The sequence below is a fragment of the Engystomops pustulosus genome, chromosome 1 (genome assembly GCF_040894005.1).
Source record: "Engystomops pustulosus chromosome 1, aEngPut4.maternal, whole genome shotgun sequence".
Taxonomy (NCBI): domain Eukaryota; kingdom Metazoa; phylum Chordata; class Amphibia; order Anura; family Leptodactylidae; genus Engystomops; species Engystomops pustulosus.
Genome location: NC_092411.1, coordinates 43,875,069 through 43,946,942, shown reverse-complemented (window position 1 = coordinate 43,946,942; position 71,874 = coordinate 43,875,069). Strand labels below are relative to the sequence as shown.

General features: G+C 44.2%; 3 protein-coding genes across 6 annotated transcripts in view; 2 read left to right on the top strand and 1 right to left on the bottom strand.

Annotated features, from left to right (window-relative positions):
• The window catches only part of CCNH (cyclin H), a 12,606-nt gene extending 6,104 nt beyond the window's left edge, over positions 1-6,502 (top strand). The window contains exons 4-9 of the mRNA XM_072139433.1: positions 1-122; positions 619-782; positions 1,655-1,725; positions 2,468-2,579; positions 4,374-4,434; positions 6,359-6,502. The exon at positions 1-122 is cut by the window's left edge and continues 89 nt beyond it. Of these exons, the coding sequence (XP_071995534.1) occupies positions 1-122; positions 619-782; positions 1,655-1,725; positions 2,468-2,579; positions 4,374-4,434; positions 6,359-6,397 (569 nt within the window). The 3' untranslated portion in view covers positions 6,398-6,502. The remainder of the gene's footprint in view (positions 123-618; positions 783-1,654; positions 1,726-2,467; positions 2,580-4,373; positions 4,435-6,358) is intronic.
• A 2,361-nt stretch (positions 6,503-8,863) lies between these two features.
• On the top strand, positions 8,864-12,095 carry LOC140120158 (uncharacterized). Of its 2 annotated transcripts, none has more exons than XM_072139432.1 (2): positions 8,864-11,018; positions 11,268-12,095. In XM_072139432.1, the coding sequence occupies exons 1-2, from the start codon at positions 9,772-9,774 to the stop codon at positions 11,773-11,775; spliced, it is 1,755 nt and encodes a 584-aa protein (XP_071995533.1). In that variant the 5' UTR covers positions 8,864-9,771; the 3' UTR covers positions 11,776-12,095. The 2 variants fall into 2 exon arrangements, with proteins under 2 accessions (XP_071995533.1, XP_071995532.1); XM_072139431.1 differs by having other exon boundaries at positions 8,864-11,400; positions 11,473-12,095.
• A 9,405-nt stretch (positions 12,096-21,500) lies between these two features.
• On the bottom strand, positions 21,501-63,488 carry RASA1 (RAS p21 protein activator 1). 3 transcript variants are annotated; one of them, XM_072139428.1, is made up of 26 exons: positions 63,013-63,488; positions 48,314-48,466; positions 48,016-48,155; positions 46,102-46,168; positions 45,497-45,614; positions 45,224-45,255; positions 44,226-44,278; positions 43,364-43,514; positions 42,943-43,021; positions 41,095-41,215; positions 39,173-39,329; positions 36,287-36,374; positions 35,369-35,446; positions 33,456-33,613; positions 33,149-33,225; positions 32,890-33,062; positions 32,157-32,316; positions 31,791-31,933; positions 31,253-31,368; positions 31,029-31,115; positions 30,493-30,560; positions 28,701-28,789; positions 27,198-27,248; positions 25,026-25,103; positions 23,857-23,991; positions 21,501-22,263 (listed from the first exon to the last, which is right to left on the bottom strand). In XM_072139428.1, exons 1-26 carry the CDS (start codon positions 63,246-63,248, stop codon positions 22,180-22,182), a joined length of 2,892 nt encoding a protein of 963 aa, XP_071995529.1. In that variant the 5' UTR covers positions 63,249-63,488; the 3' UTR covers positions 21,501-22,179. The 3 variants fall into 3 exon arrangements, with proteins under 3 accessions (XP_071995529.1, XP_071995530.1, XP_071995531.1); XM_072139429.1 differs by having other exon boundaries at positions 27,198-27,245; XM_072139430.1 differs by lacking the exon at positions 27,198-27,248.
• Between the last annotated feature and the right edge of the window lie 8,386 nt (positions 63,489-71,874).

Here is a 71,874-nt window from a genome sequence, read left to right as displayed (position 1 = left end):
CACAAGAAAATATCCTTGAACAAATCTTGGAATATGAATTGCTGCTTATCCAACAGCTCAATTTTCACCTCATAGTGCACAACCCATATCGACCATTTGAAGGATATTTAATTGATATGAAGGTAATAACACTTGTTGCATATTTTAGCAATTATTTTTCATTACTCGGTAGATTACATTCAAAACAACTCTTGCCCAAAAAGTATTTTGCAGTGATGACCTTGCATACACCGAACACATGACCACTGAACCTGACCTCTGACTTTGGTGATGATGCTGACATGTCCAGTACATGACCTCTGAGGCAGCTGATTGGGTGTCTCTTTTATGTGAATATGACATCATCAGAGCTGGCTTGTAGGACATTTAAAGGCTGCGTAACTATGTTACATCATTATTTGATAGTCTCTTGCACTCACATCTTTGATTTTTTTTTTTACAAGTCCTTAAAACAAACTCCAGTTCAGTTGAAACTCTAGGATGTCATGTGGTGGTGCAGAAGACAGAACGTCATGTTGTGTAATTGGGATGTTTGTCTCCCATTTTAAATCGGACCTACTTTGGCCTGTTTGATTAACAGTCTTTAGACTAATTACTTCTTTTCTTTTTTCTTTGTAGACTCGATACAAATTGCTTGAAAATCCAGAAATTTTAAGAAAAAATGCAGATGACTTCTTGCACCGTGTTGCACTGACTGATGCCTGCCTGCTGTTCACACCATCCATAATAGCTCTGACGGCCGTCTTATCCAGTGCATCCAGGGCAGGAATAAACATGGAAAGGTACAAGGAAAATCATCATTTGGAATTATTTGGCCAGTTGCATCATATACCTGTTCCACTTACAGAGAACCTGGACCCAGGGCAGTAACGTGAGGCAGTTGGTGCACTCGAAGAACTGCTATTCCTGGCTGTCCAAAACCTTCCTTTTCCAATGTTACCCCATACTTCTCACTAAAGACACCTTATAGTGGGCTCAGTCAGGGTTCAAAGTAATCCCACAAAAACATCCAACACTCTATATACCACAACCACAAGATGATTCTCACAGGATCAATCTCCTGCTCATTAGATGGAAATGGTAGTGGTATAGGCAGGAATAGTAAGCACAGTGGCTTAATGGTTTGCATTACAGCCTTGCAGCGATGGGGTCCTGGGTGCATGTCCCAGGGTCAACATCTGCAAAGAGTTTGTATGTTCTCTCTCTGTTTGTGTGGGTTTACTATGGGTCCTCCAGTTTCCTCCCACACTCCAAAACATCCTGGTAGGTTGATTAGATTGTGAGCCCCATTGGGGACAGGGACTGATTTGGCAAGATCTGTGCAGCGCTGCGTAATCTGTGTGCGCTATATAAATTAACAGAAATGGCACAAACACAATTTGTCAGAATTGGCACAAATAATATAGATATGAGATTTTGTATTGCTGAGGATTCGGGGCTCTCAGGTACTTTGTGCAGTAATGAAAGGCCTGCCCTTGGCTTCATCTGTGTACTGCTCATATATCTGACCCCTGTAGGTACCTTATTGCCTACCATCTTTTCTTACATAATACTAAAATAGGGAGATCTTTAGAATCCACTGTCATTTTGCTGGTTTAATGACCGTTTCCCTTCATTGACCCAAATCAATACGTTTTATGCTTTTGTTTTCCAGTTACTTATTGGAGTGTCTGTCATTAAAGGAGAATCGAGAAACCATGTCACATTTACTGGATGGAATGAGACGTACGTTACGTTTTTTTCCCAATGTTTACTCTTGCATTTATATTAATGGATCAGTATTGTCGTATTCCGGTTCATGGACCAATTAGAAAGAAGTCCTGCTTAGTACATTTATGATAAGACTGCACAGTCATTGTCATCCCTCATAGCTCACATTAAGTAATTATGCATTTCATGTAGAGTATAAGTCTTTGCACAAAGCTGCTATGGTGTTCTAGCTCAGTCCTGTGAAGAACGAGGTAAAGTACAGACCCCATAGATGATTAGTGCACAAATCTATACAGGAAGTCTCTGGGTTACATACAAGATAGGTTCTGCATGTTTGCTCTTAAGTTGCATTTGTATGTAAGTGTACGGAAATGTATATTTGATCATTGTAACCCCAGACCAAATTTTTTTTTTTTTTTTTGTTTTTTTTTTTGGTCTCTATGACTTTTGAATTTGAAAAAAATGTTGGGTTGTCATAAGAACCAGGAGTAACAATAAATCTTCATTACAGACACTTCTGATAACTGTTACAGCTGTTTATTGTAGCCTAGGACTAAAGTACAGTAAATTACCAAAATCCAGAGGTCTGTTTGTAACTAGGGGTCGTCTGTAAGTCGGTTGTTCTTAATTAACCGCCTGTTATGTACCCTTATGCCCCCAGTCCTGAATTTTTTTTTTTTTTTTAAATCAAAAAGGACTATTTTATTGAATGCTGGAAAGTCTAGAGATCACAAAGACTTTCATTAATTGGTTTCAGGACTGAAGATATTAGTGTCGAAATATGAATCTGCGAGGCCCGAAGAAGTCACAGTAATTGAGAAAAAATTGGAAAAGTGTCACAGCTCTGATGTTTCCGTTTCTGGGAATGTGTAAGTTGGAAAATTAATCCTTTTGTGTATGGATGTCTTGGTGATTGGGTACGTTATATGTGTGTACAAAGAATATAACTTGCTGTGGTATTCAATCTGGTCTCCCTATGAGTCAAAAACAAGCTGCTTTTAAAGCTGGTCATGAGGCACGTCATGTGAAAGAACAGTGATGACCAACCTTTTGTGCTCTGTAAGTCAAAATTAATTAAAGCATAATTCAGGTTATGTGTCACTTCTAGAATAACCCAGGGTTAGCTGTCTCTGCTGGGGAGTTCTCTTCCCCCAGTATTGCTGAGAGGTAACTGTGGGGAGTATACAGCCAGGCAGCCCCCCCCCCCCCCCCAATGTAGTATACAGCCAGGCAGCCCCCCCCCCCCCAATGTAGTATACAGCCAGGCAGCCCCCCCCCCCCCCAATGTAGTATACAGCCAGGCAGCCCCCCCCCCCCCAATGTAGTATACAGCCAGGCAGCCCCCCCCCCAATGTAGTATAAAGCCAGGCAGCCCCCCCCCCCCCCAATGTAGTATACAGCCAGGCAGCCCCCCCCCCAATGTAGTATACAGCCAGGCAGCCCCCCCCCAATGTAGTATACAGCCAGGCAGCGCCCCCCCCCCCCCAATGTAGTATAAAGCCAGGCAGCCCCCCCCCCCCCAATGTAGTATACAGCCAGGCAGCCCCCCCCCCCAATGTAGTATACAGCCAGGCAGCCCCCCCCCCAATGTAGTATACAGCCAGGCAGCCCCCCCCCCCCAATATAGTATACAGCCGGGCAGCCCCCCCCCCCAATATAGTATACAGCCAGGCAGCCCCCCCCCCCCCCAATATAGTATACAGCCAGGCAGCCCCCCCCCCCCCCAATATAGTATACAGCCGGGCAGCCCCCCCCAATATAGTATACAGCCGGGCAGCCCCCCCCCAATGTAGTATACAGCCGGGCAGCCCCCCCCCCCAATGTAGTATACAGCCGGGCAGCCCCCCCCCCCAATGTAGTATACAGCCAGGCAGCCCCCCCCCCCCCCCAAATGTAGTATACAGCCAGGCAACCCCCCCCCCCCCCCAATGTAGTATACAGCCAGGCAATCCCCCTCCCCCCCAAATGTAGTATACAGCCAGGCAATCCCCCTCCCCCCCAAATGTAGTATACAGCCAGCCAATGCATCTCATCCCACAATAAATAAGCCCTCTCAAGGCCAAATTAGTGGAAAAACAAATATTTTATAGCTTACTTTGCTCATCTCGTAGAGCAAAAGTGTCTACTGCACGACTCTCCTTCCCTTCTCCCCCCGCCGTGCACCCATACAACAAGCACCAGGAATGTGGAACTATGTGCACTATAATGTCGCTTTTTTTGTGAAAGTATCTATTCTAGTATCTGTGCAACACTACTGCTGGGATGACTCTCGTATCCCCATGTAGTCATTGCTGCCACATTTATCAATGACTTAAGTCCTTTTTAGTCAGTTTTGTAAAAAGTTCTAAAAAAGGGTCTCTTGATCAAAAATGGTGCTAATCCCCACAGCACTGTGTTAGTCTGTGATATCTGTCCCGAAACACGGGGCCAAAGCTAAAGTAGACCTGGAATTCTTCTGCCTTCTCGCAGGACACCACACGGCGGCCCCCTGACCTTCATAGTTATTACGCATCTTGTAGCAGCCAGGGGACTGAGAATCTTCTCTTGTATGAATGCCCAGATCTCTTTTGTACTGATATTGTGAGAATCGTCCCCAATGAAGCTCTACTTAAAATATTGATCCAAGTCCAAATGTTTTTTTTTTTTTTTAATATATTTTTTAGGAGAAAAAGAAAAGGTTATGAAGATGATGGGTATCTTTCCAAGAAGCCCAAAACAGAAGAGGTATGTAAAATCAATCTACAAACTTAGGATGTTATGTTGCTGCAGGGGGTTTTTTTGTGCATTTTTGCCTGTTGTGATGTTTTGTTTTCCTGCATCATGTCCTATCATACAAACGCCATGTAGAAGGGGCCGATGAGGATCGGAGAAATGTATAGACTTTCTTCCAAAAAAAATACATAGTCACCATTGTCTTTTGGTATTGCAGCTAACCCTAAAGTGGGGTAGAATCTCATCCTTCAGGTTGCATCTGGGCTTGTGGTTCTGTGATCTACAGAACTGGACATACACACAGATAACAAATTGAGTGGGACCTGGATCATTCGATCTGAAAGAAGAGATCCATATCTTTAACCCTCTAACGCATTATGGTGGACATGTACAGTATGTCATAATGCAGTCAAGGAGGTATAAACAGGGCTCACGGAGCGAGTCCCTGAGTCCCCTTCATACAACACAGTGGGTGTAAGCTGAATTATGCAGCCAACATGCACTGCTGAAGTCTGTGATCAGTGTTGGCACCCATTGCAGCTAAGCATTGCATTAACTATTTACCTTCTGTTAGGTAAATGCGGACTACACATGGGCGCCACCATCTTGGATGGGATCGTTGCTCCCTGTGACTTATTCCAATGGCAGCCTGGAATCTGTATGGGATTCCAGGACCCGTCAATGGGTAGGGTCTATCACAGTGTAGTATATGGTAAGAGCAATCAGACCCCTTAGATTTAAAGGAGACTAGGGGGCCTAAAAAGTAGTAAAAAAAATTATTGCCTTCTCTCCCTAGAACTAATACAAAAATAAAACAAAATTATACACAGGGGGGGGGGGGGGGGTCGCAAAGTACCAGAAGCAAAATATAAACCAGATATTCCCAAAGATGAACCCTGTCAAGTAAAATGGCGCCAAAATGTCCGAAATTCCACTTTTTTGCCATTTTGCTAAAAAAGTTTTAGAAAAAATGGTCAAAAGGTCCTAAAATCCCCAAAATGGTAGCAATGAAAAGGTCATCGAGTTTCCCAATTAATCTTACACAACTCTAAGCAGTAGTATGAAAAAGATATTGGTGTCCGTATAGGGCAAAATGAAGAAACGGTCTGTACAAAAGGTTTTAATTAAAATCTACTAAAACATAATTAAACCTATATGAATTTGATATTGCGCAAATGCGTTGTTCTCTACAATTTCGTCGCATCTGGAATTTTTTTTCCAGCTTCCCAGTAACTGGCATGGAATATGAAATGCCATCACTTAGAAGTACAATTTGTTACAGCTATGTAACCCAAAAAATCTAAAGTCTAAACAGGGGAGTGAAAATGGTAATGCTAGGAACGAAAATAGCCTGGTCCTAAAAGGGGTTTACATGACTCCAAAGGTGTTGTCTATTGTTCTCTGTAGTACAGTACATGTCACTCTACGGGAACCAGGGTGCACATATAGGGTGCTGATCGGGTATATAGAGAAAACATACATTTGGCACACCCCTGTGTTCGATGCCAATTTAGAAGTTATGTTTTTAGAATGTTGCAGGACTACGGCTCTGGCGTCTTTACTGCTTTTTCCTGCTGCCTCCTTTCTGAAGCTTTGATAACGCTCTAGTTTTTCTCATTTTGTGCCTCACAATCAGTGTTTGAAGATGGTCCCAGCGTGGACAGAAACGTTACTTGTTTTGGATTTAATGGAGCATAAGGGTAGGAGTGCCAAATGTATATAACACATCTCTACTGCACTATAGAACCTGATGTAGGTATCCGAGGTGATTCACCCTTTGGCCTCATTCATGTTCATTTGCATAAGATGGTAATAATTATTTGTTAATGGGTAAACGGGTGAGATTTTACCAGTGTTTTGGATATTTGATCCCCTATGAGAGGGCTGCAGGTGTAATGGGGTAAATGCAGCATGTGACAGTCTCATTCTCTTGTAGGAGGAGTGGAGCGATGAGGATCTCGTGGGCTCCCTCTAGTGTCGTCATCGCTTTGTACAAGTTAATTGTATATTTACTGTTTTTGTTTATACGTTTTACATATTTTGTAATGCACTAAAATAAAGCTGTATCAGTTTTGTTGTACTCGTGTTTTTGATTTGTATTTTCTTTTGTACTCAAACACGTAAAGCCTTCAAAGTTTTTCTAAACTTTTCTAAAGGTCATGAACAAACCTAAGAAAATTACATAGCAACTGTGTCTGAGGGAGAAAATAAGATGCATCTAGCCCCCCCCCCCCATGCTCCCCTGCAGCGCTCTCCTAATTGTTTAATGACATTGAAATGTACTTGGTGGTAACATATTACTTGGAGAGAATGTGGTTGGAGTGAATTTGGGACACAGACACAGGAATATAGCATCACTTCTACCATGAATGATAAGAAAATTGCCACAGTCCCAGTGCCTGGATTTCCATAACGTCCCCCATGACGGCCCACTAGGAGGATGACCCTTGACCTCTGTAGGGACAGGAAGCAGAGAGGTTAAAAGCCTCCCCCCCACATCCTCCCGCCAGTGTCTTCCTGTCCCTACAGGGGTCAGGTCAAGAGAGGGTCTCTCTCCTCCTAGGGGGGGGGGGGACGTTTTTAAAAAAAAAAAAAAAAAAAACGGAGAAGGATCTCCATACTTACCAACCTTACCTGGGGTTACGCCGACTGCGGTCCAAGTTCCCCTCCGGACAGATCCTCGGTTAGCCCGGCGGCTGCGGGCTCTCCCTGGACGGTAACATCGTTCCGGCTGGCGTCCTCTCCGGCGGGCTGGTCCACCAGACTCTCGCGCGGACGCAGGGAACTACGTTTCCCAGAATTCCCCCTGTTCGATGACGACTTCCGGTCGCGACCGGAAGTGACCGCGGACCGGGCGCGGGACGCAGTGGAGGCCACCGGCAGGGGGATGGGCTCCCCATGAAGGTATTTAAATCCTCAAAAGCGGGTAGTCAGTTGGTCTGAGGTCTATGACTTGTTTCTTCTTGGCTGGCCGTCCCAGACATCGTAATGGCTGATGAGGCAGACTTGGGCCTACTCCACCCCCCGGTGCACGTGAGTGGTGCTGTATGGCAACATATACAATTGTTTTTTGTTGTGAGCTCCAAGTCATTGTCTCCTTGCCTTCCTTCCCTAGGAGCAAGTTTCTAAGGGGAAAGGCAAGGAAGAGAAATCAGGAAAGTCTGAAAAGAGTAGAGAAAAGCCTGAAAAAAGCAGGATTCCTGTTAAAAAATGCAGTATGTGCTTCCGTACACTACTAGAAGGCTATAAGAAACCGATCTGCAAACCCTGTATCGATGAATTCATGCGGGAGGAGAAAACGTCTTTTATGGACGAGCTTAAGTCCTTTATAGACGAGAAAGTGGTTTCTTCAGTGGCGGCGGCTACGCAGGGAGCCCCCCCACGTAAGAAAGCTCGGATAGTATCGGCTTCCTCCTCAGAGGAAGAAGAGGGATGCATTTCAGACTCTCCTTCCTGCTCTCTGGCGGGAGACCAGGATCATCAGGATCGTGAGCAGGCAACATGCTCCCGCTACTTATTCCAAAATGAGGATCTGGATGATCTTCTGAAAGCTATGCGAGATACATTGAACCTCGAGGACGAGGAACCCCCTCTTTCTCGCGAAGATGAACTATTTGGGGGACTCAAAGCCAGGAAACAGCGTGTTTTCCCCTCAACGATACCCTTAGGGGTCTAATTAGTCAGGAATGGAGAGACCCTGAGAGAAAAATCGCGGTCTCTAAGAATTTCAGGAAACGCTTAGTCTTCGACCCTGAAGAGTCAAAGGATTGGGACTCATTCCCCAAAGTTGATGTACAGGTTTCCAAGGTCTCTAGGAAGATGGACCTGCCCTTTGAAGATTCGGCTCAGCTAAGAGACCCGATGGACAGGAAATCTGAAGCCCTTTTAAAGAAAGCGTGGGAAACTTCCATGCTAAGCCTAAAGTCAAACTTAGGAGCCACTTCGGTGGCAAGAACACTATATTTCTGGCTGGGGAAATTAGAGTCCCATATCCGGGAGGGTACTCCCAGAGAAGACTTACTGGAAAGCATACCATTGCTAAGATCAGCTACTGCCTTCCTTGCTGACGCATCTGCTGAAGGAATAAGGTTTGCTGCAAAAGAAGGAGCTCTTACCAATGCCACCAGGAGGGCCTTATGGCTGAAACAGTGGAGCGGGGACATCCGCTCTAAATCCAAATTGTGCAGCATTCCTTTTTCCGGGGACTTTGTGTTCGGACCCGAATTGGACGCTATACTCGAAAAGGCGTCTGACAGAAAAAGGGGATTTCCAGAGTCCAAAACAATACCCAAGAAATCTTCCTTTCGTCCTTTTAGGAACACCGGAGAGACTTACCGTGGCAAAGGTAAGCAAGGACGGTGGAGTTATCCCAAAGGAGGAAGGGGAAGGGGTTTCCTTTTCTCTAACCTCCCAGAGGGTCCAGGAAACAAGAAACAATGACGCCAGAGTGGGGGGGCGTCTCCTGGGATTCCTATCCCAGTGGACAAAGGTCACCTCGAATCCCTGGGTACTGTCTATCTTGGAATCAGGCTACAGGATAGAATTTTCATCACCCCCCCCTTCTCCAAGGTTTGTCGCTCCCTTACCATCTCTCTCTCACTCTACACATTCCTTCATTTGGCAGGAAGTATTTCATCTAATCCACATGGGAGTGGTGGTGCCGGTCCCTCAAGAACAAGAAAAATTGGGATTCTACTCCCCGTTGTTCCTTGTCAAAAAACCAGATGGATCAAATCGCCTAATTATCAACTTGAAAGAGCTAAACCGCTTCATCGTTTACAGAAGATTTCGCATGGAGTCGGTAAGAACAGCTACCCAACTTATTCACACAGACTCCTATATGTGCACTTTAGATCTAAAAGATGCATACTATCATGTACCTATTCACCCCTCATCTCAGAGATTCCTAAGATTCTCGGTTCTCTCTCCCGAGGGCTCTGTCTTACACTTTCAATTCCGTGCACTTCCATTCGGTATCTCATCGGCTCCAAGGGTCTTTACCAAGATCATGGTGGAGGTGGTAGCCTTTTTAAGACTACAAGACATATCAATCATCCCTTACCTAGACGACTTGCTAATTATAGGGAAAGACAAACAAAAACTAATCTTGGCAAGAGAGTCTTCCCTAAGAATTTTAACAGAGTTGGGGTGGTTAATCAACCTGAAAAAATCAAGTTTAGTACCCTCCACTCGAAAGACCTTTCTAGGGATCATTCTAGACTCAACTCACCAAATGTCTTTTCTTCCTCAGGAGAAAATATCCAACATAAAGCATCAGATTCGTTCATTCAGACGAAAGGACTCTGTACCAGTCAGACAGGCGATGAAGATCCTGGGGCTCCTCACAGCATGCCTACCTGCGGTCGCCTGGAGTCAGAGCCATACTCGGATCCTTCAGAATTGGATCCTAACTTTCTGGAACAGGAAGTCTTCAGGTCTAGACAAGAAGATCCGGATTCCTTCCTTTGTAAAGAGGGACCTGCTGTGGTGGATGGAATTAAGGAACCTAGAGAAAGGGGTATGTTGGCACCACCTCCCAACCATCACCATAGTGACAGACGCAAGCAGCTCAGGCTGGGGAGCAATCCTTCCTTCCCACTACGAGCAAGGGTCCTGGACTCTAGCCCAAGCAAAAAGCAGCTCAAACTACAGGGAGTTAAGAGCGGTCTGGGAAGCGCTAAGATCGAACACAGCCTATCTGAGGGATCATCATATCCACATTCTCTCGGACAACGTCTCGACAGTGTCCTATTTAAGGAGACAAGGGGGTACAAGATCCCCAGTATTATCGAGTCTGGCTCGTACCATCTTCCAGTGGGCGGAAGAAAACATCCTTTCCATCTCTGCCACTCATTTGAAGGGATCCCTAAACAGAGAAGCGGATTATCTCAGCAGGAGAGAGATCCTACCGAACGAATGGTGTCTCAACCAGGAGATCTTCCTACATCTAACCAGCGTCTGGGGCATGCCCCAAATAGACCTATTCGCCACGAGGGAGAATTCAAAATGCCAACAATACTTCTCTCTGGAGGCCGGCGAGTCCAGAGATCACTTGGACGCGTTCAGCCATCGTTGGAGCGGAAGTCTCATGTATGCCTTTCCCCCAATTCCCCTAATTGCGAGAGTACTCAGGAAAATCTTGCTCGACCGGTCAAGGGTGATCCTGATCTGCCCAAACTGGCCAAAAAGAAGCTGGTACCCACTGTTGAGGTCCCTATCTGTCCAGCAACCTTTTATTCTACCGATTCAGAAGGACCTTCTATACCAAGGTCCGATTTTCCATCCCGATCCAGGAAGACTCCGTCTGGCGGCTTGGATCCTGAGTTCGAGTTCCTAAGGTCCCAAGGTCTCTCTCGGGCTGTAATAACTACGTTGAAGGCAAGTAGGAAAAAGGTTACTTTCGCCATATATCATAAGATATGGAAAAAGTTTGTGACCTTTTGTGGGGCTAATCCCCCCTCTCAGTCTAACCCAAATATTTTACAGGTACTAGACTTCCTGCAAAAAGGACTAGAAATTGGTCTTTCTACTAGCACTCTGAAAGTCCAAATTTCGGCTCTGAGCGCATTCTTCGACCATCCCCTGGCGGACCACAGGTGGGTCAAAAGATTTATTGCTGCTGCAAATAGAATTAGGCCTCAGATTCTGAAGCGGGTTCCCTCCTGGGATCTCTCCCTGGTTCTGGATGCTCTCTCCAGACCTCCCTTTGAGCCTTTAAAGGACGCTAGTATAAAAAACTTAACTTTAAAGACTTCCTTATTAGTAGCTGTGACTTCAGCTAGAAGGCTGGGGGAACTCCAAGCCATTTCTATTAGAGAACCCTATATGTGTATTCTCCCTGACAGGATAACTCTGACTCTGGATCCAAGCTTTGTTCCCAAAGTGGCGTCCAGGTTTCACAAAGATCAAGAAATAATTCTTCCATCATTCTACGGGAATCCTTCTTCAAGCAAGGAATTGGAGTGGCATTCCCTGGATGTAAGGCGCTCGGTCTTAGAGTACTTAAAAGCTACAAAACCCTGGCGCAAGGATCACAATCTCTTTGTTCAGTTTCAGGGGAAGAACAAAGGGGTAAAGGCATCCAAAACCACGATCGCCAGATGGTTAAAGACTGCCATAGCCTCTTGTTACACAGAACAGGGGAAGGAAGTTCCTCCTAACCTTAAAGCCCATTCCACCAGAGCCATATCCGCCTCCTGGGCAGAGAAGAGGGGTGCTTCTCTTGAACAAATCTGCAGAGCTGCCACCTGGGTTTCTTCATCCACCTTCGCAAAACACTATCGGCTGGACTTACCCAACTCACAGGATCTCGCCTTCGGTCAGAAAGTTCTCCAGGCTGTGGTCCCACCCTAACTCTACTAATTTTGTAGATCTCCTAGTGGGCCGTCATGGGGGACGTTATGGAAATTGTGAATTAGACTCACCGGTAATTCGGTTTCCATCTAGTCCTCCATGACGGCCTATATATTTTTCCCTCCCATGCTTCTTTCACTTTATTGAAAATTCTGTATGTGATTCAAACAAGACAGAATAAAAATATGTTGTATCTTCCACCGGTGTAGTTATTTGGTAGACACTGGCGGGAGGATGTGGGGGGGAGGCTTTTAACCTCTCTGCTTCCTGTCCCTACAGAGGTCAAGGGTCATCCTCCTAGTGGGCCGTCATGGAGGACTAGATGGAAACCGAATTACCGGTGAGTCTAATTCACAATTTTCACTTTTGTTTGTTAGCCATAGCCTCCTTCATTCTAACATCAACATTTAGAATTATGACATGTAATGTGGCTTCACAAGCTATTACATTGTCTCACCCTTCCCCTATCCCTTTGAACCCTGGCACCTAGAAACACAATTCTGGTGCCATATTAAAGAACACTTGTCAAATTAAACCGAAGGATCAATTATTGTACAGTGAGAAGCCTATCTATATCAGAACATACCCTAAAGCTCTGCCACAAGGTGGCACATAGCAGTCCGATCGACGGACCTATCCTTCTGCGGTCTCTTTTGTTTATACTCATGTCATGCCTACTATGGTGGAATTTCGTATACAGTTGTACCTAATGAGGATTTAATGTATTTTTATAGTTTAGATTGAACATTCATCCTTGAGTATATTATATTAAAGTGAGTATATTTAAACGTTATTACTTTCCTTGTGACAGTTTTTTTTTTTTTTTTTACACTGTGGATTTTACTTTTTATGTGATTTTTAAAGGACATCTACCACACAGGATCCACTTTTCTATAAAGGACATTACCACCAGGATGAAAGATTGTATGCAAATCAGCCTGAGGGGCTCCATTAACAGCTGAAGCCTTGAGCCCCTCAGGTTTAGTTGCAAAACTTTTTAAAAGCCTTATTGTACAAACCAGAGAATAAGAAGCTAAAAGAGCAAATCCTGGCACACACCAGTATATCAGTGTGCTTGGTTTCCAATCCTTCATCCTGGTGGTGTCCTTTAATACTTAACAGATTAAGAAAGTATTTTTGGTATGAATTTTGTTCTTTGTCTATATTTACAACACATTTTGGTAAAATTTTCTTCAGTTTTATTTTTTCCACATTTGTAGTCATTTATTTAATTTTACAAAAACATTTTTTAAAATTGTTTCGTGTCATGTGAAAAAAAAAAAAGTAAATAGTTTCCAAAGAGATTGTCAGTTAAAGAAGCGGAAAACAGAACTGCAACAATTGACATGGAGATTCCGGTATCAATGACAGTCAAAGGGGATAATAGGAGTTACCCCAAAATGGATTGGTACAAGTCCTACAGCGAGGACCTTGCTAATCCTAAGAAAAGGAACAGTAGGCTGAGCGTGCACATTACTGCTCCATTTCTTCTCTACCGCAGAGCAGTAGAACCCCCTGAGTAGTTGTACTCTGAAAAGCAAATCTAACAAACAGATGGACAATTGGATTAATAACTGGGGACTATGGGAAAAGCACCTTGAACTCAGTGTGTTTTTTTTTTTTTTTTTTTTACAAACCATCATAAGATACTAAATTCTTTGCATTGCTCTGGGCCACATTATCCTGCCAATAGAAGTCTTTGACAGTTTAGGTAGGTGGCATGTTAGATGCCCGGATGCACTTGCTCTTCCCAACATATCCAGCAATGTGTACTGCATCATTCTGTGGAGTGTTAGGCCCCTTTCACACTTGCGTTTGTCACGCGCGTTTTCTGTGCGTGCTTTTGACACGCAGAACTTGCATTGCACTCTGACCCATTGTAACCAATGGGTCTTTTCAGACTTGCATTTTTTTTCACGCACACACGCGCGTTTTTTTTAACGCGCGTTTAAATCTCAGCATGCTCTACTTTTGCAAGTCACGCGCGTGAAAAACGCACCATACAAGTCTATGGAGATGCATCAAAAACGCTTCGCACTCTTGAGACACTTGCAAGTGCAATGCGTTTTTCACGCATCAATTGCCATAGAAAAGATAGAGCTCAGTCCTGAGTCCATTTCACGTGCGTTTTCTGCGCGTGAAAAATGCATTGAAATTGCATCAAAAACGCACGTGAAAAACTGAGACACTGAACAAACTCTGACTGAAAACTGATTGCACTCTGATGCAAAATGCGCTGTTTTCACTGACCAAAAACTGATCGCACCCTGATCAAACTCTGACGTGATCTGCAACGCAAGTGTGGTAGGGGCCTTAGCCTCTACCAGGCGCATTGTTATGCTTTTAAGGGCAGACCTGAAAGATCTGGCTACCAACATGGGACTGTCATGTAAATTTTCAATAATGTAATGTGACAAATCTGTAGTACTGCCCTGGATGGGTATATACACTGTATGTATGGTGTATGATTACACAGGTCATGGGAGTAGTAGTCATAACAGAACCACTCTTGTCCAGGGTATTGCAGCTTAGGCTGTGTTCACACCTGTGCTCTACATGTTCTCTAATTGTAAAATAGAAGGATAAATAGTGCAGCAGCATCTTTTAATAGAATGTAACCTTCCCTACACTGAAGCCAACGGGGAACAGAAGGTAAACCACTGTCTTCAAATTCTGTTATGTTCTCCTAAAACGGATTGCAACTGAAAAACTCCACACATGTGACCTGGGTCCAAATTCAACTTTGATTAACCCCTTGTTGCAGATGGCTTTCCCCTCCCCCTTCAAAAATCTGCAGGTTCTTTTATCTCTTGCTATGACAAACACAGGACTCCTAGTGGGATTACAAGACAGTGACACCCATGAAAAGCCATCACCAGGCACGTTGACTGTCGTAATCAACTTATGTGTTATTCATGGCCGGCCTGCCTTCTAATATCAACTTTTATGCCACTGTACCCTCCGGGGGTAGTTTCCAGCTCTCCTCAGATGCAAAAAGCTCACATTGTGCAGAGCAGGATTCTCCTCCCCTGCACTTCCTGCTGCTGCCAGACACAGGCAGAGGGAGCAAGGGATAGGGTGAGATGTGTACTGATCATTGTATTAGCCTGTGAAGACGTAACACCCCCATAATTTCAAAAGTTTTTAGAAGGAAGGATACCATGAATAACAAAGATTACCACAGTCACAGTGCCTGGATCTATGAGGAAGTGTCCCTGGTTTATCATGATGGATTTTGAGGTAGTCCTCTTAACATGTTTGATGGTGGCACCTAAAGGTCAGCGATGATCAGCAATAAGTATGGAGCAGATCAGCCTGGGAGCCCGCTCCATACAGCCTTAGGCTACATGCAGACGAACGTGTGCCTGCCGTACCATAGCACGGGAGAGGAGGGCGTGAGCGCTGCTCGCCCCCACACCTCTCCATAGAGATGCATGGCGCACACCGCCAGGTAAAGATAGGACATGTTGTGTGACAGCCAATGGGGAAAGTATATACAACTTATATATGGAAGCTGTGTATATACATCCCCCAATGGCCGTGTGAATGTAGCCTTAGACATAACTGTATGTCATATGTTGTTAAAGAGAATGTCAGTAGTTTTCACCAAAGCTGCACTCAATGTAAGGGAGCAGCTCGTAGATCTGCTTGACTTTATCGTTTTGCGTTCGGTACTGCCAGTAGTGGGTTATAATATTGGCGGTTGTAACAGTAGCCCAGGGCCCAAGCCTTCTGGGGGCCATGGTTATAAAAACTACCCACCAAATTTGATACGGAGAGGAGTTTTCACCCATAAAATCTTGTGTACATGTGTATTTAAAGCAAAAAAGTATGTACAAAGAGCCATCTCGGGTCTTCCAAAAGGTCCAAAAACCACTGATTGAAAGCAGCACATGGGACACATCCTCTATTCTCCAAGGAGCTGATTCTAGTACATATGTAGGAAGTGATTCCAGACTTGTAGGGGCTATAATATTCATACAGCCCAGGGCCAATGGCTGTCTATCCGCCCATGGGTACAGCAGGACTGTAAATAAAGTGAATTAGTCTCACCGGTAATTCTGTTTCCATAAGTCCACCATGACGGCACCTGGAGGTTGCACCTTGACCTTTGGTAGGGACAGGAAGTTGCGAAGGTTATAAGGCCCCTCCTCTGCCGCTGTTCCCCAGTGTCTTCCAAATAACCACCGGAGGTTCCAGTAGAGAGCTAGAAGATATTAGCCAGACATCATTAATAACACAGGGCAGGGTAAATATAGCCGTCATGGTGGACTTATGGAAACAGAATTACCGGTGAGACTAATTCACTTTTTCCATGACATCCCCCATGACGGCACCTGGAGACTTACCAGATAAATAGGCTAGGGAGGGACCACAGCCTGGAGAACTTTCCGTCCAAAGCTCAAGTCATGGCTAGAAGGTAGATCCAGGCGGTAGTGTTTTGGAAATGTCGATGTACTTGACCACGTAGCTGCCTTGCAGATCTGGGAGATGGATGCTCCCCGTTTCTCTGCCCAGGAAGTAGCCATAGCTCTGGTAGAGTGGGCTGTTATGTTTTTTGAGAGACTCACATCTTGTAGCTGGTAGGATTTAGAGATGGTCTGTTTTATCCACCTAGCAATGGTGGAACTTGATGATTTCTCTCCTTTATTTTTTCCCCCAAACTGAATAAAAAGGTTTCTGCACTTTCTGAAAGATTTGGTTCTGTCTAGATAGATTATGACAGCTCTTCTGACATCCAGAGTATGCCAGAGCGCTTCCTTCTCATTCTTTGGGTTGTTACAGAAAGATGGTAAAACGATTTCCTGACTTCTATGGAAGTCTGAGACTACTTTTGGGAGGAAAGACGTATCTAATTTTAGTACTATCTTGTCTTCCGAGATGATCAGGAAGGGTTCTTTGGAGGATAGGGCCTGCAGTTCTCCAATTCTCCTGGCGGATGTTATGGCCACAAGGAAGGAGGTTTTGAGAGATAGGTCTTTCAGGCTGCATTCCGAGAGCGGTTCGAACGGAGGCTTCGTAAGGGAGTCTAGGACTAGTGATAAGTTCCATTTTGGTATATCTAATCGGATTGTAGGTCGCAGTCTTAAGACTGCTTTCATGAACATCTTCACCCACTTGTGCTCTGCTAAGGGGAAGTCAAAACAGGCGCTTAGGGCCGAAATTTGGACCTTAAGGGTGTTAGGTCTTAACCCTTTAGAAAAACCATCCTGTAAAAAATCAAGAATTTTAATGATATTTGGTTTGCCCGGAATCGGGGAAAGGTCCCCGCACCAGGATATATACTTTTTCCAGATTTTGTAGTATATTTTGTTGGTGATTGGTTTCCTGCTTGCTATTAGGGTCTGTATAACCTGGTGAGAAACCCCCTTAGCTAGGAGCAATTCCCTTTCAGGACCCAGGCCGCCAGGTTCAGAAACTTCGGGTCTGGGTAAAGAAGAGGGCCCTGGTGTAGCAGATCTCTTCTGCAGGGAAGGAAGATGGGTCCTGAGATTGCTAGTTTTAAGAGAAGTGGGAACCAAGGTTTTTTCGGCCAGAATGGTACTACTAGGATCACTGTCGTCCGACTCGATTGAATTTTTTGTAAGGTTCTGGAGATTAGGGGAAATGGAGGAAAAGCATATGCTAGATTTGTCCCCCATGATTGGCTTAAGGCATCCAGTCCCAGGGGGTTGTCCTTGGGTGAGATGGAAAAAAATACCTCTGTTTGAGTATTCTTTTTTGAGGCAAACAGATCTATTGACGGAGAGCCCCATTTCTGGGTTAGAGAAAGAAAAACTTCCCTGTTCAGGGACCATTCGTGTGGGTCCATCTTTTCTCTGCTCAAGAAGTCCGCTGACTGATTCTCTGACCCTTTTAGGAATACCGCTGTTAAGGAATCTAGGTGATTTTCTGCCCAGGAGAAGATCTTCTTGGTGACCTCCATCAGGTCCAAGGATCTTGTGCCCCCTTGACGACGTAGATAGGCCACTGTAGTCACATTGTCTGACAGGATCCTGATATTTTTTATCTGGGTTTTGGGTAGCCTTTTTAGTGTTTCCCATACTGCCGATAATTCCCTTAGGTTTGAAGATTGTCTTCTCATCCAAGGGGACCATGACCCCTGAAGGTAACGGTCTGGAAGAACAGCTCCCCATCCTGAGGAACTGGCGTCTGTTTGGATGATCAGGACAGGAGTCGGATTCCATGGTATTCCCTTTTCTAGATGCTGTTGGTATTTCCACCAGTTTAGAGAATTTTTGACTTCCAGAGGAATGACCTTCTTGAAGTCTAAATGTTCCAAGTTCTTGTCCCAAATTTTTAATGTCCACGCCTGTAGTGTTCTTACATGGAACTGGCTCCATGATACACAATTTATGCAAGCTGTTAAGTGACCTAGCAGTCTCATGGCTGAACGGACGCTGCATGATTTTTTCCCCTGGAATTTGTCTATGAAGGAGGTAAGGGATTCTCTCTTGTCTTGTGGAAGAAAAGAAGTTTGGCGCCTGGAATCTAACATTACTCCTAAGAATCTTGTCTCCCTCTGGGGGTCTAGATGAGACTTTTGGAAATTTATAATCCAGCCCAGATTTTCCAGGGTTCGTATTGTCCGATCTCTGTGATTGAGAAGAGTCAGGGTCGAGTCTGCCACTATGAGGAGGTCGTCCAGATATGGAATAATTGAGATTCCTTCTTTCCTCAAGAATGCCGTCACTTCTGCCATGACCTTTGTGAAGGTCCTGGGGGCTGATGAAATTCCGAAGGGCAAGGCTCTGAATTGGAAGTGGCAGACCTTCCCTTGAGGTGATTCCACCGCGAATCTTAGGAATTTCTGATGATTTTTGTGTATGGGGACATGATAGTAGGCGTCCTTTAGGTCGATGGTGCACATTTGTGCTCCTGGAGGAATTAGTGGGGTAGCTGTCCTTACTGATTCCATCTTGAAATATTTGTATTTTATGTTCTTGTTTAGCCGCCTGAGGTTTATAATAAGTCGAAGGGTCCCATTTGGCTTTTTCACAAGAAATAAGGGGGAGTAGAAGCCCTTCTTTTCTTCTTCTTTGGGAACTGTAACAATTACCTTCATTGTTAACAATTCTTGAAGATTTTTCCATAGCTGTATTGTCATTCTCCGAGATGTTAGGTTGGAGACAAGAAATTTTTGTTGTGGAGGGGAGCTGAATTCTATCTGATAACCTGATTTGATGATACTCAGGATCCACTTGTTTGATGTGATCGTTTCCCATCTGTGGAAGAAGAAAAGAAGACGCCCCCCTACCTGGTAGTCACTGTTTTTTTGATTGATGTGGAAGGTTGGAGAATAGGTATCCTCGGCCTCTTCCACCTTTGTTGAAGGACCAGCGGCCCTGTTTTCCTCTGCCTCTGGAGTCTTTAGGATCTTTGGAATTCCGAAAGGAAAAGTTTTTCTGGGGTTTCTTAATTTCCGGAAAACCTTTCTTTTTATCAGAGGCTTTTTCCAGAAGAGTATCCAGTTCAGCGCCGAACATGAAGTCTCCTGTGAATGGGATGTTGCAGAGCTTCGTCTTGGATTTTACATCCCCTCCCCACTGTCTAAGCCAAATAGCCCTGCGGACTGAATTAGATAGTGCCCCTTCTTTTGCTGACAGTCTGATGTTTTCTGCTGAAGCATCGGCAAGAAAACCTGTCGCTGAACGCAGCAGCGGTATCGTCTGTAGAAGGAGATTCCTGTCCGCATCTGTTTTAAGGTGGTCTTCCAATTCTCCTAACCAAAAGAACAGAGTTCTCGCTACCGAAGTAGCAGCTATGTTAGACTTGAGGCTAAGCATGGAAGATTCCCAGACTCTACGGAGTAGGGCATCAGCCTTTCTGTCCATGGGGTCTCTTAATTGGGAAGAGTCCTCAAATGGCAGGTCCGTTTTTTTCACCACCTTAGACACTTGGATGTCTACCTTGGGGGGGGCTGTCCCAGGTTTCTGTCTCTTTGGGGTCAAAGAGTAACCTGTTCCTGAACTCTTTAGTGATGTTTGCCCGCCCCTCAGGATTCTTCCATTCCTCTTGGACAATATCTTTTAGGGTCTGATTTATGGGAAAAACCCCTTTCCTTTTGGATTTTAACCCTCCAAACAGTTCGTCTTGAATGGATTTTGGCTCTACCACCTCTTCCACGTTAAGCGTATTGCGTACAGCTTTAAGGAGGTTATCCAGTTCCTCATTAGAAAAGAGGTATTTTGAGGTTCCTTTATCCTCGGACACCGAGGAGACGTCATCAAGCGAGTCCTTCCAAGAATAGGTAGGAGCCGCAGAGTGTTTATCATAGTCCGAATCAGTATCAAGGGATCTAAGTTTTTTAGGAGCTGGCTCTTGATATAAATCCGGATCCTGGTCTAGTTCAGGTTCGGGATTTGGCTCAGGACCTAGTCCCGGTACCGGTCGGTTTAAATTGGTAAACATCATAAGAGAGGATTGGAATTCCTCCCGCATGGCCGCTTTAAGCTCATTTAACATTGACTCCTTTTCCTGTTGTAAGGCCCTGGCTAGGCATTCAGAGCATAGTGATTTTGGATACAAATCTGATAATCTTATGTTACAGGAAAGATATCTTTTTGATTTAGTAACATATTTTCCTTTTTTGGGGTCTTTGTCTTTCTTCTCCTTGTCCTTAGGTCTAGAAGAGTCGTCCTAGGACAAGGAGACAGACTATATTTAAAATCCAAACAATAATGCACAACAAATTTTTATCCCCTTTAAGCAAAGTTTTTTGGTTGTACTCACGGTACCCGGGACAATGGGGGAAGAACCAAGGTCGTCCGCCATAGTAAAGGATATTTCCACAGCTTCAGTAGTGAACTCGTTGGTGGTATAGAGGCTGACACAAAGCAGGAAGCACTTTTAAACTTCCCGCCACCTTCTAAGCCAATCAGATGGCTTCTTTAACGGTCACGTGACCCAACCTGGAAGTCGGGCGTACTGCGCATGCGCGAACCGGCCGGCGATACACGGCCGTCGCGCAGTACGCACCGGCGTTCACAGGAGGCAGTAGCTGTGGGAGGTAGCGCCCGGAAGCCGGGAGGCACCTCATCCAGGGTCCGGAGACCCGTGCTCCCCTCGGCTTCAGCTCCAGGCCGCAGGAGGAGGGGAGCCAGGACACGTCCTGCAGGACACCCAGCCAGGAAGGGAGGTACAGCCCCCGCTCGCGGCCAGTCCTGGGGGGTTTCTAATTTCATCCCCCACCCCCCCCCCCCCCCCCAAGGGGAGAGACGAGGTCTCGCAACCCTGGCCCTTGGTAGGGACAGGAATACACTGGGGAACAGCGGCAGAGGAGGGGCCTTATAACCTTCGCAACTTCCTGTCCCTACCAAAGGTCAAGGTGCAACCTCCAGGTGCCGTCATGGGGGACGTCATGGAAAATTTATATTCCAGGATTGTAGCTAGATTGGGAGAACTATGGTGCACGGGTGTATGAGATCTCTTCACTGTACACAGCACAGCCTTTCCCCTGCAGTAGAAGCTTCTGTTTGAATCCTACAGCATCGACTTAGGGAGGAAGGGCTCTGCTGTGTTCAATGAAGAGATCATACACACTGCTCCAGCGAGCTCCCAATCCAGCAGTAAACAAGCATTTTTCACAGTCCTGCTGCTACTTACACCACACACAGAGGAGGTATGATTATACTGGACTGCTACCAAACACCCCCCCCACTTATAGATTTCATTCAAGGCAAATTAAAAGGTTTTAGTAGATAATTACAAAAATAACCACAAAATACTTTACAAAATTGTTTATTGCATGCACATCAGATACAACAATCAATAAATTTAATTAAATCAATTATTTACTGGTGTAAACATTTTACAAAAGCTTTTTTTCATTATACATGGTCCTGATGGAAAACACCTACCAGAAATCAGTGACACATAAAACATCTTTCAAAAAAACTTGACATGATCCCAGAAAGAGCGGACACAAAAATAAAAATAATAATAGCACTTGTTCCATTGTCAGTTTTTGGAAAGTCGATACTACATACACCATCGGGTTTTGCCTTAACAGTCGTGAGCAACAACAGAAACCAGTTAAAAAATACCAGTATAAAAATAGCTTGTAATCCAGTTATAAATGACAGGAAGCAGGGGGTGTCTGTCAAAGGTTTTGGGATTGTAGACTTTGGCATAATGCAGAGAACTGGGGTCTTTGTGAGTTCAGTAGATAAAGGCTCAGACTTGAAGTCAGTTCAAAGTGTGTGACGTGCAATCCCAGGTTTTTGGAGATGGGAACCCCCGACGCTGCAGGCACAGGTCTGTCAGTATAGCCCCACACAACACATGGGGTTATAATGTGCTATTTTTTTTTTATTATATTTTTTTTTTTGGAAAGAGCGATAAGGAAGTGATATTGTGAAGTAAATTCCAGGTGTTGGCATGCAGAGGCGGCACAGAGCGCTGCTACCTGCTGTTGTTCGTGACCGAATACTGATTCTGTTTCTGCTGAAGTAGTTCTGTGATTGCCAGGAGCTTTTTGAGGACGTGCTGGGGAGAAGACAAAAAGATATGTTAGTATAAAAAGCCTTACTATATATCCAAGTCCTGACTATATTATATGGAGGTCAACTCTACTACATCTGGTCCGTTACTCCTCCAGGAAAGGGATGGAAACTGGGGATTACCATTACTGTCACTAGGGTCACCCGACTATAGGACCTGTGCAATGCTTGTGCTGTATATGCAGGTCCAGAAGGGGTCCATTCTCCTTATGGAGGAGGTGTATGGAGACTACACCACTGGTGATTCTTGGTAGGGGATAAACTTTATTTTCCAGAGGAAAAGGAAATTATACATCATCTGCTACTTTCAATAAAGCAGTCCCTTCTCCAGCGATGTAGGACTTTCAAGAAACCTAGTGACAACGACGGGGGAAGGGGGGTTTATTAACCAAAACTGGTTTGGGTAGGTGAGAGGCCATCAGAAAACACTTACTGGTTTGGCTATTATCTCACACAATTGTCACTAGGCTTCTTAGAGATCAGAGCGAGCCGTCTTGTATAAGATATAGTTTTCCTTATGCCAAACAGCAAACCCTATTTGGCAGTGGGATCCAACTATGGTGGCGTCTATCTGTTGAAGGTACAAATATATAAAACTGGCTGCAATCTGTCATGGGACGTGCAAGGTTTGGCTATAGGTAATATCTGGCAAATTAGAATATAGATGGACCCAGGCTTGAAGGAAATCAACCACTTAAACAAAAAAAAACAAAACCTAGAAATACTGACCTCCGCTCCTCTGTCCATCGCTAGTCCTGACATGTCGGGATCACCTAGTAAACTTATAATTAGCAGCATGGACTGGGAGCATGGGAGAACAAGGTAACTTCACACAAGAGGCATGAATTCACAACTCTCGCGTGACGTCACCTCCCTCTCCCAGCACGGCGGTGCGAGGCGTGCATAATTAGCAGCTCGGAGCATCAGATATTTTGTCCTTGTGCTGCTAATTAAAACTCTCTTTTCTAGGTGATCCCGGCGTGTCAAGCCTAGCGACAGACAGCTCCAGGATCAAGACGAGGAGTGGAGGTGAGTATTTCTAGCCTTTTTTTTTATATGTGGTTGATTTCCTTTAAAGGACACCTGACTTACAGACGACCCCTAGTTACAGACAGACCTCTCTGCCCCCTGTGACCTCTAGGTGAAGATCTCTGGAGGCTTTACTCCCAGGCTGCAATGATCTGCTGTAAGGTGTTTGCGATGAAGTCTTATTGATAATACTTGTTTCCATGACAGCACAAAAACTTTGAAAATCCAATTGTCACAGGCACAACATTTTTCATTTTTTTCCCTGAATCTACAATTATAAGATATACTTGTTCTGACTTAGATGCAAACCTAAAGAACATATCTTGTATGTAATCCAGGGACTGCCTGTACTTCAATAGTTAATAAACCTATTAGCAAAAGGTAAAGGCAACTCCTGAATAAAAATGCTGTAAGTTGTAAGAAATGTCCCATAATTGTCCATTTTAATAAATACTTATATTATCGTTTTACAAAAAAACAAAACAAAAAACATGTCACATGACCAGATGACATCTTCATAAGAGCAGTGACTGGGGTGAGGAGCCATTACCTGCTGTGCACCGCGCTCATTACTAATGGTTCGGAGTTCATCAGAATGTGCCACACACATCTCATGTAAAGCTGCCAAATTGCGGGACAGGTCGGTCCTCGAGTGTTCAGTAGTATCTGGTAGCTCAGGAACGTTCTGAAAAAGTCAAAATGTATTAACTATTAACACACCAACTTACTGGGAGCCATGGGGTTATGCCTGTCAGTATGGGTGCTGGGAGGCAACTGGGCATTAGTCCCTGCCGATGCCGTGTTGAAGCAGCGGTGGACGCCATGTGGTGTTGCACCTAATCCCCTTAATGAGCGCCCTATAGGCTTTTTACGGGACTTCTAACACAATGCCTTTCTACGGCGGCAAGTCAGAAGATGATTTCGGGACATCGGGTCAGTCTGGTGACAGTGTCGGGCTGTGATATCACAGCCCAGACCCGGCACTAACACCCGGGATCGGGCAGCCCCGGAGTGCGGCGAGTGCCCCAGGGCTGCCGGCTTCCGCCTCATGAACATAAGAAAAATGGCACCTAAAGTTCTGCGCCTCATAACATCTTAGAAAAATGACAGGACACATAAAATATCATCTCAGCATAAAGCAGACATTCCGTAAATGTTAATTATCAAGCTTTTTGGGTAGCGTTACTTCCTGTCTGCAAAGTAGAACATTATAAACTTGGAAAATGAAGAATTTTTACAAACTTTTGCCAAATTTTCCCTTTTTTTCAGAGCGAAACCCAAAACTTATCACTTAAATTTTACAACTAACATGAAGTACAATGTGTCACGAGAAAACATTCTCAAAATCACCTGGATATGATAAAGCGTTCCGAAGTTATAACCAATTATCATGAGACATGTCAGATTCTAAGAATCGAGTTTGGTCATTGAGCTGAAAACTGGCGTCGGTGATAAGGGGCTATTTGTGTAGGCACCAACTAAAACGAGGTCACTCTGAAGTGGTCAGTGGTTTTATACAATTTGATCAAAATGTAACTAAGAACCTCAAGTTTGTTTTGTTCATGTTGCCGAGTGACAATAGATCATTGTATAATGCAAGGTCCACTTCTTTTTTTCTCTCCAGATGTCGGTCGTGATATAATTCCCATGTCATTACAGAAGTGACAAGTATTGTTTGTGTCTGTGCACCAAGTCTCTGGGCCAGAATCTGGTACTCACCCCGAGTTCATCCAAGAACATGATCATGCGGTGCTTGTTACTTTTAATGAATGGGTTCACACCTTCCATGTAGGGTTCCTGAAAAAAAAAAAAAAACCATACAGTAAGTAGCACATTTCAGTGCAGTTCAGTTTAAAGAGTCGCTTCACTTGCTGCATGAGTAATGAAGAAATAGTGCAGAGAAATAGTGCAGCTTCTAGTTACGGTTCATGATGTACAAAACACCCCAGATCTACAGACACATGGCTGGATCTTCCCTCATTTACATGACAACTGGATAGGATGCAGAAATGGTAAGAGTGTAAAACGTGCGGGAGGAGCAGACGCTCCAATTACTGAACATACATGTGACACGTCATGAAGAATTATACAATATACAACATTATGCTATAAGCCACATATGTGCTGCGGGGATCAGGATCTTAGGTGGACATTACACGTTTTCCGATTCCCTACTCTAACATTAAAGTGATCCTCAGCTTCCCAATAAATATATAACTAGTCCACTAGTTGGGGTTCTCTGATTCACAGGTCCAATGTTCTCTTTGGCAGTCCCCCTATTCTTGACTACATGTTATACATTTATGTTGAATTATTATTATATCAACTATATAAAGATTAACTTCCAGAAAAGTAATGTAATCACCACACACTGGTCACTGGTACAATACATATGTTATGGAGGGGCTGTAGGCTTCATCTTGACATCCCTTTTTTTTGGCGGGGGTGTATTTGGTGTAATATATTAATTTAATGCATACTAAAAGTACTACACAAGAAGCTCAGATTGTATATAAAGCCTGAAAACCTATTACACAGTAAGGCTAAGTACACAAGACCATGGTCTGTCTATTAATCACGACCTGTCAGAGGTCTTGATTTCACAAACCGACTGTAGACCGGACTCCATGCATCATAGTGATATATGATGTGAGGAATCTCTTGTCTTCTGATAAATAGCGGCCCTCATCTATAGCGATGATAACATTACAGCACTGCTGTCCTGGAGGCCTCCTTACAGCATATATAACCCAGAGGGGTGCCGAGTCCTGCTACCAGATGGTCCAAGAGTCACTGGCTGACCTGGTGTGGCCAATATAAATTGCATCTCTCACATCACATTGGAGTTCAGCGTCACCAAAATGAAGAAACGTAGGATAAATTCCAATGGTGCAGATTTTTGTAAGGCTCCATGCACACACCTGTGCTGGACCAGGGGCGGGCAGCTCCACACCCCTCTTCTCTCCATAGGAAGAAGAGCAGCCCATTGGGTTGGCCAGGTTTCAGTGAGACACTGTGTGCTGACTGGGTGTCAGAGACCTCAATGGGGCAGCAGATTGTGCAACCAGATTGGTTGCGGTTGTGTGCAGGGGACTTGAAGTAGAATCATCTAAACTGTTTAAAACAGAATTGCAACAATGCAGTTCTGATCCCTAGGGATAAATGTCCAACTCCTTAGGTTTCAGCTGTAGTAAATCCCAGTGATCAAAAGAATGGGGACCCAAAGTTCCTTAAAGTGAATGTGCAAGTGCATATTCAATTCTACGAATGTGAACTTGACAAAAGTTGTGCCTCCCCGCTGCTACTCAACAGGACGCAGCTGAGCCCCACGGTCCCCAAGACTCAAAGCCTGGGGGTGTGGTCACACGTGGCGCTTGACGTGTGATGTCAAACCCAATCCAAACGCCCAATCGCTTTTATGCTTTTAGCGAAACACGTGCGATTGGCAATAAGCACCCGCCATTTTGCATGTAAACAATTCAAAACACTGGGTGCTCTTTGTAAGTCACAGATGCTTACGACCGTACCCGGAAACCTAAGGACAGACCTGGAAATTCTGGTCCTAGAAAGATTGCAAGTGACCCCAAACAGGGCATGGGATATGGAAAGTGCTAACAGGCACTGTGGACCCTCTCTCACAGTAAGTTGAAGCGCATAATAGTTGGATTTGACTTTTAGTGTTGAATGTGCAGATCTGATTGGAAAGACGGAGAATCAATTGAAAGGATAGAAATTAGATAATAAAATAATTTATTCTGTGGCTACAGTACGGTGAGAGTGGCAAAGTAAGATGGAAGATGATCTACACTCACAATGAAATGGAAGTCATGCAATGACGAGTGCAGAAGCAGTTCCAGTTACAAGATTAAAGAAAATAAAGCTTATTCTTACAGCTCCGGAGTTAATAACGCAGCTTTGTGGCACAGCAGCCTCATGTCCCTCCCGTGCCAACCAGAATAAAAGGAATTGGGATTAGATTGGATTTTCTACTAGTTCGTGCATGTATACTACGAATGCAGCAAGGGTTACACAGTGTAAGCCAATAGATTAAACTGAAATGAATGGTCGTATAGGGATGACTAGTATTCTGGTGTGTGACCGGCCCCAATAGTCATGTGCACTAGAGACCCGCAACGTCACATCATTCCACAGAAACACTGCTACATCAATTCTGGACACAAAAGTGTAATATCAAGTGGTGTAAAGGCATGGAATCACACCATACACAATAGTAAGCAGCATTTATTACAATATGTCACTCTTGGCATACAATGCTAGGGTTCTTGTACATAAACGTGTGCAACCCATGTATACGTCCCATATAGCAGAGGCCGGGAGTCCCTACATTATATAGAAACGTTAGTACAGTTCCGACATCTATTCGGCAGCAGAGGAACGTCCCTGCATTATATTTCTATATAATGTAGGGACTCCCGGCCTCTGCTCTGTGTGCAGCCTGAGATTTGGCCACCATATGTCCCATATACACAGGTGGCACACGTTCATGCACAAAAGCCCTTAAAGTGAACCTGTCCCCGTGAAAATGCAATGTAATCTTTGGGCAGCATGTTATAGGACAGGAGGAGCTGAGGAGATTGTACACAGTGTCCTATCTGCAGGCAGCATGTTATAGAGCAGGAGGAGCTGAGAAGATTATAAATAATGTCCTAATAGCAGGCAGTATTCTTATTCTGTAACCTGCAGATTACATTGCATGTACAGTGTGACAGGTCAACATTAAATGCAAAGCAGAGGCCAAGTGGCAAGAGAATTAGCAACTTACCTTAAAGCAACCTTAACATTTCAGATGACTGTTCAGTAGACAATACTATGCGTGTACACTAATAACACATCTATCCATCATAGGAGTTTTAATAGCCCCTGCACAGACCCTCTAAAATGCCCATTTCCATGCGACTCTCCCTTCTCCGTAGACTTCTATGAAGTCCTCCAATTTCATCCCCCTGTGAGCTGTTAATGCAGCAGAAATTTCACATAATGAAATGGTGGGAGGCGACAACAAGGATACTGGATACTGATAATCTATGGCACCTTATGACAGAATACTGAAAAGGGGCAAGTAACTTACACAACCCTATGCATTTACCACAGGAAAGTCGGATGTATACATTTACTGCCAATTCTTCCCTATTCAACCACTGTTCCCCAAACTAAATCATTGCATGAGAATGGATCTACTCAATTGTGCAAAATATCTACAGACATAAAAAGAAAGGGGTTTTACCAGAGCAAAACTATTCTAGGTACTCGTGGCAACCAATCAAAAATCCAGCTTTCATTGGTTGCCATTAGTAATCAGAACATTTTTTCTCTTAGACACTTCTGATAAAAATCAAAGAAAGTATTTAAAAGTGAAGCAAAAACTTGGCTTACTTTGGCTCCAAATTCAACCAAATTTGCTAAATTTTGTAAAGATTTGGCGACCAGCGTCAATGTTCTCGCTGCAGTAGGTGAAGGAGAGTCTGAAAGGGAAAGAGAAGAGAAATAAAAGTGACCAGAAGAGGTCTCATTTCTTGTGGGACAAATTTTGCCTTCCTGTGGCACCATTTAACATTTCATACAAAGGTACGGGAGAGTTATATAAAAAAATAAATTCCAATTTAAAATAAAAGCAGATGGCAATACACCCTTTATTTTTATTTTCTGATTTACAATTTTATCTTCCATTTTTGGCCTTTATGAAAAGGCAAGACAGTCTCATTCTGCACAGGAGTCCGACACTGGATAATAAATCTGGTGCAGTATGAGACTGTCTCGACGTCCTTTGCACATCCTATTAGTTTGCTTAGTGTTAAACTGAAAAACTAGGACAAAATTTTGATAGTTCAGCATTTTTTCTGGCGCACAGAACTTTTTGGCGTGAGGCCACGCCTCTTTGTCGAGCTCGTCGCAGTAGAGCCAGAAAACTGTCTAAACTTTATAAATGTGGGGCAGACAGTTGTTTTGTGTACCGTATATATCCTAGAGTATAAGCCGACACCACTAATTTTACCACCAAAAACTGGGAAAACCTATTGACTCGAGTATAAGCCAAGGGTGTGGTACGCAGCCAGCCCCCATGTGGTACGCAGCCAGCCCCCATGTGGTACGCAGCCAGCCCCCATGTGGTACGCAGCCAGCCCCCATGTGGTACGCAGCCAGCCAAAAAAAACAAACAAAAAAAAACAAACAAAAAAAAACAACAAACTTAATACTCACCCTCCGGTGTCCGGATCGTTGGCGTGGGTCCCGGCGGCTCCTCTTCTCTCGCCGCCAGAGTCGCGTCCATGTGATCTGCCGGCGGGCGAACACTATGATACGCCGGTGTCGATGCTGATGACGTCATCAGTGGCAACACCGCCGCATCATAGTGTGCACCCGCCGGGAGATCGCATGGACCCGACTCTGGCGGCAAGAGAAGAAAGAAGAGGAGCCGCCGGGACCCGCGCCGAAGATCAGGAGCCTTGCAGTGAAGATTGGGACCTGCGCCAACGATGTGGACACCGAAGGGTGAGTATTAAGTTTTTTATTTTTTACTTGACTCGTGTATAAGCAGAGGTGAGTTTTTTCAGCACATTTTTTGTGCCAAAATACTCGGCTTATACACTAGTATATACGGTAAATCACAACAGATTTCTGTTGTAGACGGATTAATAAATCTTCCCTATTCTGTTTGATGTATGTTTAGCTTCTAATCCCCAACACTGACTGATAATAGGGGGGGAGGGAGGACAACAGGATTCGTCATAATAATAATGGAACAGACTTTGGCAGACCTCAGATATCTTAATGGAAGAAGCACTTGAAGGGTTAGTCCCATTTCAGCAGAAAATGGTTGTTGATTTTGTAATCAAAAGTTATTCAAAATAATGAAAAGTTATACAAAATTGTATAACTTTACACAATCAATAACCATTTTCTGTATCAATTTCCTGTGATTTCCTAGATCTCTGCTACAGGAAGCTTCTGAGTTTCCTTCCTGTAGCTAGAAATGTGTCCATGGTCATGTGATGTCACACAGGTGCAGTGCTCGTTCTATCAGAGCCGTGTGTTAAATAACGAGCCGTTACAATAACAGAAATAGAAATATACAGAGAGTATATTGGAAAATTGTGGAACCTTTCATTGCACAAAATAATAATAAATACTTGCAGAAACTGGATAAAAATGGGAGAACACCTCTTACCTGAGATGATATTAAACATCCTTGGATTAAGGATCGCAGGACAGATTAATCGCAAAAAGACAAAGCCGCTGAAGAAGAAGAAGAAAAAAGGATAAAAGAGAAGTTAAAATAATATGCAAGTGTATTGCCCACATTAAGGCAAGATTCATTAGGTTTTCGTCAAGACGTGAGTGTTTGGTTGGTGGCATTTCATAGACCGAGCCCCTAATAAGAGTCCCTGCAACACAACTGAACTGAAAACAGGATCAGTACAGCAGAGTTGTCCAGGGTGAATGCAGAAACTTCTTGCATTAAATATAACTATGATATGTTGAGTCCCTTCCGCTGGTAAATGTGAAATGCAGCCACTATAGAGTCACCATCTAATGACCGAAGCCTTAAAGGGGGCCAACACACTGCAGGATTAGGAGAGTCTGTTTCGATATTTGAGTTCATTGAAACTTTCAGTCTAAACACGTCGCTATTGATAATTCAAGTCAGGCCACAAGAAAGGGGGAGTTTTGGCATTTATTGGTTGATGGCCTGAAGCCACTTACCTAACCACCCTTGTCCTCATGGTTGTATTAGAAGGCCACTTTTGCTGCACCGATCTCTGTAAGCACCCGTATATGTATCTCAGAGTTCTGGTGAGAGATATTGAATGTGGAAGATGTTTGTTACTAGCAGAATAATCTGACCCACAGCCGTTATACAGGCCATACACCATCAGTACCAGGCTAAGCGACAGCATGCAGCAGAACTGGAAGAAATCCTGACTTACGGAGGAAGTATTTCTGCCGCCATAAAGATTTTTTCCACCAACTCTGATAGTAAGGTTAAGAGGTGGGCGAGGTTAGCGTTCACATCTTCATTCTTCTCCAGCTTAGATGGATTCAGCTGCGTAATAAGAGACAGTAGTAAGTGATGGAGAACTCGTAATTAATTATGGAAATATCAAAGGGATGAGATTTGGCCAGCATCGATGTGAAGTTTATGGCCAACGTAAAAAGTTTTGTGTAAGCATTAAAGGGGTTGTTCCTAGCATAGATGTCATCCACAGAATAGGTGATAACAAAGGGAACGGTGAACGTCCAACTGCTAAGACACATGCCCGTCCAGTCGTTCCACCCATTAGTGAGAGCGGGATCCCTATTCTCTTGATCCGTGGGGCCCGTTCTTGTGATCTGTGGGGGTCTCAGCAGTTGGATTATCGCCGATTACCTCCTTATCCCCTTATCCTGCAGATAGGGGATAACATCTTAACTTGGGATAACTCCTTTAAAGTCTGATAAGAGTGACAGATAGCAGATACCTCCTACCTCACATGACTGTTTGCTATCCATTATCTTCAGAATGGTGTCTTTCAGGGCATGATGAACAAATGGAGTAGCAGTAGCTTTCATGTACTGCTCCATGAGCGTGCTGGCCAACGTTGTTGCACGGAAAAGAGTTGTGGCTTCATCTATATGGTGAAAAGTATAACGTATGCCTTAATAACCCAGTATGGAGACCACCTTTATCAAAAGTGCGTATACATCATCAGCATTACAGAAAGAGAAAAAAAAGCTATAATATGAAAAAAAAAAAAAACATGTGGCTTTACATTAAAACAATATGCAAGCAGCGATGTATAAATCTTCTCATAGCACTTGATATAAGAGAGAAAGTAGAGAGTTGTTTCGTACCTTCCGCGCTTATTTCTTTGTCATTTAGTGTTCGTAAGAGTAAATATTCCATCTTTTCATGCAGGAAAATGCGCAGTAAAATGCTAGCGAGTAGTGTCCGATCTTGTCCACAAACATGGGACAATGCATTCACGACGTGCAGCTCCTTCTGAAGTATAAGCTACAAGAGACAATATGATAAATAAGGCATGTTATCCATCTCCTAAACTGGCCAGACCAATAAGCCACTAGGTGCGGCTCCATTCAACGGATAGCACACAGACAAATGCATTTCTACGGGCTCATGCACACAGTAGTGCTTTCCACGTTCCAGTGACATGCAATACAGGCAATCCCCGGATTATGTACAAGATAGGTTCTATAGATCTGTTCTTAAGTTGAATTTGTATGTAAATTGAAATTGTATATTTTATAATTGTAGTTCCAGGCAAAATTATTTTTTTGCCCCAGTGACAATTGGGCTTTCAAAATTTTTTGCTGTAAATGTGACCAAGGATTATCAATAAAGCTTAATTACAGACACCTTACAGCTGATCATTGCAGTCTGGGACTATAGTAAACCATCCAGAGAGCTTCACCAGAGGTCACAGGGGTCCGTCAGTAACTAGGGGTAGTCTATAAGTAGAGTGACCTTAAGTAGGGGACTGCCTGTCCTACATTACATCCACCACAGCTTATAAAAAAACAAAAAAAAATTCATCTGCAACAAACAAATTAGCAGTGCCAATAATACCTCTTTAAACTCGCTGTACTCTTCTTCAGGCATGATCCTCTCCATAGAGTACCTCGCCCGGACGCGCAGGGACCCCGGTTCTATACCTTTCAGAGGTATGTGAGAACTGAGCTGAAACCATTCATCTATTGCATGCCCTTTTTGCAGTCGACTTAACTGGCATCGCATAAATACTGGTAAAGGAGAATGTAAAAGAGACGCGTGTGATTCCAACAAAGATTCCTGCAGATTTTAGTACAGTACACAAACTGCTACTTACATATGTCCGGATCTTTGCTCTTCTTTGTTTTGTTACTGAGGCTTATTTCAAATCTGTTTATATCCGTGGATAAGTCACTACAAAACAGACACAATCATCACTCCACTGATAACACTACTGTACCTTATCACCACTAGGGCTACGCTAACTTATTGAGCTAACGCCGTAATGTGAATGAGGCCTCCGAGTTGTATGCAGTCTTATGGGCTGAAGCCGCCCTCAATAGTTTACATAAGGCAGTCACACGATAAAAGCTAAAGTGTAGCTCTAATCCAAATGAGGAGAAAACAAACAAAAAGAAGCTTACTCAAAGAAAAACTCTTCCGACCAAACCGGGTTTTGGCCCTCTCTGGCGTGTGTCTTGGCTACCTGGACACTGTTCAGGTAGATATTACAATATGGACTAGTAAAATGTTTGACTGGCAGCTTGTGAGCTTCTTCTATGTTCAAATGAAGACTGCTGACCTAGAAAACGGAGAGATGGAGTAATAAGGGGTTTACATTCATGAGCCTAAATAACCATTTAATAATTACGATGTTGCTCCTATGAATTATCAGCAAAGATTGGCATAATTAAATGCTAGCAGCTTGTCACCAAATAGCTTGACACCTCCCTACCCTCACACTCCTACCAAGGACCATTGTGGTGGCAATAGGCAGAAAATCACCTTTAAAGTGAAATGTAAGTCACGGAAGCAGGGGGTTAAACACTCAAGTCAAACTCTCCTTAGCCAAAAATGTCCAATTTGCTGTAATTGAGAGTCCGTTCTACTGAAGTCTGGTGCATCATGTCAATGACAACAAAGGGGTTATTATTCTAAGGAGGTGAGACCTTAAAGAGGTTTTCCCACCTACACAAGTTAGGCCCTATCCAAAGGATAGGGCCTAACTTGATCATCAGGGGCTGTCTCATTGATGGGACCCCCACAGATCATGAAAACTAGGGGTCCCAAGTACCTCCGTCGGACCCCTCGTCACTCCGTAACAGCACTGGAGCCCTAATTTTCATGATCTGTGGTGGTCTCATCACAGAGATCCCCACTGATCAGCAAGTTAGGCTTGTGTTCTTCGGAAAACCCCTTTAACGTCAGTGCTAAACTCTCCACCTCCTTGACTTTATACAGCTAATTTAGATTTCACTTCAAAGTAGATTTTCTGGATGATGTCACCACACTGGGCCATGATACAACTATATCTGGAAGGTGTTAATCTGCTTGACAAACTACTGGTGGTTATTAGGTAAATTTCTGCTGATAGGTTCACTTTTAACTCTCAATAGACACTGCCGAAAATAGGAGAGCACCAACACACATAAAGTAGGTAGAACTAGAAACTTTACTAACACAGCCATAGTGCCATCTCCAGACAGGTCAATACAAAGCACAGGGTGGAATCTCTTCCAACATTTTGCATGAAGATATTGTCATTTTTCTGCTGGTCACATATATGTGGAGCGGTTACATGTTGATAATGGCTCTGAACCTATTCTTTTGTTCTTGAACCAAAAATGATCTTAAGTTGTGCCTTCTTTCCATTACCATTGGGCAAACTGAAGTTGGTTCCAAGACCCAAATTATCTGCACTTTCTTATCCCGCATATTTTTAGGATTTTAAAAACTTTTGTATTAGCTCAAGTCACTATTTTCTTTCTTCCATCTTTCATTAAAAAGAGGTCAGGTCCTGCATCAAAGTCAGTGCCATAAGCAGAATCACACGCCTAAGGGTACATTCACCAAATGTAACAGGGAAAAAATGTCCGGTCGCACATGTTGCCTCACTGCACCATGACCGGCAAGATGAAACATGGGACATGTCCTATAGTTCATTGTGTTGCGGCGCCAGCCCTACGCTGCTCCATGGAGAAGGGGACAGATGAGCAGAACTCATCCCTCTTCCCCTCCAATGTGCTGACGTGTGCCCTCTTGGCCGCCTATGAATATACCCTTATGGTGAAGGCACAAAGGGTGCAAGGGATGTGCCAAGGTAAAAAGATCAGTGTCATCCATGCCATATAGGATTGTACATTATTTTACAACCGGGGTAGTAATAACCAAATGGGCAGGAAGAGTTAAGGGTCACGGGACCTAAAGTGGCAAAAAGGGTTTCCTAAGCATAAGTTATAGCACCTGAGTAAAGTGTAACGTTATCATTTACACAGACCGGTCTGGCATGGCATGAAGCTTTCTTGTGTATGGAGAATATATTCACAGAAATACAAACCTGTCTGAGTCGTTTATTAGAAGAGGATTGTGTCGTTTTTCGTAGACTACAAAACGCCTGAAGACTTTTCATCCAATCCTACAAAATATAAAGAAAATAAAGCGGATTCTAGATCAAATCTCTTATAGTCACAAATCTTTTATTATATTTTGAATCCTTGCTATATAAATCACACATACAGGGGCTTTATGTGACTGAAATTAGCAGATACATCATACACAATGGCCTGAACCCACCAGCAGTGACAAAATATTGGCTAGAGCCAAGTGACAAGCCTGACCAATACATGCAGCCAGCATTGTTTCAAGAGACTGCAGCTTTTCCAGCAGGACTGCAGCCTCTCCAATGCAGACTGGCCATGGGACTATTATATTATATGGCCTGGGAAGCAGTGGTTGTGCTCACTGTAGCACTGCTGAGGTCTCTGGGACAGTGCAGAGAGTTGGAAATCTACAGTGTGTTAGATGGTTTAAAAGGTTGTTCATCAGCAGCCTAAACAATATCGCTCTGTGTGCGTCTGCCAAATTCACCAGCCCGAACGATAAGCCACTGAACCAATGTGCAGAGTTCGGTTCAGCTGTTCTATGTTCACGCCAGCAAATCCAGCACACAAACGTCCATGTGCCAATATTTTGTCTGACTTCGCACATACATTTGCATACATTTGTCTGACACATACATTTGTCTGACTTCGCACAATACATTTGCGTTGCAGCTGCACCATACCTGACACAACACAAATTTCTGCACTGAAGGGAATGTTCCGGTGCACAGTTACAGCGTGCAAAATTGTGTTGCATGCTCCATGTTAAAGTCTTGCCAAAAAAAGAAAGTGGTGCACTCTGTTGGAACAGTGCAGGGAGCGCCATTAAACTAAACAGGCAAACTGCACCAGCCTAGATTACAAAAAGAAATTACCTCTGCTTGTTCTGGAGTTTCCCCAGCAAAGTAGAATATATAATGCTCTTCACTGAAGTGCTGAACTACAATTTGGAAACAGTTTGGCCTAAAATACAAAATTAAAAAAAACAAAACATTTATTACACTTAATTTGAACTTTTATCTTAGTTGTCCAAAGTCTACAACGTCTTTTTTCGGTATTCTATCATTGACAGTAAAACTATGAGTAATGGTAAGCCTGGTCCCTCTATACAATGGGCATATGGAAAACACACTCATGGATGTCGTATGTGTTAGGAACACAGAGTGAACAGTTATAAAGGCAACAGAGGGCACATATAGAACAAAACTGAAAGGGAGTCTCAGATGTGGACTCCAAGACAAAGATGCTCGGACCTACTTCTAGTGTAATGTACTGAAGAGTTCTGCTGCTGCTGGGTTTATATCCCTTGAAGTGCAAAAGAAAATCAAAATGACCAAATAAGGAGCAAAAAAAATTTTTCACTCGAGACCTGTAAAATGAGTATACATAATGCTGAATTCACACTACTGTATTGGGAGCGCATGTACAGCCGTACATACGTCCCCCATAAATGGCAGTGGCCGCACAGAACGATATGGTGCCACATGTATGCCTGTATGCCATGCATCTCTATGGAGATGGGAGGGGTCACTGCCACTCCTCTCCATCGCACCGGATGTTTGCCGGCCCAGCTATGGCACGGCGGGCATACATTCCTGGAAATTGACATATACAGCACCTTCAGAGTCAGACATCACATGCACCTGCCATTATTCTTTCCTGGGAGGTCTCTAAGCACCCATCATTTATTGAGCTGGTGACTTAGCCCCTTAGTCACAGCAGGTGCGTAGAAAAGTTCTTTTTTTGGCAAGGTAGTGTTGCTGCACCTGCACAGGGGTGCAAATACTGCAAGCAAACCTACCATCAAAGTCAAGCATGATACACACCGGACACTTACTCCAGACAGTGTGACTGTGGTAATCTTCTTTCATTTGTTATCCATGGCCTATCTTCTAAAATCAACTTTTAAAATTTCACTAATGAACCAGAAAAGCTCCCAGGGCATTTCCCAAATCCCCTCCCCGCTGCAGCTTCACAGGCTGTTACACCATCTCCCCTCCCGCAGCACTCCCTTCCCCCTTCAATCTTCCTGGTGTAATCTCACTGCAGTAGAAGAAGTCACATCACAAAGTGGAAGGGGGAAGTGCTCCTGCATAGTGTAACAGCCTGTCAATCTGCAGCACTTTTGAGCCCTTCAGGCTCATTAGCATAATAAAAAAATAATTGTAAATGGAAAGAGACCATGGTTAACAAATATAAAAAGATTACCACAGTAATGTTTCCTGGATCTATGAGTAAGTGCTTCATTTTGATGGTAGATTTCCTTTCTGCACCAGATCTGAAGAAATGTTTTTACTCAATTAGCTGGGGATTTTAAAAAGGATTTATTCTTTACCATAGAGTTGAGTAGATTTTTGTGTGCAGTATTTTTTTCACAGTGAAGTTTGCTAGGCTTGTGAAAATCCACATGAAATCCACAAGCAATCTTTGTAATTATAGGGATTTCATGCTGATTTTTCCTGGAAATGACATAGGATCCCAGGTGAGAAAAAGGCAAAAAACAAGACAAACACTTGTTAATCTGCATCAAAAACGAAACACACCTAACACAAGTTTGCACAATATATGAGCAGATAAGCTGCACATATTGCGTATTGTGTTGTATTTTGAGCGCGCTTTGGATTGTAAACCTGACGTTTCAGTTCTGTAGTCTGCTGCAGATCCTGATTGTGTGCATGTATATTTAAAGGAAATCCGTTACATGTTTTGTGCAATATATCCATCAGCGTTCCCTTGTAGGTGCACATACATCAGGTGTACTTGTCTCTAAGTGTTCTTAAGACTGCTCCATTATTCCTTAAAGCCTTTTTTCAAATTTCTGTGGATTTTGGGGGAGAAGAGGGAGGGGGTGGCGTTACCAGGTCCCTTCAGGTGCCAGTTCCTCTTCTGTTTCCGCACCCCTGCCCCTCACAGCACTTTTACCCTACTCGGCACCTCCACCGTTGCTTGCCCCATTGACGTGATCTAGAATTTTTCAAATCTTCCACGAGAAGGGAAGCTACATCTGAGGACATTGGAAGCTGCAGCCACAATGTGGCATGAATGAGATATGAAGAGAGCTAGATGAATGTGGGTAGCAGTAGGCAGTGGAGCCGGAGGTCAGAGAGGCTCTGGTAACGCCCCTGTAGCATTTCTATCTAATTAGCACAAATATAAACACAGCATGATGGAGCGGTCAGAACACTTTGAGAAAGTAAAGTCTGATGTGTATATTCCAACACCTACAAGCCGGTGTGAATGGATTGTGGTGCCTCAAGCATCTGATACATCCTTTAAAAGAAACCCATCATCTTGGATCTACTTATTAAAGTAGATCCGGTTGTAGGTTCATCTGATAAATGTCATTGTAGCCCTTTTTAAGGGCTAATCCTTGAGTCGCTGCCGAGTTTGGAAACTCTGCATAGATGGTCTAAGGAGCTGAAGATCTCATAGTTGGGGGATCGAAAGAGGCTACTGGGGCATGGAGTAGCCGCACCATGTAGCCTCAGCTCCGGCTACTCCTCGCCCAAGGAGCCTCTTTCACAAATTTGCATATTAGGGCAATTAAAGTTTTCCAAACTCAGCAGCCACTCAATGATTAGCCCTAAAAAGTGCTACAATGGCATTTATTAGCAAAACCTACCACCGGATCTAGCTTAATAGGTAGATACGAGATGGCAGGTTTCCTGTATAAAAAAAAAAAAAAAAAAAAAGGATAACCAACAGAAAAATCAACAAATTCAACAAAAAAAAAAGGAAGACATTTGGTTGGAACCTCTCACCTGCCAAACAGACTGTCATGAACTACATAGACAGAACACACACTCAAATCTATTAATCCTTTGGGCTTTGTTGCACGTTTCTCACTTTCAAAAAAAATAAGCTGGGCGTCATTACCCTCTAAGATAAAATACAAGTTCTTCCAACGTTTGCCTTTACCTGTGAAGAAACACATGTAGCGAGTTAGCCACAGCTATTCATCATACTGCTCACACACATTAATTTTTCACATGGCGCCTTCAAGCCAAACGGGCATGGAGGAGCGAATTTGTTATAGTTTGCTGCATGATCCTGGCACTGACTATAGCAAAATCCACTCAGAAGCACAAGCCTCTTGGAGAGAGGGACATGTTTACACCCTGCATAACCAATGTTTTCCAAGATGAGATAAGCAGCTCCCTTACGATCAAGCATGACTTTCAGAAAGCCTGATGACATAATGGGGAATTAAAGCCAAACCAGTACCGTATATCTATTCCAGGAGGAACGGATTCCCTGTACACAGCACTGTTTCAAAGTGTTTACATCTCTTCAGTACAGTGTAGGAAGCTGCTTCCTACACTGAGAGAGGCTATCGACTAGAGTCAGGAAGTAAGAGCTCTCTTTACACAGATTTTGCCAATTAAGGCCGCCTTATAGGTGTGTGGAGACTTATCTATTGATGCGCCAGTAGGGTATTCTGGGAAATATGCAAATAAGTTTTCCAGGAGGGAAAAGTTCATAACTAAATGAATCTGCTCCCTGCACCTTAATGAGGATACCATAGAACAAGTCACAACTTGATGCTACAACAGAATACTACAGGAAGTTGGTAATTATCATGGATAAGCAGGAGATGATTTTACCAAGTCCTAAATATAAGTGTGTGAAAGAAACCTGCCCTTTAAAGAGAACCTGTCAGGCTGATTTGGGGCAGTAGATCGCCCATAGGTCCTCATAGACCAGTGGTTTAGTGTCCCGAATCACCCTGTATGAGGTTTTTTTTTCTAAAAAGATCATCGCGAGAAGATAGGCAACCTGGACATGTCTGCGAGTCCGATGTGCCTCGTAGGACTCTTTTCTTTTTTTTTACATTGGTGGCACGTAGGGACTTGATACAGGCTGATTTGGGACCCTAAGCCACAGGTTCATATGGACCTGTAGTTAGTTTGGGGTCCAAAATCGGCGTGACAGGTCCTCTTAAAGGAAATTAACCAAAACCAGCGGCACTTACTCATAGATCCAGACACGTGACTGTGGTAATCGTCTTATATTTGTTATCCATGGTCTCCTTCCTTCTGAAACCAACTGTGCAGAGGGAGGGGGGAAATGAAGAGTAAGAAGGGTAGCACCAAAGGGCTGTGGTAAGGCCCTTCTGGCTCATTAGCAGGAAGGAGACCATGAATAACAAATATAAGAAGATTACCAGAGTCACGGTGCCTGGATCTATGAGTAAGGCTACATTCACACGACCGTATGATTTCTCCAGTCCCGTATTTACGGGCCGTATATACGTGACGTTTTTCATCCGTATGCAGCACGTATGTAACCCGTATGTAACCCGTATTTTATACGTCCCCATAGACTTCTTGGGCATACGGAACTGAAATACGGGAGAAAATAGGACATGCTCTATATTTTTATACGGCTAGTATACGGTACGGTACGGAACGGATTTAACAACGGCAATATAAATGGTCAGACGTATTGTCCATTGAAATGAATGTGGCCGTATGTAATCCGTAAAAAAAACGGTACGGTACGGTACGGATACGGCCGTTTTCATACGTCCGTGTGAATGTAGCCTAAGTGTCTGAGGTTAATGATGCTTGATTTCGATGGCAGATTTCCTTTAAGCAATGGCTAGCAGAGGAAAATAGGAGACCTGGTTATGTGTAATTACACCGTACAATATTGAGAAGTGTAGATTAGTTTATGCACTTACTCTTCTTGAGGAGATAACCTTTCTTCACAATGTTTTTGTAAAAAGCATCCTTTGTTTTCCGCCTGATTGTGTTGTAGATTTCTTTCCCATCCACAAGATCATTCAGTACTTGTTCCTGATGCTAGAGAAGAAGATGAAAGCCGTAAAGCAACTGGGGGTCCCTAGAAATACAATATCCAGCAAAAACGAAGATCTGGGATTTTAGAGTCATCACAAAATACTGACAATTTTGCTTTTAGCACTACAGAAGAAACCATGGAAAATGTATTCACTCATTTGAGATGTATTGAGAAGCATTAAAATAACTTTATGCTTCCTAAATTTTCACTGAAGCCGTAGTAGTCCGCCATGGCTTTAGTGTGCACCTGCTGAACCTCAGGAGCATACAGGGTTAACAACAGTGTGTGAAATGCCATGAACACCAGATTCCAACAAGACTCTACCATCTCTGAGCTAGAAGAAACTTTTCTCATTATAACAGACCCAAAGAGAGTTTATATAAGGCTATTTGGGAGGGAAAGCAGTTCGCAAGGACCTGTGGCTGGTGCTGGGGCTCTAATAACCAGGTTTCCAGGGCTTTCATATTGATGACCTACCCTTACAATTACAATCTAACAATCTGTGTGCGCTATATAAAGGAATTATTATAAATTATCATTAATCCCATACTGATCAGCTGACCGATTCAACCCAGTCTGGTATTCTCAAAGAGAGAGGAGCTTCAGTACCAAGCCCTGTTGCTATAAAACATGCAGCACTGCACCCGATAAGCTTTCATTCGTGGGAGCCCGAGGAGTTGGACCAAATTCATATTAAGACATAAAACTGTTTTTTCTGGGATTAGAAAAAGATGGCTGCTTTTTTTCACAAAAATAAAACCAAACCTCTGCACTGCTTGTGTCTGGTACAGCAGCTCAGCTCCAATAAGATAAATGGATGCAATACCAGACTTCACCAGGGGAGAAGTCATCACTTTAGAGCTCTGCATTTCGTCAATCTGTGTGAGGCCGTCTGCACTATTTGCACATTTCGCAAAAGAGTTCAGAGTGAAAAAAAAAGTGGGTATATCACACAGTCTCTAAGGAAATCCCATCTACATGCTACCCAAAGAAATATGTAGCAGGACCAGATAGCAGATTTACAAGTCAATTTATTGCAGTTGATTCCGGGTGCAGAATCCAACCTGTGCTTTGCAAAGGCGGAGCTCATCCTTGCTCCAGGAAAAATGTGGCTTAAAACTGCAAAATAAACCATCCGATTATTGCTACCAAAAGCTGTGCCATCATGAATGTAGTGGAGCAGGGAAGTCAGGTACATATCACTGTGTAGCCAAGGCAAATAGGGGTTGGCTTCACATGAGCGACTTCTGCCCTGGAAACTTGGCCCCCATGTCATCGAATCTGGACTTACAGCCATCTAAGATGCTAAGCAATTTCCTCCATTGTGGACAACTTTCTCATACTAAAAGCAAGACAACAGCTACAGAACTCTAATCCCAAAGCCACAGCAGTGACTAACAGCACGATAGATGTCAAGGTGCTTGACTCCAAGTCCTTGCAGTGTTCAGCAAGGAATCTGATCGATTCACGGCCCAGATTTCCAGGCTGAATAGGGGAAATGCATTATGCCTTCTCCATCAGTCTCCCTCCTCCCCTCTGACCTGCACGCCACTATGGGCATGAGGAGGACTGGGGCAGGCAGGGGCATGAATACCAGAAAAAAAAAATGGAGGAGACTATGCTGATAATTAGACTTGGTCAGATTTTTCTACTAGTCTTAATAATCGCCCCCCCCCCCCCTTCATGCCATTCACTTTAAATACTAGTTTTACATTTGTAGTAATCCTACCTGCACAGGAACAGGATCTTTAAGGTAATAGCCTTCAACTATTTGTTCTTTCCTGTAGTGTTCTATGATATCATCAATTCTGTTTAAAAACAACAACATATTGAACATCTGTATTAAGATCCCATCACAGATTGTATAGAAAGAACAAAATCGTATTTCACTAGTTATAGCCTACATCCAGATAGCTTTAAATCAGTGCCTAAGGAGCACACTAATCCAGTGCCGTGGACCCTTATTCTCAGGGTTATCAAGGGTCCCAGGGCTCTGCCATCACAAATCATAGGTACAGGGCAGGTCCTAGCCATAAGACATCACTTTATAATGGTAAAATAAGTGCTACATGGTAAAAGTCCCACCGTGCTAGATACAAAAATGTAAAACTGGACACAAACCCACCAAACATTTCTAACAAATCTGTTACCTGTTATAGTACCGACCTCCCATCATAAACTGATTGTTTGGCGTTGGACAGATCTTAAATCGTTGAATGTTTTCATTGGTGCGGAAATATAAAGAATAGTCTCCTGGAGTATTGTCCGAAGGCCTCACCAGGAAGCTGCTGTTTTGGCCGACTAGGAAAAATAATTAAAAAATAATTTGGAATTAGTTCAAGGCAAATTATCAACATTTAGTACATAAAGTCTGTGATCATATATTGGACTTCTTATGCTTTGCCACAAATAATGCAATAATGCAGCACTGGTACTTGCTTTAAGGCTATCTTGACTATGCTCATACTGTGACATGAAATAAACAGACCCAAATACAGGTCGGCGCAGAAGCAGCGACTCCCTGTATCATATCACTATGATGCCAGGAGTCCCTCCCCAGGGAACTGTGCTTAGTCCATGAAACACAGACAGCACCGGATCTGACCAGGACATGCCCTACTGTATACAATGGAGCATCCACAGCCTGGTCATGTGCAGTCTGATAGCATGGCCTTAGGGTAGTTTACTGCATGCATAAAAGTCTAATGACTTTAATTTACACTGTTACAGTCAAGAGCTGGTTTCTTAAGGTTGTGCGCCATCCAAGAAATGCAGGCATAGTGATCTGTCCTCAAAAATGCTGAATAAATCAATAAGCAAACTTCAAGGTGCGTATCACCTTGCAGACATAACAGAGCACCAGCCTGTCAGAGCCGGCTCCATTATAGCCAAATATGATTAATTGGGTTCTGTCTGCAAAGCTATGGTTGGATCAGGATATATCAGTACATCGGTATATGGAGAGTGAAACTCACATTCGCGTCTCCCCGCTGTTCTTAACTATAACATTACCTGTCATGAGCAGATTGTAAGCCTCCTGCTTGTTGATCTTCCCATGGAACCATCTTAAGAAAAGCAACAGTTATAGTTAGATACGTCTAAAATCATCTAACGGAAATATAATCTCATATCATTTAAAATGCATAAAGATTTTTTTTTATAAATAGTTCAGATCACAGAGATCTTATCTGGTTTTTTTTTTTTTTACCAAATTTGCGCCAGTTGGGACCCTCAGGTGGACACACTTGGTATACCCCATATTTAACTAGGATTGGATTATGTTTACAATACATACGGATACATGTTGGCGCCATCTGGTGGTAATTTATGATAGTGTGGGAATCTAATATTTTTATACAATTCCCTTCAACTACTATCCTTAGTTATATAATGTTCTAGAGCAGAATGAGCGGAGTAGATTGTACATAGTCCCCTATTGCAAGAAGTGTGTTATAGGGCAGGAGGAGCTGAAAAGGCTGTACATAGTGTCCTATGTGTAGTCACAGCATGTTATAGAGCAGAAGGAGCTGAGAATATTATACATAATGTCTTAGTTGCAGGCAGTTTAATATAGAGCAGAAGAAGCTAAGAATAGTGTACATGTCTATATGCAAGAAGCGCATTATAGAGCAGGAGGAGCTGTGCAGATTGTACACGGTGTCCCACGTGCAGGCAGTATGTTATAGAGGAGGAGGAGATCTGTTGTGGAAAAAAGATTCAGTATACATGGTTGGTTATTTCTACCTCTTCTCTATGTTGAGGAGTCAAGCAGGCAACCCCATCAGTGATAGGGAGCTACCTCTATGCACATAAAGGGGAGGCTGTCTAGCACAAACACAATTAACTCAACATAGAAAAAAGCAGTGATTAAAAGTATAAAGTATGGAAAGTTTGTCCGAATCTTTTCCACAATCCTGTATATACAATAAGCTCAGCCTCCGCTCTGTAAGATCAGGCTGCATTTTCCATGCGACAGAATCTGGAAACGAAACTTAGATAAAAACACTTACATTTTGCCTTCATGAGGATCCTCTTCTCTGCCCTAACAAAAAAGAAAATGAATACAAACATGGATACAGAAGCTCTGTGCATACATAAACACAAAGTATCCTATAACACTGGGTTATGGAAAAAGTCTGCACAGAGACAAAGGTTTACAAATATTACAACACCTTCAAGTTCATCTTTCCCAAAGTTACATCCCAAAAACAGACAGTAAGTAGCCTTGGGGTCCATGCGTCTCACATCTAGAAAGTGAACGAGAAGAAGCCATGTTTACTAACCACTTCGTTCACCAAGTCTTCTACTATAAGTCCCTGTTCATTGGTGCGTAGATTGGTCACCCACATCCACCCATCTTCTAATTCGTTATGGACGATAAACATATCGCCTTTCAAGAAACTGCAAGGACAAAAACGGGAATAAGTGTAACCAGAGTGGTGTGTGCAGGACCTACTAGAAACCGCAGAAAGGGAATGAGGAGTTTGATAATAAAGAGAACCTTTCACCACCTCACACATGTGAACATAAACTTAATGTAGGGGCTGCTGCACAGATTTGCAACACTTTTCTAGCCCCCAAGGTTGCGGAGATATTATTAAAGATATCAAACCATTATAAACCTCTCGTTTCTCAGAAAGGAGGAGATGGAACAGAGAAGGAGGGGTCTGTTATAATCTTCTACTTGTCAGAGAAGATTAGTGTAACACATGCCCCTCCTCTCTGACAGTAGAGAGGATTATGATGGTCAGATACCGGGACTGATATCTCAGCACCCATGGGGAATAAAATGATAACTCAAAATACCCCAGAATCTGTGTAGCAAACCCTACTTGCTCGTCTCCACATGTGTGATTTAGTAAAAGATCTTGTTTAATCTTGTATGTACCTGATTTCATCCGTCTCAGGGACTTTGGTGTAAGGAAGAATGGCACGTACTCTTCTCCTGTCTTCCACTGGCTGATAGAAAAGGGGAAAATAAAAGTTATGATTGCTGATAGCATTTACAATTTGGACAAACAATGCAACCTCTTGGCTTGATCAGATTTTAATAATCCTAACCTAGAATACAAGGCCTAAAAGGATTAGAAAAAAGAATGGAAAAGAATTGTATTTAGGTTCTGGTGAGAACTAAATATTCATTTTTATGGAGTATTTGGGGCCCCAGCTTTGTGTTCTGTGTTTGGGCAGAATTAAAAAAAAAAAAATTAAATTAAAAGTTGTGAAACTAATGTGCACAGCATGATACTTCTCTTAACAGAACATTTGACATTTGTTAAAAGGGGCTGTAGTGAGTATACATATAATAGGGGAAAGCAAGCTGATCCGACAACTGCGACCACAAGCGATCACAAGAACAGACCCCGGCAGTCTAAAGTACAGGGGGGCCATGAAGCGGCAGCACAAGCATCCAGCCACTCAATTCAATACTATAAGAGCGTCTGAAATTGAAGAACACAGGGCTTGGCCATCTCTAGCACTCCCATGATTGTGAGTGAGTGCCGGAGATAACTGAGCGCTGTACTCTGCAATTTAACAAGCTCCCATAGTATTGGTTTTTATGGTAGATTTCCTTCAACAATTACTTGCTGCTCCATTCAAGCAGGATTAACCAGGGACACTTAATCATGCTTTCAGGGACTAAGACAGTGGTAATCTTCTTATATTTGTTATCCATTACCACAGTCACGGTGCCCGGATCTATGAGGATGTGTCCCTGCTTTATTTTGAAGGTAGATTTTCTTTAATCAAAATGGGACACTGTTCACTGGATTTCTGGGGGCATTAAACCCCCACTGATCATTTCTTAGGTTGGGTGATAACTCAATAGCTTGGTACAACCTCTTTAACCATATTTTTATGCTACGCTACATTCATATCCAATTTATATTCAGCATATATGCCAGGAAAGCTCTAGGCATATACACTAAACGTGGCCACAAACCATAGTAGATGGCATATAGGGGCATGTAGGATACACAGAATGGAAACTGTTGATATAGACTGTTGATATAACAGAATAAGGTTGCACATGAGCATATGAGGGCCTGTGACATGGCCGCCCAATTTGCGGACTTATTGCAGCTTCCAAAGAGGTCTATGGCACTCTGTTATGATGTGGCGAGCACTCAGTGTTTCACTGTACCGCACCAGGCAGCTACCGTGCCAAGTATAGGACATGTCGGGTGCTAAGCTTTCTAAGGAGAGGGGAGAAGTGAGAAGTGCTCACACCTCCTCCCTCCAGCTGCTGACCTGGCGAGAACACAATCGTACGAGTAACACAAGTCAGCTTAAGACTATTGCTGTCTAAGGTCATGATGCTGCCGTTAAGCACATCGCTAAATGCTGTTACTAGTGTACAGGTAAAATGTCCGCCCCCCAAAATCAGGGACAGAGAATAATAAAAAAAACTACAACGATAAAACAAACTGAAAGAAAGGGACGCATCTTGTTTGCATCTGGTATTGAGGCGTCAGTACAATCATTGGAGACACGTTTGATGTGAAAGTGGGATATGTCACATTGAATAAATAGCTTTTCAGGAGCACGTCCATGCTCCGTCCCCACAGCTGGCGCTGTAATGCATTGTTAACAGGGAAATATTGATTTTTCTTTTTAACCTAAATCTGGGGGTGGAAGGAAACTGCATTACTCTTCATTAACATCCACTTATGGCGTAAGCTCCCTCTCCTGCCTAAGCCTGAACGCAGCCAGTAAACAATCCCTGCCTCCCCTGACAGCCGTGCAGCCCCCAGAGAGCCCGCCCTGGCTGCTGAATGCAGAGAAATGAGGAACGTCTGACTTGCCTCTGGCGGTGCCACAGGGAAAAGGAGTTTTTCTTCTTTCAGTAAACAAGACACATGACTATAGTATCCTATGAGATCAGAAAGTGAGGAAAACCGCCTGCCTCCGATGTAAAAGTCACCGCACATTGCTATGATCCTGTAAGAAAAGCAAAGTGAGACAGGATTAGAGGTAACAGCATAAATAAAGAATTAGATTCCCTTCACACTGACACCGCCAGCCTCCACTGTCATGCACAGATGTGAACTTATCATCGTCTCCAGCCCGCTTTTATTCCTCGCAACCTTACTGCCTACCTGAAATGGGTGACTACATTGGTTTTGCTGAGAAAAGATAGCACAAAGGACCCTGGTCGCCGATCACTCTCCCTGATCAAGTAGCTTCCGGTCCTGCCAGCCTGGTACAGCCGCTCCTCTGCAATGGTTCTGTCCAGCTTTCCATGATACCACCTGAAGAGACAAAGTAAAAGGGTTAAATTACATGACTTACAGATCTTCAAGATCTAAGCAGGACCCTCACTCCTATTGTTCCACATGACTATTTGCACTCTGTGATGTCTTATTATATGTGTATGTGTCTAAAGCGCCACAGAACATGATTGCGCCATATACGGTAAATAAAGATTATTATTAAAGAATTTTTTTTGGTTCCCAGATTAGTTGCCCGCTTATGTGCTCCAACTCAGGCAACTAAATCCATCCACAAGAAAACCCACACTCCAGAGAGAACATCAATTATTTGGACTGCAATGATTGAAAGCTCCCAGGGCATCGGGCCGCAAGACTGAGCTATGGAGAAGAGGGGACATTATACTATGTGAGGACAATTAAAGGGGTTGTCCACTTCCAGCAAATTACTCAGATATCGTCTTTGCAATATACAATTTTCCAATATACTTTCAGTATCAATTCCTCACTGTTTTCCAGATCTCTGCTTGCTGTCATTCTATAGAAAGCTTCATTGTTTACTTCCTGTGGACACAAACCAGGTCATTAGCAATGTTTCAGCTTGAACGATGGCTCATTGAGTGGCAGTGCTAACACGTCCTTCTCTGCCGCCCCAATCACCCTTCATGTCCATTTGACATGGAGATGGCGCAAAGGAGGAAATGACCGTAAATGCAAGTATTTCAGTTTTCTGACATAACCACACAATGTCATAGTCAGACACTAAATCACTGCTCGTAGGTGTCCAAACGGTAGAGTTGATAATGGAGCCACGTTGCACTGACATCTAGAGATTGTACATGAGCTAATAAATAGTACGTCACTGGAATAAAAAGGGAAGAAAAGTAAAGCGTTGGCGGAGGAGAACAGGCAGCTTGTATCTAGAGGAAGAACTAAGTCACAAGCATCAAGAGCAACACTTCACCCAGAAGACACTTTACATTAGACATGAATATCCAGATCCAACCCATCGGATCACTCCGGAGACCTTCCCTAATAATATTCCCTGATGACGTCACCAGCCATTTACAGCAGAATAAAGAAGCATAGGGAGCAGAACAGAGGGCTCCAAATGTATCAACCAGTTTTGTCATCTGGGTTTAAACGTAAAAATAGTTCTACCTCCTTCATTGAATAGAACATTCACGTCCAATGGAGTGAAGGCTAGAGAGCCCTGACCCATAATCCAACATTTTGGGGGTCATTTACTAAGGGCCCGATTCGCGGTTTCCCGACGTGTTACCCGAATATTTCCGATTTGCGCCGATTGTACCTGAATTGCCCCGGGATTTTGGCGCACGCGATCGGATTGTGGCGCATCGGCGCTGGCATGTACACAACGGAAATGGGGGGGGGGGCGTGGCCGCACGAAAACCCGACGTATTCGGAAAAAACGCCGCATTTAAAAACCGAAAATGTGTCGCTTGGGAAGCGCTTACCTTCACCTGGTCCAGCTCGGTGTATTCCGGTGCGTTCAGATGATTTTCAGCGCAGCAGCGCCACCTGGTGGACGGCGGAGGAACTACCTTCATAAATCCCGTCCGGACCCGAATCCAGCGCAGAGAACGCGCCGCTGGATCGCGAATGGGCCGGGTAAGTAAATCTGCCCCTTTGTGTTTAGGTTACAGATACCAGCACCTTCCTCAATGACCAGTTTAATGGAACTGACCGGGCACCACAACAAAAGAATCTTATCCAGTATTTACGATCCCAGTCAATGTATATAGGTATATATGCTGGGAGAGGCCTGGGATATAGAATAGGCTTATGCTGGGAGGCTGGGGCATAGTTTGTGTAGCTAGCTGAGTGACAGCCGTGTATACATGCAGAGGGCAGCATGGGGAGAGCAGGGGGAGGCACAGCTACCTATACAGCTATACCCTGCATTCAGACTACGTGGTCACACTATAGCATATATAATCCCTGTGTCAGTGAAAACTGGAAGTGTGACAGGAAGTGACAAAGCCGCGCCGACTATTTCTGCCAGAATATCATGTCAGGAGTGACAGCACGGCTCCAGAGCCGACATGACAGATCTGCTGCACTTATTATAGGAGTGGATATACTAACTGCAAGACGGCGGACAATATGCAGGCAACTAGAAACAAGCTATTACAATACACCGCAATGATAATAACTCCCTCCATCATAACACAGCGCATCTAAGTGCCTGGCACGTCAGGCTGTGTGGTGTACCCCGGTAATATAGCGACTAGCACAGGATCCCCGACTACCAAGGATTTATCTAAAATGAGTTATTTCTGAGGCTTCCTTCTCTTTGGATCCTCCACAATAATCTACACTGTTCCTCTGTACTTCTGAGGAGAGTGTGATATAAACTACAGTAGAGTAATGTCCCAGCTATTGCCCACACTGACTAGTATTTGGCAGATCAAATGGAAAATCCCTTTAAGCTAATTTTTTACACCATGGAAACTTGCCAAATGTGTACCACCTTGGCCTGTGCTTGGTACCACTATGCCTGGATACAGTAAGTGACCATTAAAATAAAAGCAAAAAAAAAAAAAACCCCATAAGCCTGGAACAATGGGATCCAGCCACACTCATTCCATGGATACTGGTGGATTTGGGCAGTATTCAGCAATTAAGAGAAAGAAAAGCATGAACTCAATATCCTCAGGAAACCACTCACTGTACACATTTTCAAAAAAACAGGATATACGTCCAAGTGAAAATGTTTTAAGTGAGATAGAAACTGCGAGCTGCAGTGTATAATGTATGTGCCCCATCCCTGCACCTGGTGGCGATACAACCCTACAGACACATGGTGGCCACAGGGGATCGCTAAAATATTGTGAGGTGAAAAAAGTAGAAACATTTCATCAATCACTACCCACTCCTGATCGTAGCGTATTTGAATGAACAGAAAATGATGGACGGCCAAGCATCGGCATAGACAGCGGCGACCAGCAGAGGGCGTCAGTTCAGTGGTCACAAGTCACCGTCTGGCTGTGGCCTGTGGTAGTCTATAGGACAGTGGTGGCAAACCTATGGCACGGGTGTCAGAGGTGGCACTCTGAGCTCTTTCTTTGGGCCCCTGGGCCATCGCCCCAGCACACCAGACAGGACTCAAAGAATTTTCCTGTAGTTCCAAGCAAAGATGCGGTTTTCAGTGATATTTTAAAGTGACTTTCTTGGCTACTTGGGACTGTAGGAAGAGGGAGAATGTGTAGACAGGGCCTAAATATCTCTGAAGGACTTCCTGCTGGCCGCATGATTCTTTGTGTACAGAGGGACACTGGAAAAAAGCTACAATGATGCAAATTTTCCCTCCTTCTTTCTACTGTGTTGGTGTCCTCAGGAGGCCAGGAAGATTGAACATTGTTGAAGAACAGGGAGCAATAAGTTACTGCACTAATTTTGGGTTTGCAGTTTGGGCACTCGGTTGCTAAAAGGTTCTCCAACATAGAGAAGCGAGTGTGGCAGGTTTATTATTTTCATTTTATACTTAAAAAAATAAATCCCTGATAACCTCTTAATGGTCACCATACTTTACCCCATTAACCTACCAGCTCCAGAGGCAGAGTGTGAAACGTCCTTTCTACAATACCTACAGCATGAAAAAAATGTTTTCAGTGCACGACAAATCTGCTGAAAACAACGAAAATGAGAAAAAAAAAAACACATAGAAAAGTGTTTCAATATGAAGGTTTTCTGGCTTGCAAGCACTAAAATAGTCACAATTCCTAGATGTGAGCCAGGAATTGCCACTATTTTACTATTTCCGCACCCACAGCATATAGCGTTATAATAGAAGACGTCCTGAGGAACATTGTTATTAGGGCACATCTGCCGTCAATCCTTTATAGGGAACCTGTCAACAGAAATTGACTCAATAGACAACTACCAGTGTGTTGTGAAACAGATTAAGGGTGACGGCACACGTGGTGTTTTGAACGCGTTGTTGGCCCGGTTTTAAGCAGTCCGTCAAAAAACGCTAGCATTAAAAAAACCGCATGACAGGTTTGACCTATTATCTTAATTGACACTGGTCAAAAACGGATGCGTTTTTGATGGACTGCTTAAAAACGCCGGCCCGCGCTGCCTTTGTCATGTCCTGCACACCATTGCTGTGCACTCTGGACCGCTCAGCTTACACACTACAGGGGATAATTGCCAAGCGTACTTTGACGCTTGGCAATTATTCTGGGGCGTAATGGCGCCTCATCATGCGTCTATGACGCTTGGTGAGGCGTTAATGTGATCTCTGCCTATTGCCATGTCATGTTTCTTTAATGAGGGGACATTGTGAGGGGGCTTGCGCTTGACAGTTTTGTCAATTTAACAGGCGAAAGACATTACATTTCAAAGCTAAATTACCAGATGATGCCACCATGCTGGGCCATGGAAGGAACTGGAAGGTGGTAATCTCACAAACTTACTCATAGTGGTTTATTGTGTCTATTTCTGCTGACAGGTTTCCTTTAAGACACAAGCAGTTGTGCAGGGGATTAACAGACACCAATCCAGAATTTTAAGGTTTCCTCTTATTATTGATAATTTCTGGAATCTATGCTGTAAATACCACTTTAAGGTTGAATATCTTCCTTCTCCCAGCCAGTAATACAGAAGGGTCCATTAGCTGTGAGGTAACTTGTAGTGGTGATCTGAGGTACACACCACATCCTTCCAGCATCAGTACAGAAGCCACATCCTGCAGCAGCGGGTAAGACACAGGCTGACACAGTTCTCACACATCCATTTTTGCTTAAAGAGAACCCGTCAGGCAAAATAACCCCCTAAACTAAATATATTTTCATAAACTGCCATTAGAGAGCATTGCCTCTATCCCTTCATTGTGCCTCTGCATGCCTGTAAACCTAAGCAATGAGGTCCTAAAGCTGTATGCAAATGACCTGTGAAATGTCCAATGAAGCATTAGCATATTCAATCTGTCAAGCTTATTCATGAGTGGGAGGCACAGCCACACCCCCAGTGCATGACTGACAGGCTGTATAATGGTGTGAGGCTGTATAATGGTGTGAGGCTGTATAATGGTGTGAGGCTGTATAATGGTGTGAGGCTGTATAATGGTGTGAGGCTGTATAATGGTGTGAGGCTGTATAATGGTGTGAGGCTGTATAATGGTGTGAGGCTGTATAATGGTGTGAGGCTGTATAATGGTGTGAGGCTGTATAATGGTGTGAGGCTGTATAATGGTGTGAGGCTGTATAATGGTGTGACTCCAGGATGCAGCCATGATATAGCAGAACATGTCAGGCACTTGTGTAGCTGATGTCTGTGTATTTCACAGTATTAGGAGGATGCAGCATGTCAGTAGATAAAGCACAGACACTAGCAATGCTTTACTATACATTACGCACAGACCTGAGCAGGGGAAGGAGGGGGGGAACAGGGGTGACATCACTGCCTCTGACCATGTGACCAGCCTCATTTACATAATAAAGAAAAAAAATTATTGTATTTAATAATTAGATAAAGGCTAGGATGGATCCTTGTGAGCTGCTTCAACAGGTAGTAGTGACAGGACTAGTGATAAAGACCTGATGACAGGTGTCCTTTAATTATGGATTAAGTTTGAATAAATGAGCGAATAAAGTTATAGCTTAAAACAAAGCCTCAGATGGCATCAGCAGCACATCTGTCTCAAATACATCCCCCCCCCCCGCCCCCCAAACATGCAGCTCCTGTGACGGAAGGCATTATAAAAGTTCCTGATTTGATTTTTAAAAAAGGGGGGCGGCCTCGGCCCAGTTGCAACGTGCCCTGACTAAGTAAAGACTATGCTAAAGCCTAATCAGAGGATGCACCACATTATATCCCCAAATCCCATATTCACAGAGGGATCTAGAGCCCCCAAATTCTGACAGAAAATATCCTTCTCGTACAGGTTATGTGACATGAATAAGTATTTTTCTAATGTATTCGTCTTATTCCTCAGCCTCTTCCTCTCTGCAGACTTGTAATTTGCAGTCACCTTGAAGCTGGTAGGTAGAGTCCTAGCTGCTGTGACCCCCTGCTCCCTCTCCCCGAGCTGTCAGTATCGGGCAGGGTGCGTCCACACGTGGCATTAGTACTAAGGTTGATGCCACACATGGTGGTTTGAAACAGTTTTTGGTCCGTTTTTAAGCAGTCCGTTAAAAAAACACATGCGTTAAAAAACGCATCCGTTTTTTTTTAAATGCATGCATTTTTTGAAAAAAACATGAGTTTTTGACTGGTTTTACCAATTATCTTAATTAAAACTGGTCAAAAAGGGATGCGTTTTCAAAAAACGCATGTGTTTTTAAAAAACTGATGCGTTTTTTCACCGACTGCTTAAAAACGGACCAAAAACTGTTTCAAAACGCCATGTGTGGCATCACCCTCAGCTTACGAACACCAAGTCTCAGTCGGGTCACATCTCCAGTTCCAGTGAAAAACATACACTCACCGTCCACTTTATTAGGTACACCATGCTAGTAACGGGTTGGACCCCCTTTTGCCTTCAGAACTGCCTCAATTCTTCGTGGCATAGATTCAACAAGGTGCTGGAAGCATTCCTCAGAGATTTTGGTCCATATTGACATGATGGCATCACACAGTTGCCGCAGATTTGTCGGCTGCACATCCATGATGCGAATCTCCCGTTCCACCACATCCCAAAGATGCTCTATTGGATTGAGATCTGGTGACTGTGGAGGCCATTTGAGTACAGTGAACTCATTGTCATGTTCAAGAAACCAGTCTGAGATGATTCCAGCTTTATGACATGGCACATTATCCTGCTGAAAGTAGCCATCAGATGTTGGGTACATTGTGGTCATAAAGGGATGGACATGGTCAGCAACAATACTCAGGTAGGCTGTGGCATTGCAACGATGCTCAATTGGTACCAAGGGGCCCAAAGAGTGCCAAGAAAATATTCCACACACCATGACACCACCACCACCAGCCTGAACCGTTGATACAAGGCAGGATGGATCCATGCTTTCATGTTGTTGACGCCAAATTCTGACCCTACCATCCGAATGTCGCAGCAGAAATCGAGACTCATCAGACCAGGCAACGTTTTTCCAATCTTCTACTGTCCAATTTCGATGAGCTTGTGCAAATTGTAGCCTCAGTTTCCTGTTCTTAGCTGAAAGGAGTGGCACCCGGTGTGGTCTTCTGCTGCTGTAGCCCATCTGCCTCAAAGTTCGATGTACTGTGCGTTCAGAGATGCTCTTCTGCCTACCTTGGTTGTAACGGGTGGCGATTTGAGTCACTGTTGCCTTTCTATCAGCTCGAACCAGTCTGCCCATTCTCCTCTGACCTCTGGCATCAACAAGGCATTTCCGCCCACAGAACTGGATGTTTTTTCTTTTTCGGACCATTCTCTGTAAACCCTAGAGATGGTTGTGTGTGAAAATCCCAGTAGATCAGCAGTTTCTGAAATACTCAGACCAGCCCTTCTGGCACCAACAACCATGCCACATTCAAAGGCACTCAAATCACCTTTCTTCCCCATACTGATGCTCGGTTTGAGCTGCAGGAGATTGTCTTGACCATGTCTACATGCCTAAATGCACTGAGTTGCCGCCATGTGATTGGCTGATTAGAAATTAAGTGTTAACGAGCAGTTGGACAGGTGGACCTAATAAAGTGGCCGGTGAGTGTATGTGATCGTGCCGAGCCCCCGGGAGTTTGCATTGCTTTACTAGACACAATGCAATTGCAGTCTCAAAAGGAATAATTTGGCTGTGAAAGGGAGAAGAGAAGGGGAAAAGAGGAACTTTTCTCAGATAAGATACAGAATATATCCACATTTCTTGTAGCCCCTGATTTACATGTGCAATAGCAGAAACCCCATCAGCAGACAGCGGTCACCTCTGCCTGACGTTCTGTTAGTGACCTCCATTGTCCAAAACGGTAGAAACAAGAAAAAAAAAATGTCTCAGCTGAACTTCAATTTATTTTTTACCAGCAATTTAAACAGACCCAATGAGGGGTCTCCATCCTGAGCTCGATGGCATCTAAAACCATACTTCTGATGTTATTCTAAAGACAAGAATCTCTGGCTTCAAAACTGATCACAACTGTTCTGTCAACCTGTCCTGAAAGATTCTTAAAAATATATGTCTATATAAGCAGCAGAGCAAGGATTTCACATATGAATATTTATAGGGGTGTCAAAGCCACTTTCCTTGGAGAACATCACTACACTTGTCCTGAAAGGAGACCACAAACAGGTTGTTCTTTAGGGTGCGTTCACACAATCAGTTTTTTAGATGCATTTTCCTATGTGCAAATTAGAAGATACATATTAAAAAAAAAAAGAGAAGGGGTAGCACCTGTCACTGATATGTTCTCATTATGATCCACACCTGCTTGAGGCTTTGAATAGTGCATGTGAAAAACTGAACGCGTGGATGAACCCTCAGGCTGCGTTCACACGTTCAGTTTTTGAAGCCAAAAACTGGTGTGGATTATTATAGGCCAGAACATATCATTGAGAGAAGCTGCTCCTCCTCTTTTTTTTTTTTTTTTTTTTTTTTTTTTTTTAACTCCGCTCCTGGTTTGGGCATCAAAAACATCATCTGAAAAATTGACCGTTTATTGAATCCGGTGTATAAAGTATAAAATATAATATATATATATATATACACGCGGTCCCCTACTTAAGAACACTCGACTTACATACGACCCCTAGTTACAAACGGACCTCTGGAATTTGGTAATTTACTGTACTTTAGCCTTGGGCTACAATAAACCACTATAACAGTTATCACAGGTGTCTGTAATGAAGCTTTATTATTAATTCTGGTTCTTATGACAATCCAACATTTTTAAACTCAATTGTCACAGAGACCAAAAAAGTTCTGGCTGGGATTACAATTATAAAATATACAGTTCCGACTTACATACAAATTCAACTTAAGAACAAACCTCCAGACCCTATCTTGTATGTAACCTGGGGACTGCATTATTTATTATATATATAAAAATAAATAATGCAGTCCCCGGGTTACATATAAGATAGGGTCTGGAGGTTTGTTCTTAAGTTGAATTTGTATGTAAGTCAATACTGTATATTTTATAATTGTAGATCCATACAAATACAATTTTGGCCCCAGTGACAATTGGAGTTTAAACATTTTTTGCTGTAATGGGAACAAGGTTTATCAATAAAGCTTCATTACAGACACCTTACAGCTGATCATTGCAGTCTGGGACTATAGTAACATTCAGAGACTTCACCAGAGGTCAGAAGCACAATAAATGTGAAGAAGAATAATACGTGTCTTAGAAAATCGCATGAACAGAATACTGCATCACGTTACTCGGTCCTGGTCAGTATTTATGTGTGCAGCGAGTCCTTTGTCAGTCTCCGTATTCATTAACAAATTTGGAGGAGGATTCAGAGGATAAACTAATCACTGGGTCCCAAAGACACTTCACCAAATAGCAAAACACATCATTTCCAAAGAGGACAAAATTAATTTTACCTGAACTACTTCAAAAGCCCAGGGTGTGTGCACACAAGGCGAACAGATGTATTTTACATGTTAACATGTAAAATACGAGTTCACACGTGGCAGTAATGTATGTGTTTTCAAATGCATCAGAACAGCTGATCAGAGGAGATTGGCCTAATTACATAGTTGTAAACATTACATAAACAAGTGTATGTGTTAACACACATTTTGTAAGGATAATGTTAACAGATTTGTAAGGCTAGGTTCACATCACGTTAAGGGCATACGCTCAGCGTATGTGTAGGGAAAGCTCCCAACGTATCTGCAGAGCATACCCATTGCTATATCTATATATATCTCTATCTATATCTATATATATAAAATTGTTGCCTCCGTCTGCTCAGTATAAGACGTATCCAATGTAAAAGCAAGCTACATCTTTCCATCCTCTTGATATGTCGGTCTGGACTCCAGTTATAAGGACAGTGACACTGGGGAAACACCCCAAATAGTGGCGTGACATGACGCTCACAAACTACACCAAGGCCCTGTAGCCCCCACAGTCGCCCGTCATTTCCTGAAATATCAAGTGTGGCGCAGGCTACAAGTTTTCTGCGCATGGCACATTCATAGACTCAATAAAGCCCTGCAGGCAGTAGTGATGGCTATAATGAGCAGCTAGGGGGCTCCAGCCATGCTACAACCGCAGCAGCCAATCACCGGATACAGCCGCTGTTCACTGCTCCCCCTGGAGGAGGGGTCCAGGGCGACATATCCAAAAGTTTCAGCAAACAGTGGGATATGTCTGTGCCATACGTTGTAAGGATACTTTGGGGATCCACTCAATGTCTCCTTACAACATATAGAAAAAAAGCTGTTCCGATGCATCTGAAAACACGTTACTGCCACGTGTGAACGCACCATATGGGGGCAAGTGATCGGTAACAAGACACCAGGTTCTGGGTACCGATTGCATGCGTTGCACTGTGCATCATAGACGCTTGTACAGACGTTAACATGATCTCTGATTGCTTTTAACATTCGTGTTTACAAAATGCTATATTAATGTGCTGTTACCACACTTGTTAACATCATTTATACAAGAGTTTTGTAAATGTTAACAGCTGTGTAATGAGGCAAATCTCCTCAGATGCTGTATTGTGTTTCAAAACACAACGTGAACACCCGTGTGGACGCAGCCTGAAACGGAGGGGCCTGGTCGCTGCACCAGTACAGCTACGCTATGTTATGTGTGAGGGCAGGGGCGCCAGATATCTCCCCACATTAAGGGTGAAGACACACATGGCGTTTTTGGGCCGTTTTTACTAAGTGCGTTTTCAGATCGTTAAAAACGCATGCGTTTTTGTCAGTTTTTCCGAAATTGCGCAATGAAAAACTGACAAAAACGCATGTGTTTTCAAAAACGCATGCATTTTTATCGATCTAAAAACGCACTTAGTAAAAACGGCCCAAAAACGGCATGTGTGTCTTCACCCTAAGGGTGAAGACACACATGGCGTTTTTGGGCCGTTTTTACTAAGTGCGTTTTCAGATCGTTAAAAACACATGCGTTAAAAAACGCATCCGTTTTTGTCCGTTTTTCATTGCGCAATTTCGGAAAAACGGACAAAAACGCATGCGTTTTCAAAAAACGCATGCGTTTTTAAAAAACGGATGCGTTTTTTAACGCATGCGTTTTTAACGATCTGAAAACACACTTAGTAAAAACGGCCCAAAAACGCCATGTGTGTCTTCACCCTAAGGGTGCAGTCACACGTTGCGTTTTGAAGTTACAAAATTACAACAGCTCAGGAGGGCATAATAATATTAAGTTTAATATTAACATTTGTGTTTACAAAAGGCAACAAATGCAATATTAGTGCATGCGATAACATCATGGTAACGCATGAGTTAACACATTGTTAACAAAACTCATTTGCTAACGCGCAACTTATATGTTTTGTGAACGCAAATGTTGACAGTAATGTAATTAGGAAATCTGAGGGCGATGTCACACGTGGCGTTTTGAACCTGTTTTTGGGCCGTTTTTTATTAATTTATTATATCAGTTTTAATTAAGATAATTGGTCAAACCTGTCAAAAACAGATGCGTTTGTCCCATTTTGCACCTAATATGTCTCAAAACACTGCATGCTAAATTCAGACTTGCTTTTGGGGGCAACTATTCGGGAGTAAAAAGTTGCACACCACAAAAATTTGCAAAAGTAAGACTAAAGAGGCAACTCATCACATGTATAACAAAGCGAAAAAAGTACTAAAGTAAGCAGCTCCTAAAGCTTAACCAAACGCTGCAGTGTTATGATGATACCGTTACCGGAAATCTCAAACACTGCGGTGGAGTACAATGTAAATGCTGGACTGCACGCAAAGCGGTCCGATGTATTCATGAGGGGGCTGTCCGAAGCGCTGCCTCTTCCCGCTACATGCTTGGCGAGCGGTCCGATGTTTGCATTGTACTCGGCCGCAGTATTAAATAGCGTTACCGGAGGTTTCTGATAACGCTAGATACTTTAGTAAGAAGCTCCTAGTGCCCAATTTATGGGTGACAGGATTTCTGAAAAACGGTACTAAGTGCTAAAACAGACGCAGCAGTGTTACACTGCTAGCGTTATCAGAACCCCCCGAACACTGCTGTGCTGTACACTGGAAATGCCAGAGCGCTCTCAAAGTGGTCCGGCATATTCATGAGGAGTGGGATTGGGGCGGTGACTTCTGCATTACACCCAGCAGTCACCATCGGCCAATGGAGAGGGTGGGGCGGTCCAGGGAGACCTCCCCCTCATGAATTCGCCATACTGCTTTGAGAGTGGTGCGGCGGTTCCAGTGTACAGCGCAGCAGTGTTTGGTTTCTGATAACGCCATCACTGCTGCCTCTGTTTTAGCACTAGGAGCTGCATACTTCAGTAAGCGGCTCCTCGTGCCGTTTTTCAGGGTGACAGGTCCTCTGTAAGATACATTGCAATGATTACGTAGGCCAACATCAGGAAACTTGAAAAAGTGGCAGCCAAAAAACTGTGATACACGTGCCCCAAACTTTCTTCTCAGGACTGAAGAAATGATGTGTAAGAGCAATCTGTCAGTACCCCAGGTCCATCATTGGTTGGTCTGGATTTCTCCCATCCAGACAAGCCGCATATTCCCAAGTATCTGAACCTTGACCCACATGGGTCACCAAGAACTTTACTTCACTGGATTGACCTCTCCTGTATATATCATGGGGATTCTCCAGAGGTTAGAAAACATTGTGGACTATGTTGTGCGGTTATTGTAACACGGTTGTATAGAGATTAATGGAGCTTAGTCGTAATACCATGAACTGCCCATGGACCGGAGAGGGGCAGCAGTGTGTTTCAGCCTCTGGACAACCCCTTTAACATTGGCAGGGAACATCCATAGCATTATTGCATCCAAATCTATTAAAATCCTGTCTTGTGTCTGGAGATTGTTTTAACCTTCTTCACATGTATGTTTCAGTAATCTGCCCCATGTGAACTAACCCTCACATTACATCTCAGCAGACCAATACATGGGCAGCACAGCAAGCAGAGATCTTCAGGAGCGCCCCCTATTTACATCACACTTCATAACTTCCAATTCTGCCGGACAATGATGGAGGATAATATACTGGACACTATCAGTGCTCAATGATACAGATCCGAGGGATCTTCCTACAGCAGGACATGTACATACTGGCAGATACAAGAATGGTGCCAAGCCGTGCCACACACATCCCTCCCCACAGTGCTAGAACTACAACTCCCAGCACCAACAGGCCGTAGCTGTAGTAACGCTGGTCACTTACCCTCATAACTTACTACTCCAGGCCCAGCACCCACCTATTTCACGCTGTCAATTACAACATAATTCCTTTATATAGCGCACACAGATACCGCAGCGCTGCACAGAGCTTGCCAAAAATGACATCTACTTAATGAGCCGGCAGAGGACTGGTATCACAGCAGCAACCCTGGCACCAATCAGGAGCTACAACCCAGCTCTGGGGGCACCACAAGTTCAAGATACAGTGTGGTCTCACAGTAACTGTGTTGCCGCTGGTCATCTGTAGAGAAAGGTGTCCTGCCATGCCCAGCACCCATCTTATGGCTGCCAATTACACAGTGCCGTGTGCCCACAGATGACTGGCATTAGCACCTCCATGGGGACACCACAAGCCCCAGCAGTCCTTGACAGGCTCACACAGACAATGTGATCTCACAGTAACGGTGGTGCCACTGGGCATCTGTATATAAGGGTGCCATGCCCAGCACCCATTTTATGACGTGCTGTCCATTACACACTGTGCCCACAAATGACTGGTATTAGCAGAGCACCTGGCACCACAAGTCCCAGCAGTCCTTGATAGACAGTGTGATCTCACAGTAGCTGCATTGCCGTTGGTCATCTGTAGAGAAGTGTGTCCTGCCATGCCCTGCACCCATATTATGGCTGCCCATTACAAAGTGCCGTGTGCCCACAGATGACTGGCATTAGCACCTCCATGGGGACATCACAAGTTCCATCAGTCCCTGACAGGCTGTAGACAGTGTGATCTCAGTGTAGCTGTGGTGCTGTGGGTCACCTATAGAGAAGGGTGCCATGCCATGCCCAGCACCCATGTTACACAGTGTCGTGTGCCCACAGATGACGGGCATTAGCACCTCCCTGGGGCACCACAAGTTCCAGCAGTCCCTGACAGGCTGTAGACAGTGTGATCTCAGTGTAGCTGTGGTGCTGTGGGTCACCTATAGAGGAGGGTGCCATGCCATGCCCAGCACCCATCTTACACAGTGCCGTGTGCCCACAGATGACGGGCATGAGAACCTCCCTGGGTGCACCACAAGTTCCAGCAGTCCCTGACAGGCTGTAGACAGTGTGATCTCAGTGTAGCCGTGGTGCTGTGGGTCACCTATAGAGAAGGGTGCCATGCCATGCCGAGCACCCATGTTACACAGTGCCGTGTGCCCACAGATGACGGGCATGAGCACCTCCCTGGGGACACCACAAGTCCCAGCAGTCCCTGCCCCAGGAATGTGCTCCTGGCATGCGGGCCCGGGCGGGCAGGGTGTGGAGGAGGGTGTGCCCGGGGACAGCCGGGGCTCTGCCACTTACTGGTTGGTGGGGGGCGCGCTGAGCGGGATCTCCACCTCCTCCTCTTCATACTCGGGTCCGTCCAGGGAGTCCGCTTCCTCCACCGGGCCCAGCACCAGGCCACCAAAGGCAATGGGCAGCGGGGGCAGCGGCGGAAAGCTCTCCTGAGGCTGTGCCAGCAGCGGGGCACTCGTGGGCAGCGCCGCCGCCTCCCCGCCTCCTGTCATCAGCCCCAGGGAGCCATAAGTCGCTGACATCCCGGGAAGCCGGAGAATCGCACCCCGGCGGCGGCGGAAGTGAGCGGCTGTACGGCGCTGTGTGCCTCGTACGGGAGCCGCGGCCTGTCAGCCCGGTGGCGTCTGCTCTCCGCCCCGACACTCAGTGACCGACAGCGGCGGAGGGGGCGCCACTCACTACAGTCACTACGGAGGAGCAGGGGGCGGGCCGCTAGCGCCTCTCGGTAACTCCGCCCTCCGGTCATACGTCATCAGACGCTCCCCGCCTGTCAGCGGCACAGAGTGAAAGAGCGAGATTTTTTACATTGTTCAATAATATACATCTTTATTTAAAAGAAATAAACATTGTGACATCCAGTTATCTTCCTAGTGGGGGCGCTGCATGCGCTATTCACTATGACTGCTTACTGTCAGCCCAGGGATATAATGAGTGACGTGTTATAATGATAGTGTTCCAGTATGTCCTCCATCTCCATTCCTCACACCTTATACATTGGGTCCTTATCACAGAGAGAGAGAAATAACCAGTACAGGTGTGAACAGAGGATGAAAGGTTCTATAATGGGAAAGGGATGTTTATTATACACAGGAGATAAAAATTAGAGAACAATGTTTGATCACTTGATTCTTTTACGGAAATAATATAATCTCCATTGATGGATTTTTAGTAATGGGTACAGCATCTAGCCACTAAAACAATGTTTTACAAAATTACCAAAAAATTCAACATAAAAACTTTATTTTGCAAAAAATGTGATGATCATAATTAGAGAGCAGCAATGACTATAGCACAGAGAGAGCCACACCTGTGCCACAGGATGTCACTAGTGTCTCACACAGCAATTATGGTCCACTTTTCTTCATCCAGAGCATCTCCAGACACTATAGCCCAGGCAAATTCATTGGGGGACATTTACTATGGTGTTTCCGCCAGTTTTGTGGCGCTCTCACCACATGTTCTGCTCTGAGACCTATTTATTAGCTGTCGGGGACAGAAAAAATGACTTTTTCCGTCTGCTCCGACTCTTCTCCGAAAAGGGGCGTGGCTTTGGCGGAGTGGAAACTCAGACACAATTAATATGTGTCGCAGCCCTTTTTGGGCGCTGTAAACTGGCGGAAAGTAGACCAAAAGAAAACTGGTCTAGCAGGGACTGTTGGACACATTTCTGGTGCTCGGGACAGATTTTGGTCCCAGGGACAGAAAATGGTCTCGGCGCCAGAAATGTCTCTGCACAGCTCTACAATATTAAATGTGTATCTTCTTTCCGAGAGCAGGTCGGTAACAAAGCCAATGCAGACACCGACACTTTAAGTAAATGTCCCCCATTGTCTTCTTGCCTTTCTCTATGGCAATTTGTAACTCAAGAAGGTCTGAATATCGCAAGGAAGGAAATGCAACATCCCCCACCGGGGCCTAGCCTTTTCTCGGGGCCTGGAGTCAGCCGGGGCCCGCAGTACCTGAGTGGCTGGCGGTTGCGGCCTAGGCACGCTAGTGTCACGGTGCTTGGTATGGGGGAACTGGAGGGCTGTCCTACAGCCTGGCAGGTCTCCAGCAGGGTGGTGTTGGCAAGAAATGATGAGGGAGAGGCTGCTATAGCGGATCTCCGTGGGGCAACCCTTTGGTGTCTAGAGGATGAGTCTCTGTGTGGTGGACAGGGTGCCGGTGATGATGGCAGCTGTAGTAGCAGGGACCAGACGGAGGCAGAGGTTGAACAGAAACAACTTACAGTTCTTTATTGGAACCGACAGGAACCGCAGCAACGTGCCTTTAACAGAATGGTGGATCGCTGAGTTGTACTTGGAGTTAGCCACAGGAGGTAGATCGCCAGCCTGGATGCAGAGGGCAGGCTGGGAGGTAGCTGTGTCCTAATAGGAAGCTTCAGCTTGTCCTGGAGTGCTTCAGGTATCACCCTTGAAGGTAGGATGATACCCCTTTCCTCACTAACTCTAATCTATTAGCTCCACTCTTCAGAGGCAGGGGCTAGGCTCTTCCTGCTCTTATCTGGTATGCTGGCTGAATAGAGTCTGGACTGGGGTGACCCAGTCTGCTTCTTCTGATCTGAGCTAGGCTAAAACTAAACTCTTCTGATGTCCTGCAGACCCTCAGGTCTGACCAGGACTGGTCTCTTCTCCCTCCTGGGAGAGACTGCTCTCCTCTCTCTCCTGAGAGAGACTTCTCTCTAGAACATTCCTGGCCAGGGGTTTTATAACTTCTCTGGTCAGGTGGTGGCTGCTCCTCCAATTACATCTCAGCTTACATTAGACAGAATGCAATACAAGTGATTGGACGACAGATCTTGCATCATACAAAACACTTAACTCCTGCCCTGCCAGGCAGGAGCTACCACTGCAATGTCCCCTGTGTGATGTGATGACATGCTATGGGACGTATTCGCAAGCACTCCTTCGCCATTGCATCGGCGAGGGTGTTGCATACCCCCGGGGCAATTGAAAGAGCCGCCCTCGGCTCGACTACAGATGGTTGGGGCGCATAGGTAGATAAGGGCACTTCGGGGAAGTGCAGGCTATGTGAGGTGTAGGGACAAACCGCCCATGGTCCTGGAGACAGGCACCTGGGTTGGTGTCGGACTAAGACAAAAACATGTAAGTGCTTGATAGTTGGTCGCTGACGCCATTAAATCGAACTGTACAGTAGGAAAGGTGTGGTGTCATGTCCTGTAATCCACTCCTTGCACCAAGGCCTGTATATTTGATATGTAAACACTTCTTCCCTGGCTGCAATTATATAGTGTGTATATCTGCATTGCGTTAGCATATGCGACACGAGTACCTCCTGACTGTAGTATGGGTGGCATCCAGGTGCTAACTCTGTAACACCCCCGGTCCCCGAAGGACCCGCAGTTTGCGGACTACCCCCATGTGCAAACCTCGGTTTGGGGGATAAGGTAGCGGTCAGTGTTTTACAAAAAGACGGTCCGACACAGCCACACTACAACCTGTAAAGCCTATGAAAGGGTTAATGCAGACTACTGGCATATATTTTGACAGTGTGCAAACAGGTCAACTCATATTGGTTTAGAAGCCCAATGGGTACACGTCTTATAACATTACAACGTTACAGATAGATAGGCTACTCAGGGTAGCAAGATAGTAAATGTCTCTTTTCCTGCAAAGGAAAGGCATAAAAAGGTGCAAGCAGAATGTCCATACCTAGAAGGGAGGCATTAAGTGCAAAATAATAAGTAGTCAAATAGCAATAGCAACTTTTCCTTGGAGTTGGCAAAAGTCTCACAGAAGGTCTTTAATGACAAAGTCCATCTTCTGGGTACAGCCCTTGAGGTGGGGGAAAGTGCAATAAAGATGCAAAGGGTCTCCTCTTTGTGTAGAGGGACAGAGTCCTTTGGAAAGCATCTCTGCTGTGGCAGAGGAAGGGGTGCTATCATAGCACATGACAGTAGGCAGTTCAAGGAAAATCTCTTGACTGAGATAAATGAGGGATAGCAGTAATAATATTTACAATATGTACAATAAGCACAGTACCTGAAGTAGGCTTTCAGCCCATCAGGGGTTAATCTTGCTGCTCAAGAGCAATGGCTGCAGGCATGGGAGCAGGAACTGCAGCAGGGACATCATCAGCCTGGGTGAAGAAAGCAGTGTTGAGATCTGTCACCTGAAGACATCTGGTGGTAGACACTGGAACTGCTGACATGGAACACCCAGAAGCTGGAGCTGGAACAGCAGGGAGGTCACCTGCGACGGCAGGCATCTCAGCAAAGGAAGGAGACAGGCACTTCTCTGGCTGACCTTCTGTAGCTGGGGGCGCTGTGGAGCGCATGATGATGACCGCAGGAGCTGTAACTTCTTCACTGCTGACAGCTGAAGCATTGTTGTTCCTGGACTGACCTGCAGCTCTTGGGGGCGCTGTTGCGCTGGCGGTGGTAACCTCTGTAGCTGGCAAGGCGTTCTCACCGGACAGCCTGGGCCTCTTAGCAGGTGGTCCTGGATACTCCGCAGGACGATCAGCAGCATTAGATAAGGGGTCAGGCCCCTTTAAGAGAGTCCCTTTTGTAGCCGGGGCTAAGGGAGATATAGTAACAGTCACTGTGATATAGGCCCTGGGGGCCACGGTACTCACATCCGCGGTGGTCCTCTGGAGGTCCGGAATCGGAGGAGGCAGCCGCTGTGGAGAATCCGCCATTGGAGACTGCGTACAGGAGACAGCAGTAAGCGGTGCAGCAGATGAAGGTGCCCGAGGCTCGGGGACAGACCATGTGACACTTGGTTCCTCATTTCGGAGGCTGTGCGGCATGTCGGCAGGACAGGAGACAGCACGTGGAGAAATCCAAGATGGCCGATTAACCTCTTTGATGCTGGATGGCGGCTGCGCTGACTCTGAGGTACCTCGTGGGCTCTCACTGGCGTTGCAGCGTGGGAGAGTTTCGCGCCAGAGGGCGGAGCTGGAGTCTTTCCCGCCAGGAGTTGTGGCGGGCTGAATTTTCTGCTGCGCCACAGTGCGCTGAGGCAGGATTCGCGCCATACGCACAGGGGGCGGAGCTTAGCGATGCCTCTGGGTTTTCCCACCAGTGAAGGTTTTGGCGGGCTGGAATTACTTGCTGCGCCACAGTTTCATGAGGTAAAATGCTTCAGGCGCAGCAGCGCCGGATGTAGCAGAGCTGACAAAGTTCTTGCAGGGATTAACCTCTTGAGTGCTGGAGCGGAGCTCGACAGCACGTGGCAGCAGTAATACAGTTCAATGTGAAACACACAAAGTCACTTGGGCCTATACCCGAATGGCAGCAGGGTTAGGCAGTACAATCGTTTCTTAATAAAGTACAGTCTTTAGAGCCAGAATAAGGCACAGAAGTATATATCCTATTCGTGACGCCACTTGCAACATCCCCCACCGGGGCCTAGCCTTTTCTCGGGGCCTGGAGTCAGCTGGGGCCCGCAGTACCTGAGTGGTTGGCGGTTGCGGCCTAGGCACGCTAGTGTCACGGTGCTTGGTATGGGGGAACTGGAGGGCTGTCCTACAGCCTGGCAAGTCTCCAGCAGGGTGGTGTTGGCAAGAAATGATGAGGGAGAGGCTGCTATAGCGGATCTCCCTGGGGCAACCCTTTAGTGTCTAGAGTATGAGTCTCTGTGTGGTGGACAGGGTGCCGGTGATGATGGCAGCTGTAGTAGCAGGGACCAGACGGAGGCAGAGGTTGAACAGAAACAACTTACAGTTCTTTATTGGGAACCGACAGGAACCGCAGCAACGTGCCTTTAACAGAATGGTGGATCGCTGAGTTGTACTTGGAGTTAGCCACAGGAGGTAGATCGCCAGCCTGGATGCAGAGGGCAGGCTGGGAGGTAGCTGTGTCCTAATAGGAAGCTTCAGCTTGTCCTGGAGTGCTTCAGGTATCACCCTTGAAGGTAGGATGATACCCCTTTCCTCACTAACTCTAATCTATTAGCTCCACTCTTCAGAGGCAGGGGCTAGGCTCTTCCTGCTCTTATCTGGTATGCTGGCTGAATAGAGTCTGGACTGGGGTGACCCAGTCTGCTTCTTCTCATCTGAGCTAGGCTAAATCTAAACTCTAGCTGATGTCCTGCAGACCCTCAGGTCTGACCAGGACTGGTCTCTTCTCCCTCCTGGGAGAGACTGCTCTCCTCTCTCTCCTGAGAGAGACTTCTCTCTAGAACATTCCTGGCCAGGGGTTTTGTAACTCCTCTGGTCAGGTGGTGGCTGCTCCTCCAATTACATCTCAGCTTACATTAGACAGAATGCAATACAAGTGATTGGACGACAGATCTTGCATCATACAAAACACTTAACTCCTGCCCTGCCAGGCAGGAGCTACCACTGCAATGTCCCCTGTGTGATGTGATGACATGCTATGGGACGTATTCGCAAGCACTCCTTCGCCATTGCATCGGCGAGGGTGTTGCAGAAACGTGCTGTTAAAGGATGTTCTCATATAGACTTACATTCAATCCACCATGTAGCTGTATGAGAGGTCCAACTCCTGCTGCAGAAAACATCCCCCAGGCTATGACCATCTTTCACTGACTTCTTTACACACTGTAGGATGGAGCAGAGCGGTCATATGCAGCCATCTGCTACATTAGTTTGACGGAGAGACATGGGGTCCGACGGAGGTACATGGGACCCCATTAGACCTCTTATTTTCGTGATCTATGGGGGTCTCGTCATTGAGACCCATACTGATCAGCAAGTTAGTCCCTATCCCTAGATAGGGCCTAACTTTAGTTTGTGGGATAACTCCTTTAAGGAAATTAGCACCAGGTGACAGATTAATAACATTCAGATATCTGAAAGTGTTCTCTAATTATGATGAGTGTTTTTTTTTACGATTATCTCATTTCAATTTTTATTCTGTGCTTAAGGGGTTAAAGCCCCTGTGCCTTTTGTTTCATTTATTTCATGGCTGCACTATGCCTGACGTGACACAAATTTCTGCACTGAAAAGGACACAGTCAGACCGTGCACCACATTTATTACCGCAACTCGAAAAAAAGTTGGTGCACGGATGGAGCAGTTCATGGTGTGTTACATTCATGAAGAATGTGCGCCACTTTTTATGAATTTGTCGCCCCCTACACACTCCACAGGTAAACTGCTCCTGGTACAGTTTGCACTAATTTTGATAAATGTGGGCAAAGGGCCTTGACATTTGGGAAATTGGGAAGTTGTTCTCGAATTTTAATCATCTGTGTATGTATTATATAATATTACACTATACTGCTATAATGCTATACTATGTATGGTGCTGTTATTGGTGACCATAAAGATGGACGTTGCAGTCTCTACTAATAGCTGTTTCTTGCTTGTGTCAGGTATCCCCCTCCTTTTGATATGGGATTAGTAAACAGATTCTGGACCACCCCTTCAGACTATTAAGAACCATTTAAAGACAATGAAATAACTTGACCTGACCTACAGCATAGTTTTCAATCATATGACATATAGAGCACACAGAGGGTTAACTAATGGTTCATTTTTAAGAAGCTAGGATCTTAAAAACACAAGTCCACCACATGACAGAAAGTGACAGGAACATAAACTAAAAAGAGCTTGTGTGTGGGTGGAAGCTAAAACCACTGCTAAAAGATATGCAAACTGTCCTGTAACATCACATAAACCACTGTAACTAAACCACTCATCTTTGTTGCAGCATAAACTTCATATAGTTGCATTAGTTCAGAGAAATGTTCAGTATTGCCCATTGTGGTGCACATTGCTGGTCCCCTGAGTGGCTCTGATACCTGGGGGTGTCTTATTGCTAAGATCCACCGCAATAAAAGTGTATATAACACTAAACACGCACATATCACTTCCTCTTCCTGCAATAACTATATACACCACGTATAACTACATGCAGTCCCCCTATAAAAACTATATACAGTCCCCCATATAATAACTGTATACAACCTCCCCTTTAATAACTATATACAGCCCCCTATAATAACTATATACAGTCTCCCTATAATAACTATATAACTATAAACAGACTCCATATAATAACTTTACAGTCCCCCTATAATAATTATACACAACCCTCCTATAATAACTATATACAGCCCCCTATAACTACATAATGCATCCCTATAACTATATTCAGCCCCCTATAATAACGATGTACAACCCCTATAATAACTTTATACACCCCCTATAATAACTACATACAGACCCCTATAATAACTAACAATATACACCCCCCTATAATAACTATATACACCCCCATAATAACTATATACAGCTCCCCCAGCAATCAGTGTATACAGCTCCCAGTAATTGCTACATGCAGCTCTCATAGTAATCACTATATACAGCCCCAGTAATAACTATATACAGCTCCCCAGCAATAACTATATACAGCCCCCAACATTACCTCTATACAGTCCCACAACATTAACTATATACAGTCCCCTATAATAACTATATACACCCCTGATAATAACTATATACAGTCACTTATAATAACTATATACATCACCTATAACTATATACAGCCTCCCTATAATCACTATATACAATGCCCATATAATAACTATACACAGTCCGCCTATTATAACTAAATACAGTCCCCCTATAATAATTATCCATGTACAGGGAGGTGGAGACTATAGATCTCTTTCTGAAATGGAGTTAATGTACTGTATATGCATATTCTTGTGCCAGGACATCAGGTAGGTCATGATTATGGTACATGACCTCAGATATAGAGAGAAAACAAGAGAAACATGTTTGTACTTGTAAATAATAAAAGTAAATTCATACTAATAAGTACAAAGTCATTAATAATTCAATTCTGTGCGCCTCTATCCTCCACAGTATGAGGGTTGATGCAGATGTCACTGAATAACACATTGATATGCAGTAGTGGTAGCAAGAATTTAAAGGAAGTTTTCATAGAACCTGAAAAATAAAGAAAAATATGTCTTAATACCTTAAAAAATTAAATTAAAAAAACACACAACTTTTTAATACTTTGTTGTACTGAGCTGGGTTACGTGTAATTATTTACAGGATGATATGACGTTTTTTTGTTGATACCATTTTGACATCTTTTGATTTTCTGTTGCAGCATTCACCGTTCATCTCATTTGATAATTTTTGGTAATATTTGGATAGATCTGACATTATGGGAAATGGCAATACCTAACATGATTTAAATTGTTT

Coding starts and splice junctions, on each gene's coding strand:
- LOC140120158 (XM_072139431.1), top strand. CDS start 9,772: ATGCCTACCTGCGGTCGCCTGGAGTCAGAGCCATACTCGGATCCTTCA. Junction 11,401..11,472: donor TGGAGTGGCATTCCCTGGAT/GTAAGGCGCTCG, acceptor CTCTTTGTTCAG/TTTCAGGGGAAGAACAAAGG.
- RASA1 (XM_072139428.1), bottom strand. CDS start 63,248: ATGTCAGCGACTTATGGCTCCCTGGGGCTGATGACAGGAGGCGGGGAG. Junction 41,216..42,942: donor AAGATCCTGTTCCTGTGCAG/GTAGGATTACTA, acceptor CTTCTTCTCTAG/CATCAGGAACAAGTACTGAA. Junction 25,104..27,197: donor GCGTTATTAACTCCGGAGCT/GTAAGAATAAGC, acceptor TTTTTTTTTCAG/GAACCCTACATGGAAGGTGT.